The 54,412-nt window shown below is 37.7% G+C and overlaps 6 protein-coding genes across 9 annotated transcripts; 5 read left to right on the forward strand and 1 right to left on the reverse strand.

Annotated features, from left to right (window-relative positions):
* The first annotated feature begins 701 nt into the window (after positions 1-701).
* On the forward strand, positions 702-25,389 carry LOC109002786 (splicing factor 3B subunit 1-like). Its single transcript, XM_035685856.1, has 2 exons — positions 702-4,677; positions 25,218-25,389. Exon 1 carries the CDS (start codon positions 844-846, stop codon positions 4,651-4,653), a length of 3,810 nt encoding a protein of 1,269 aa, XP_035541749.1. The 5' UTR covers positions 702-843; the 3' UTR covers positions 4,654-4,677; positions 25,218-25,389.
* Positions 21,214-25,383, forward strand: LOC109002782 (splicing factor 3B subunit 1-like). Its single transcript, XM_035685855.1, has one exon. The coding sequence runs from the start codon at positions 21,384-21,386 to the stop codon at positions 25,191-25,193; it is 3,810 nt and encodes a 1,269-aa protein (XP_035541748.1). The 5' UTR covers positions 21,214-21,383; the 3' UTR covers positions 25,194-25,383.
* Positions 25,390-26,038: 649 nt separating the features above from the next.
* LOC109002773 lies at positions 26,039-26,770 on the forward strand. The gene has a single exon (XM_018980662.2). It carries the CDS (start codon positions 26,091-26,093, stop codon positions 26,640-26,642), a length of 552 nt encoding a protein of 183 aa, XP_018836207.1. The 5' UTR covers positions 26,039-26,090; the 3' UTR covers positions 26,643-26,770.
* A 9,575-nt stretch (positions 26,771-36,345) lies between these two features.
* LOC109002755 (transcription factor SRM1-like) lies at positions 36,346-41,169 on the forward strand. The gene is made up of 2 exons (XM_035686086.1): positions 36,346-37,338; positions 40,397-41,169. Exons 1-2 carry the CDS (start codon positions 36,953-36,955, stop codon positions 40,902-40,904), a joined length of 894 nt encoding a protein of 297 aa, XP_035541979.1. The 5' UTR covers positions 36,346-36,952; the 3' UTR covers positions 40,905-41,169.
* Positions 41,170-41,522: 353 nt separating this feature from the next.
* Positions 41,523-43,664, forward strand: LOC109002763 (GEM-like protein 4). 4 transcript variants are annotated; one of them, XM_035686099.1, is made up of 6 exons: positions 41,572-41,737; positions 41,963-41,980; positions 42,311-42,505; positions 42,615-42,695; positions 42,927-43,201; positions 43,325-43,615. In XM_035686099.1, the coding sequence occupies exons 3-6, from the start codon at positions 42,433-42,435 to the stop codon at positions 43,505-43,507; spliced, it is 612 nt and encodes a 203-aa protein (XP_035541992.1). In that variant the 5' UTR covers positions 41,572-41,737; positions 41,963-41,980; positions 42,311-42,432; the 3' UTR covers positions 43,508-43,615. The 4 variants fall into 4 exon arrangements, with proteins under 4 accessions (XP_018836199.1, XP_035541992.1, XP_035541993.1 ...); XM_018980654.2 differs by lacking the exon at positions 41,963-41,980 and having other exon boundaries at positions 41,523-41,737; positions 43,325-43,664; XM_035686100.1 differs by lacking the exon at positions 41,963-41,980 and having other exon boundaries at positions 42,394-42,505; positions 43,325-43,641.
* A 1,353-nt stretch (positions 43,665-45,017) lies between these two features.
* LOC109002592 (piriformospora indica-insensitive protein 2-like) lies at positions 45,018-48,367 on the reverse strand. Its single transcript, XM_018980403.2, has 2 exons — positions 47,391-48,367; positions 45,018-46,424 (listed from the first exon to the last, which is right to left on the reverse strand). The coding sequence occupies exons 1-2, from the start codon at positions 47,598-47,600 to the stop codon at positions 45,339-45,341; spliced, it is 1,296 nt and encodes a 431-aa protein (XP_018835948.2). The 5' UTR covers positions 47,601-48,367; the 3' UTR covers positions 45,018-45,338.
* Between the last annotated feature and the right edge of the window lie 6,045 nt (positions 48,368-54,412).

Genomic DNA, 54,412 nt, shown 5'->3' on the forward strand with positions numbered 1-54,412 from the left:
AACCCTTATTTGTGTACAAAATTGGTTTCGTTCTTCTTTTGCCCCGATTAGCATTCACAGTTTAATGGATGATGTTGAGAACTTTGATACAGGTATGTAGCCAGTTCACCTTTTCTTTTACTGTCTCTATATTGTATATCATATTTATTTATACAACATATATATATATATATTTTTTATAGTAGTTTCTTTTATAACAGATTTCTTTATGACAAATTGACACTTGATTAAAACAAAAAAATTGGAATCAGTAAAACTTAAAGTATCGATTTAGGAGGGTAACAGATACGGTATTGGTTCTTGAAACTGTAAAATCGGTGTATATCGGTTTAGTCCCAAAATTTATTCAAAACCGGATCAAATTGGATCAAGATCAGCTGCATGCATTATTAATTTCTTTCATGTAGTTGTTGCTCGCATTAATTGATTAACCGTACGTGAGCCAGTCAACAAAGGTTTCACAAACAATTAGATTGGGCCTTCTCATCATCATTCCAACGCATTAACAAACCTCTCAAAAATGAAAACTGAACGACTGTGCCCTTATCATCAGAGAAAAGAGCCCAACCCATCAAATCAAATTCAACAAGATCAACTCGACCCTCACATCCTGATCCTGCCAGTGCCAGCCCATACAAATTTAAAACTTCATACATGGGCACCGTCATCCAAGTCTAGCCTTGTAATTTAATTAATTAATTAAAAACTCACATTCTAGCGCAGTTACGGGAAGGGGTCTTCCTCCGATTCCATTGAACCCTAATTTCTTCTCAAAACCCTAATTGCTACCACTCCGATTGCCACACCCAAAAATTCAGTTTGGATTTCGAGCAATCACACGCCATGGATCCGGACATCGCCAAGACCCAGGAAGAGCGAAAGCGCTTGGAGCAGCAGCTGGCATCCATCACCTCCCTCACGTTCGACACCGATCTCTATGGCGGCAACGACCGCGATTCCTACGTCACCTCCATCCCCGTCACCGACGACGATGAGAACCTCGACTCCATCGACAACGAGGTCGCCCGCAAGCTCGCTTCGTACACCGCCCCCAAATCCCTCTTGAAAGAAATGCCCCGTGGTGCAGGAGCCGAAGACGACAACGACGACGCATTTGGGGGCTTCAAGAAGCCGCAGCGCATCATCGACCGCGAGGACGATTACCGCAAGAGGCGACTCAATCGGGTGATCTCACCCGAGAGGCACGACGCCTTCGCCGCGGGGGAGAAGACTCCGGACCCTTCCGTGAGAACCTACGCAGATGTTATGAGGGAGGAGGCTTTGAAGAGGGAAAAGGAGGAGACACTGAAGAGGATTGCGAAGAAGAAGGAAGAGGAGGAGTCTGCTGCCAAGTCTGATAAGGCTACGGAGGATAAGGGTCCCAAGAGGAGGAATAGGTGGGACCAGTCGCAGGACGATGGGGCTGCCGCTGCGAAGAAGCCGAAAACTACGTCGGATTGGGATTTGCCTGAGGACGCTACTCCGGGGCGGTGGGACGCGACTCCCACACCCGGGAGGTTGGGCGATGCCACCCCATCCGCGTCAGTGGGGAGGAGAAACAGGTGGGACGAGACGCCAACTCCTGGCAGATTGGCGGATGCCACCCCGGCCGGTGGGGCTACTCCGGGAGCGACCCCTGCGGGGATGACCTGGGACGCCACCCCGAAAATCTCGGGCCTCGCCACGCCCACCCCAAAACGGCAGAGATCGAGGTGGGACGAGACGCCTGCTACAATGGGCAGTGCAACCCCAATGGCAGGGGCCACTCCAGCAGCTGCAGCGTCGTTTACACCGGGGATTACTCCTGTCGGTGGTGTTGAGCTAGCAACGCCGACGCCAGGGGCTATCAATTTGCGTGGTGCCATCACCCCGGAGCAGTACAATTTGCTGAGGTGGGAGAAGGACATCGAGGAGAGGAACCGGCCACTGACGGACGAGGAGTTGGACGCCATGTTTCCGCAGGAGGGTTATAAGATTTTGGAGCCGCCGGCGTCCTATGTTCCCATTAGGACTCCCGCAAGGAAGCTGCTCGCGACCCCCACTCCTTTGGGGACTCCTCTGTATTCCATCCCCGAAGAGAATCGCGGGCAGCAGTTTGATGTGCCCAAGGAAGCCCCTGGTGGCTTGCCGTTCATGAAGCCCGAGGATTACCAGTACTTTGGGGCGTTGTTGAACGAGGATGATGAGGAGGAGTTGTCCCCCGATGAACAGAAAGAGCGGAAGATCATGAAGCTCCTGCTTAAGGTCAAGAATGGGACGCCCCCACAGAGGAAAACGGCATTGCGGCAGCTTACGGATAAGGCAAGAGAGCTTGGGGCCGGGCCGTTGTTTAACCGGATCCTGCCGCTGCTCATGCAACCCACTTTGGAAGATCAGGAGAGGCATCTCTTGGTGAAGGTGATCGACAGGGTGCTCTATAAGTTGGATGAGCTGGTACGTCCTTACGTGCATAAGATTCTTGTTGTGATTGAACCGTTGTTGATTGATGAGGATTATTATGCGCGTGTTGAAGGGCGAGAGATTATTTCCAATCTTAGTAAAGCCGCTGGCTTGGCCACCATGATTGCGGCCATGCGTCCCGATATAGATAATATTGATGAGTATGTGAGGAACACCACTGCCAGAGCTTTCAGCGTTGTTGCTTCTGCTCTCGGGATTCCTGCTCTGTTGCCCTTCTTAAAGGCGGTGTGTCAGAGTAAGAAATCGTGGCAAGCTCGGCACACGGGGATTAAGATTGTTCAGCAGATTGCCATCTTGATTGGTTGTGCCGTGCTTCCTCATCTGAGGTCTCTTGTGGAGATCATAGAGCACGGTCTGCTGGACGAGAATCAGAAGGTGAGGACAATCACTGCATTGTCTCTGGCTGCTCTTGCCGAGGCTGCTGCCCCTTATGGTATCGAGAGCTTTGACTCGGTGCTGAAGCCTTTGTGGAAGGGTATCAGGTCGCACCGTGGGAAAGTCTTGGCTGCATTCTTAAAAGCCATCGGTTTTATCATCCCGCTCATGGATGCACTATATGCCAGTTACTACACCAAGGAAGTTATGGTTATTCTGATTCGCGAGTTCCAGTCGCCCGATGAGGAAATGAAGAAGATTGTTCTGAAGGTGGTGAAGCAGTGTGTGAGTACGGAGGGTGTGGAGGCTGATTACATTCGCAACGATATTCTTCCGGAGTTCTTCAAAAATTTCTGGGTCAGGAGGATGGCTTTGGATAGGAGAAACTACAGGCAGCTCGTGGAAACGACCGTGGAGATTGCAAACAAAGTCGGTGTTGCCGATATAGTTGGGAGAATTGTGGAGGATCTTAAAGATGAGAGTGAGCCTTACAGACGAATGGTCATGGAGACCATTGAGAAGGTAGTTGCCAACTTGGGTGCATCTGATATCGATGCTCGGTTGGAGGAACTTCTTATTGATGGAATCCTTTATGCCTTCCAAGAGCAGACCAGTGATGATGCCAACGTGATGCTTAATGGTTTTGGTGCGGTTGTGAATGCACTTGGGCAGAGAGTGAAACCGTACCTTCCCCAGATTTGTGGCACCATAAAATGGCGGTTGAATAACAAGAGCGCAAAGGTGAGACAGCAAGCAGCGGATCTGATATCGAGAATTGCTGTGGTGATGAAGCAGTGCCAGGAGGAACAATTGATGGGTCACCTTGGTGTTGTACTGTATGAGTATCTGGGAGAGGAGTATCCCGAGGTCCTGGGATCTATCCTAGGAGCTCTCAAGGCAATTGTCAATGTTATTGGTATGACGAAGATGACTCCTCCTATAAAGGACTTGCTTCCTAGACTGACACCAATTTTGAAGAATAGGCACGAGAAAGTCCAGGAGAACTGCATTGACCTTGTCGGACGGATTGCTGACCGTGGGGCTGAGTTTGTTCCGGCTAGGGAGTGGATGAGGATTTGCTTCGAGCTTCTCGAGATGCTTAAAGCCCACAAGAAGGGTATACGGCGAGCCACTGTGAACACCTTCGGCTATATTGCCAAAGCCATTGGGCCACAGGATGTCCTGGCCACCCTGTTGAATAATCTCAAGGTGCAGGAGCGGCAGAACCGTGTGTGCACAACCGTGGCGATTGCTATAGTTGCAGAAACCTGTTCTCCCTTTACAGTTCTTCCAGCTTTAATGAACGAGTATCGCGTGCCAGAGCTTAATGTGCAAAATGGTGTCCTAAAATCCCTCTCTTTTCTGTTCGAGTATATTGGGGAAATGGGAAAAGACTACATCTATGCCGTGACCCCATTACTTGAGGATGCCCTCATGGATAGGGATTTGGTTCACAGGCAGACTGCGGCTTCAGCTGTTAAGCACATGGCCTTGGGGGTTGCTGGTTTGGGTTGCGAGGATGCTTTAATCCACTTGCTCAACTATGTGTGGCCAAATATTTTTGAGACTTCCCCACACGTGATAAATGCTGTAATGGAAGCCATTGAAGGAATGAGGGTGGCCTTGGGTGCTGCTGTTGTGCTAAACTACTGCCTTCAGGGGCTGTTTCATCCTGCTCGCAAGGTTAGGGAGGTGTACTGGAAGATTTATAACTCGCTTTATATTGGAGCACAAGATGCTCTTGTGGCGGCTTATCCTGTGCTGGAGGACGAGCAGAACAACGTATACAGTAGGCCTGAGTTGATGATGTTTGTCTGAAATGTTGTTTAGATTGTTACTAAGGTGGCTGGTAGAATCATATGTGATGTTAGGTATTTTTACTTGTTCTGGCTGATGTATTCTTTTTCCAAGGCTGTACTTATATTGAACCATAATGAGTCTTATGTATACTTGAAATAAAACACAATAATGAGTCTGTTATCTTAGGGTTTTCAATCTTTGAAACTCCTAAATTAATTTATGAAAAACTAGAAGAAAATTAATTTATTTTTTGTTTGCCAAGGAAGACTGGGAAGATAATTGAAAGAAAATTAATTTTCTTTTTGTTTGCCAAGGAAATTAATTGTTTGCCAAGGCAGAAAATCTAAATCATTTTATACGAAAATAAGTGCTTACTGCAAAACCAGAGTTATGAAGAACTGGAGCCAGCCAAGTTTTGAAGATTCATAATTTGCACCATGTATCTGTTTATCAATCATGGTTATCACCGATTAGAGTAAAGACAACATAAATATGCATAAGCTGACTGCACAGATTTATTTAATGGTACAAATAACTGCAGTTGCAAGATAAGTAACATATCAACACAAAAATGAATATATGTCTTTTTTCTGATAAGTGAATACATAAAAGAATCTTAGCAGCACAATATAGTGATCACAAAGCGTTCAGTACGCCTCAAAAAGCTGCTTATAATCCTACATGCATATGAAACCTCAAGAGAGAAAATTATCCCAGAGATGTAGCAAGCTCTTCTGACAAATCAGAGTGAGGATAAAGTCCTCTTGGTAATCGTACATTGCAAATTTGATCATATTGACCAATAGATCCATCTTTTCTTTCAACATCTATGACCACCTAAAAAATAAAAAGGATATGCCAAGACTTGAGTAAGCACCGATGGTTGTGGAACCCACCTTTAACCACACGTTTGATGAAGGCTAAAAAATAAATTCATCTCATGCTTCACAACACTAATCAAAAGCATAACTAATTGGGGAGAAATTACAGCATTTTGGACAAATATTGACCATGAAAACAAATAAGTATTGCTTGTATTATAACAAATACTTTTGGTAATTTGTTTGAACTAAAGGTTAACTTGACTAGACAAATTGTTACAACCGCAATGTGTTCTTAAGTGTTTGAACCAATAGATCTATCAACCTCATTTTATAATTAAGTGCATTCAAACATGTTTTCCACTTATATGCACACAGATTTTAGATTCTTGTTGATCCTATGTTGATCCTTTTACGAAAATATTGAATTAATTAATGAGTTTGAGTGATTGTTGGCTGTTGCATGGTTTTAATTGTTTGAACTTGGTGTGATGTTGCTTTGTGTCAAATTTTTGTCAGTTTTGGGGACTGGAAAATCCGTCAGATTGTAGTGCTAGCTCTCTTACCCCTACCCCTACCCTAGCACCTATCTCTACGGACCCTTGCCCTAGGGCTACCGGGCTTGTCTCTTGCTCCTACAAAGCAAGAAACATGTTTCTATAGTATGAATCCACTTTACTAAATTAGAGGGTGATGACCTCAATAACCCCCAAGCTAAGTATAACTATTGTGGTAAAGTGTATGGATGTCACTATAGGAGACATGATACATCCCAATTAAAGGTACACTTAGAAGAACAATGCAAGAAAAGTCTAATATTAAAATCTTTATAAAAAAAGAGTCAATCTAGACTACAGATTGAACTTAAAAAAATGGCGGATGAGAGTAGTAGGGGTGCAACGTTGAAAGGGTATACTAAGTATGATCCCGAAGAGTATACGAGACACCTAGCTCGTATGGTCATCATGAACGAATTACATTTTCAGTTTGTGGAGGGGAAAATGTTTCAAGCATATTTTAAGTAATTGGAATTTAGGTTTAATCTTCATTCTCGCCACATGGTGACAAATGATATAAAGAAACAATATATGTCAAAGAAATAGTTGTTGAGGGTCCAATTGGCGAGTCAAAGGATTTGCCTCACCACTGATATTTGGACATCGATCCAAAATTTTAATTATATATCTTTGACTGCGCATTTTGTTGATTGTGATTGGACAATACATATTTTTTTTAAAGTTTTGTCAAATTTCCGATCACAAGCGTGAGATGATTGGGAGGGTCTTGTAGGCTGCAATAAAGGAGTGAGGGTTGGCACAAGTGGTAACCGTTACAGTTGATAATGTCTCGTCTAATGATGTCACATTGAGACATCTTAAGACCTATTTTAGAAAGACAAATAAGACAATCATGGGTGGCGAGTGTTTGCATGTCAGATGTGCTGCACATATTCTGAATCTAATTGTGACTGATGGTTTGAAAGATATTGATGACTCGATTGCCCAAGTAAGAACTGCTGTGAGATTTGTGAGACATTCTCCTGCTAGATTGGATAAATTCAAGGTTGTTGTGAGGTTTGCGGGCACATAATCCAAGAAGAGCCTTTGTACTGATATTCCTACAAGATGAAACTCAACATCCTTAATGTTGGAGGCTTACCAAGAATATCAGTCAGTCTTTATATTATTGGGTGATGAAGATATTCAATATGTCAGATATTTTGATGAGTACAGGGGATTGGGGAAGCCTATTGATGATGATTGAGAGGTGGTTGTTACTTTTGTAGATTTTTTGAGGCTTTTCTATGAGGTCACAACGATGCTATCTGGTTTTTTTGTAGATTTTTTTAGGCTTTTCTATGAGGTCACAACGATGCTATCTGGTTTTTTGTCCCCTACATCTCCTCATTTCTGTCAGCAAATATGTAGGGTAAGAGAAGAATTGGAAGACATATGTGCGAGTGATTATATTAGGATGCGGGAGGTGACATTGATGACGAGGGTGAAGCATGACAAGTATTTGGGAGATTTCAGTAGGTCTAATATTTTGTTATATGTGATTGTTATTCTTGACCTCCAATTTGAGATTGATGGCATGATACACGGATTGAGAATTGCACACGGGAATGCATGGGCGGAGCTTATTGCGGCAAGGGTTAAGGAAACCCTTGTTAGATTGTTTGATGAGTTTACCCTTTACCGTTTTCAAGGGTGGTAATATTCCGATATGTACACCTACTCCTACCTCCTCTGAAAGCCGGGGTTGAGAAAAAATATAGGTTGGACTAAAGTGAGAGGTTGGAGCACAACCCCATAGTCTGTCATTCTACAGAGGCTCAGTCGAAGGTAGAGACTTTGATATATTAGCTTGATTGGAGCATATCTTCCAATCCAAAACCCTAAATTAATTTAGGGGATTCAATCCTTGAAACCCCTAAATTATTTTAGGGTGATGCAATCTGAAATCCTAATATAATTGGATTCACCCTAAAATAATTTAGGTTCTTGAAACCCCTAAATTAATTTAAGATTTCGGATTGGAACTCTAAATAATCAAAACCCTAAAATGTCCTAATTAATTGGGTTTTTCAAATTTTTTTACAACTTTTATAACCCATTTTAATAATTAATTGGGTATTTCTTTTTTTTTTTACAACTTGTATAACCCATTTAAATTGGGTATTTCATTTTTTTTTTTTTTTTATGTTTGATGTTTGATCATTGATGTTTCATTTTCCAACTTCCAATATATATATTAATGCTTGGATGTAATTGTTTGGCATGTTGCTATGTTTGCTTTAATTTCAGATTTTTTGTTTGATTGAGTTCATGTATATGCCAACAGATTCTAGTGCAAGCTCTCATTTTCATGCCCAGGGTACCCCTACCCCTACACTGACACCTACCCCTACTCCTACTTCTACCCCTACCCCTGGCCCAACACCTATCCCTATGGCACCTTGCCCCGCCCCCAAGCTCAACAAGAAACCTGCTTTTATAGTTTGGGCTCATTTAATCAAATTAGAGAGTGATGATCCCAATAACCCCAAACCAAGCGTAACCATTGTGGAAACATCTATGGATGCCACTATACGAAACATGACATCTAACAATTAAATGTGCACTTAAAAGACTAATGTAAGTGAGCTTGAAGATGCTTGGCTCACATGTCTTATTTCTTATGAACTATGTTTTTGGGAAGGCCTTGTATTTTGGCCAATGGCTTATTTGAAAAGTTATTTTTTAGAAACTAGGGTTTCATCAATTTATTGTAGGGGTTACTGTAGTCGCGCGTACTGTAGCCGGTACTGTTCATCAAGGGTAATTTTGGGTAAAATGAGCTTTATTTTGGCTAGGGTTTTGATTAGGTTTGGATTTAAAAACTCTTTGTAACCTCATTTGAGGGGTTAGACAATATTGAATTTTATTTGTGAGTTGAGTTTTCTCCTCTTGTTCTTGATTGAACTCTTGAACTTATTAAAGGTAAATCACAACCTTTGTGGCGTTCCTCCTTTGTAATCTGGGTTCTTGAGACGGGTTCTTCAACGGGTCTAGATTTTAGTATAATCTAGGTTCTTGAAACAAGTTCTCATCGGGTCTAGGTTCTCCATCCGTTGACTTGATTTTGGCTTTCTTGGAGAGTTTTCAAATTGACTGTGGGTTCAAGGGATTCCTTTCCCTAGGGTTCATATCATTTGGTATTCAGAGCAATGTTTCCAATCAGGTCTTATTCTATTTTTTATTTCTTGCATATTTAATTCTAGGGCTTCATTGTTCTAGGATTGATTACAAAAAAAAAATAGTGGTGGCTAGCAGATTTCTTCACTATTGTTAGGGTTGCTGAAATTCATTGTTCTAGGGTTTGTGTAGGCTGAAATCTCTTGTTCTGGGGGCTGCCGTATATCACTTGTCTAAGGGTTTTTGAGTTATTGTTAGGGTTTTCTCAACTGCTTACTCTTGATTGTGATCGAATCAGTTGGTGAAAAGAAAAGAAAGGAAAAGGAAAAAAAAAATCGTGAAAAAAAAAAATCCGAGATTTTTTTTCTTGAGCCTTATCATCAAAGGGGGTGCATATATTATTCTAGTTGGTATCTTGTCTTATAGTTACTATTTCATTCGTATAATTTTCTTGATTCACGTGCCGTTTTTTTTTTCTTTCATTCCTACTGTGTTTCTCTTGTTCTTGTTTCTTGGACCTAATTACTAGTTGAGATAAAATAAGGTTGCTTTGTCTTGATTGAGTCAATTAGTTCTTAAAGAACTTGAGTGGGAAAACTCTTGAGGTAAAAGGCAAGAGAGTGTGAGACTATTATCGGAAAAAAAAAAACCAATTAAGAGTGAAACACGAGTGGAGTGTCATTATTCGAGTGTAAACACGTAAGGGAGTGTGTGAGGTTTACTTTTTTTTGCCACTGACATTCTTTTGTGTAGCACTTGATAATGTCTCATCGGAGTAGCGCATCACCAAGGGGGAGAGTAGATAACTCATCATTTGTGTTGTAAGCCATGCAACAACAGTTTGAGCGGTTGAACTTGGTGTTGGGTGAAGTGATGGATATGATGAATCATCAAGAAGCAGCGATTAGAAATCTACAAGGTGGGAGGGACAGGAGGCGACGTGAGCTTAGAGTTGAAAATCAGTATGAGAATGAAGGAGATGGTGAGGATGAGGAAGACTTAGGGTACGTTTGGGTAGTGAGAAGTGTTGATAAGTGTTGAGAATGTTTGTGAATAGTTATGAGTAGAGATTGGAGTGAGTTTGTGGGTCCCATTGAGAGTATTTTGAGTTGTTTGGATGTGTAAAGTATATTGAGTTGTTGACTTTTGAGTAGGTAGTTAAAAAATGTGTGGGTCCCATAAATATTATAGTAATTTTATTTTTAGTAATAAATATTATAATGATTTTATTATAGTGATTTTTTAATATTAATAAATATTGTAGTGATTTTATTTTATTTTTATATATAATAATGATAAATATTATAATGATTTTATTTTTAATTTATATATAATAGTGATAAATATTATAATGATTTTATTTATATATATATAATAGTGATAAATATTATAGTAATGTTATTTTTTATTTATATATTATAGTGATTTTATTTTTTATTTATATATAATAGTGATAAATATTATAATATTTTATTTTTTATTTATATATAATAGTGATTTTATTTTTTATTTATATATTTTAGTGATTTTATTTTTTATTTATATATTATAGTTATTTTATTTTATATTGATATATTATAATGATTTTATTTTATATTTATATTAAATAGTGATAAATATTATAGTGATTTTATTTTATATTTATATATTATAGTGATTTTATTTTATATTTATATATTATAGCGATTTTATTTTTGATTTATATATTATAGCGATTTTATTTTTTATTTATATATTATAGCGATTTTATTTTTTTATATATTATAGTGATTTTATTTTTTATTTATATATTATAGCGATTTTATTTTTTATTTATATATTATAGTGATTTTATTTTTTATTTATATATTATAATGATTTTATTTTTTATTTATATTTAATAGTGATAAATATTATAGTGATTTTATTTTTTATTTATATATTATAGCGATTTTATTTTTTATTTATATATAATAGCGATTTTATTTTTTATTTATATATTATAGTGATTTTATTTTTTATTTATATATTGGGAAATGCTATGCATCAGGCCCACACCAGCACACACTTCACATCACTTTTTTTTTTACACTCAATAGGTTGAGTGTGTGCTGGTGTGGGGCTGATGCAAATATTTTTCTTTATATATTATAGTGATTTTACTTTTTATTTATATATTATAGCGATTTTATTTTTTATTTATATATAATAGTGATAAATATTTTTTATTTATATATTATAGTGATTTTTTATTTATTTATATATTATAATGATTTTTTTTATATTTAATAGTGATAGATATTATATTGATTTTATTTATTTTTATTTATATATAATAGTGATAAGTATTATAGAATGTTTATGAATAGTTATGAGTAGAAATTGAAGTGGGTTTGTGGGTTCCATTGAGAGTATTTTAAGTTGTTTGGCATGTGAAATATTTTTAAAAGTACGAGAATACTTGAAAAGTGTTGAGGAATGTTTAGTACCCAAACATAGCCTTAGCATCTGACATTGAGTCGGGTAGAAATAGAAGAGTTAGGCATGAAAGAGGACTTGAGGGGAATCTAAGGGTTCGGGATGGTGTAGATAGAGAGCTTGGTAGCATCAAAATGAAAATACCATCTTTCCAAGGTAGAACTGACCCTGAGGTTTATCTAGAGTGGGAGAAAAAAATAGAGTTGGTGTTTGATTGCCATAATTACTCTGATGAGAAGAAAGTGAAGTTGGCGGTAATTGAGTTTACTGATTATGCTATTATTTGGTAGTATCAATTAGTGACCAATAGGAGGAGGAATTATGAGAGGCCTATAGAGACATGGAGAGAGTTGAAAGCTCTCATGAGGCGGATATTTGTTCCTAGCCATTACTATAGAGACCTTTACCAGAAATTACAAAATCTTACACAGGGGTCTAGGAGTGTGGAGGATTACCATAAGGAGATGGAGGTTGCAATAATTCGGGCTAATGTAGAGGAGGACCGAGAGGCCACCATGGCTAGATTTTTGAGCGGTTTGAATAGGGACATAGTCAATGTAATTGAATTGCAGTATTATGTGGAGATAGAGGATATGGTGCACATGGCTATGAAGGTGGAGAGATAATTAAAGAGAAAAAGGACAGCAAGGTACACTTCAGTTTCTAGCACTACTTGGAAATCAAAATGAGATTGGAATGATCCAGCTGAAGCAAAGAGAAAGACCGAACCACCTAAGGGATAAGATGAGGGAACTAGCAACAAACCCAAGGTAGAATCCCAACCTTCACGGAATAGAGATATTAAATGTTTTAAGTGTTTGGGTTCAGGACACGTTGCTTCTCAATGTCCAAATAAGAGGGTGATGATTATGCGTGACAATGGGGAGGTGATGACTGAGAGTGAGGATGATAGTGATGAGGTGCCCGAGTTAGTTGATGCTAGTGATGATGATGGAGTGGTATACCCTGTGACAGGTGAGTCTCTTGTTGCCAGGCGTGCTTTCAATACACACATTAAGGTGGATGATGCAGAGCAACAGCGAGAGAACATTTTCCATACTAGATGTCATGTCAACAATAAGGTATGTAGTATGATTATTGATAGAGGGAGTTTTACTAATGTGGCTAGCACTACTTTGGTTGAGAAATTGAATTTACCAACCTTAAAACACTCTAGACCATACAAATTGCAGTGGTTGAATGATTGTGGAAATGTTAGGGTGGATAAACAAGTGTTAGTTACTTTTTCTATTGGGAAGTATCAGGATGAGGTGCTTTGTGATGTTGTGCCTATGCATGCGGGCAATATTTTGTTGGGGAGGCCGTGGCAGTATGATAGGATAGTGACACATGATGGGCTCAAGAACATGTACAGCTTTGAAAAGGAGGGCAAAACAATTAAGCTTGCTCCTTTAACTCAAAGCCAGGTCTATGAGGACCAACTGAAATTGAAAAGTGAGGTTGCTCAAAAAAGAAAGAGTGAAAATGAGAGTGATCAAAAGAGAAAGAGTGAAAATGAGAGTGATAAAAAAAGAAAGAGTGAAAAATAGATTGAGCAAGAAAGAAAGAGTGAGAGTGAAAATGAGCATCAAAGAAAAAGTGAAAAAGAAAGTAGAGAGGTGGCTGAGAGTAAAGAAAAAAGAGTGGAGCCACGAGAGAAAAAAGAAAGAGAGTATGTCGAGAGAAAAGGAAAGACAAAAGTGAGTTTTTATGCAAGAGAGAGTGAGGTTAAGAGGGATTTCTTTGCAGATCGCCTTATGATTTTTCTTGTCGATAAAGAGTCTTATCTTACTCTTGATGAAACTAACCAGTCTCTTTCTAGTTTGGCTGTTTCTTTGTTGCAGGTGTTTGAGGATGTATTCTCGGAGGAGATGCCAAATGAGTTGCCACCCATTATAGGCATTGAGCACTAGATTGATTTTGTGTTCGGGGCTGCTATTCCAAATCGACCAGCCTATATGAGTAATCTAGAGGAGACAAAGGAGCTTCAGAGGCAAGTTGAGGATTTGATGAGCAAGGGGTACGTGAGGGAGAGCATGAGCCCTTGTACGGCACCAGTGCTACTAGTGCCAAAGAAGGATGAGACGTGGAGGATGTGCATTGATTGCAGGGCGGTCAACAATATCACGGTAAAGTATCGCCATCCCATTCTTAAATTGGATGATATGCTTGATGAATTGCATGGCTCATGTATTTTTAGTAAAATTGATCTTAAAAGTGGGTACTATCAAATTAGAATGAAAGAGGGTGATGAATGGAAAACTGCTTTTAAGACTAAGTATGGGTTTTATGAATGGTTGGTTATGCCATTCGGATTTACAAATGCGCCAGTACTTTCATGAGATTAATGAACCATGTCCTACGTGCATTCATAGGCAAGTTTATGGTTGTGTACTTTGATGATATCTTAGTGTACAGCAAGAACTTAAATGAACATATTGAGCATTTGAAATATGTGTTTGATGTGTTGAGATGTGAAAAGTTGTATGCTAATTTCAAGAAATGTGCCTTTTGCATGGAAAAATTTGTTTTTCTTGGTTATGTTGTTAGTACAAAGGGTATTGAGGTGGATGAAGAGAAAGTCAAGGCCATCAAGGATTGGCCAACGCCAAAAAGCATCACTGAGGTAAGAAGCTTTCATGGCTTAGCTAGCTTTTATCGGCATTTTGTTAAAAACTTCAGCACCATTACTGCACCACTCACTAAGGTAATTAAAAAGAATGTTGGGTTTCATTGGGGGGCTAATCAAGAGAATGCTTTTACCACTATTAAAGAAAGATTGTGCTCTGCACCTGTGTTAGCATTACCTGATTTTAACAAAACTTTTGAGATTGAATGTGATGCCTCAGGAATAGGGATTGGAGCCGTTTTGATGCAGGATAGGGGGCCCATAGCCTTCTTCAGTGAAAAGTTAAGTGGGGCATCCCTGAAGTACCCTACTTATGACAAAGAACTTTATGCTCTTGTTCGTGTATTAGAGACTTGGCAGCACTACCTATGGCCAAAGGAATTTGTGATCCATACCGATCATGAATCATTGAAGCATCTCAAGGGTCAAGGTAAGTTGAATAAAAGGCATGTTAGATGGATGGAATACATTGAGACATTTCCCTATGTCATCCGTTACAAGCAAGGTATGGAGAACATTGTTGCTGATGCTCTATCCCGGAGGTATGTACTTCTTACTTCTATGAGTGCTAAAATGCTTAGGTTTGAATATGTGAAAGACATGTATACCGATGACGCTGATTTTTCTAATGTATATGTGGCATGTGATAAGGCGGCATTTGGTAAGTTTTACAAGCATGATGGTTATTTGTTTAAAGAAAGTATACTTTGTCTGCCAAATTGTTCTATACGTGAGTTATTGGTGCGGGAGGCACATGGTGGGGGATTAATGGGACACTTTGGTGTCAAGAAAACTTTAGACATTTTGCATGAACATTTCTTTTGGCCTAAGATGAAGAGAGATGTTAACCGTATTTGTGGAATGTGTATTACATGTAGAAAGACCAAATCTAAGGTTTTGCCACATGGGTTGTATACACCCTTACCCGTTCCTAGTGAGCCATGGGTAGACATATCTATGGACTTTGTTTTGGGGCTGCCTAGGACCAAAAGGGGTAGAGATTCTATTTTTGTGGTTGTGGATAGATTTAGTAAGATGGCACATTTCATTCCATGCCATAAAACAGATGATGCCACAAACATAGCTGATTTGTTTTTCTGGGAGATAGTGCGACTCCATGGTGTACCTAGGAGTATTGTTTTTGATAGGGATGTTAAATTCCTTAGCTACTTTTGGAAGGTGTTGTGGGGGAAATTGGGTACTAAGCTCTTATTTTCCACTACTTGTCATCCGCAGACTGATGGTCAGACTGAAGTAGTTAATATGACTTTAACTCAGCTTTTGCGTACTGTTGTTCATAAGAATTTAAAAACTTGAGAGGATTGTTTGCCATTTATAGAGTTTGCATATAATAGGACGATGCATACTACTAATTCATACTCTCCTTTTGAAATTGTTTATGGATTTAATCCACTTACTCCTTTGGATTTGATGTCTTTACCTGTTGATGGCATTAGTAGTTTAGATGGACAAAAGAATGCGGAGTTGGTGAAGTCATTTCATGAGAGGGTACGGCTTCAAATTGCCCAAAAGAATGAAAGGGTTGCTTCCCAAGCCAATAAAGGACGAAAGCGTATCATCTTTGAACCAGGAGATTGTGTTTGGGTTCACATGCACAAAGAAAGATTCCCAGCCCATAGAAGGACTAAGTTGCATCCTTGAGGAGATGGACCTTTCCAAATTCTTGAGAAAATTAATGACAATGCATAGGGGTGTAAACCGGTCGGTCCGGACCGGAGAAACCGACCGGACCGACCAAATGCATGGTCGGTTTCGGTCCAATAAATAGGAGAATTTTGGTCTTCGGTCCGGTCTCGGGGTGGAGATTTCTCGGACCGGACCGGACCGGACCGACCGAATAAAAAAAATATATTATATATATTATTTATATAATAATTATACAATTAATAATATAAAATTTTAAATATGTTATTAATACTTGTTAATATTTTATAAATTAACAATATTTTATATATATCTTCATCTAACCTATCACTATTAACAATATAAAATTTTAAATATGTTATTAACACTTGTTAATATTCTATGATATAAATTAATAATTAGTTAATTAGTTAATTAGTTAATTATATAATAATTATATAAATTAATAATGTAATTTATTATCATTAATCATATAGAATATTTTTTTATTGAGTTTGTTACATAATTCACATTAATAAGTCACTTAATTTAATTTAGTATTTTAAATAAATTTTTTTTATTAATTGATTTAAAAAAAAAAAAAAAGGCCGGACCGAATGGACCGACCGAACCGGACCGGACCGAACCGGACTGGACCGACCGTTTTACACCCCAAACAATGCATATAAAGTGGATCTTCCAGGTGAGTATAAAATTTCTGCAACTTTCAATATTTTTGATCTTTCTCCTTTTGATGTAGGTGAAGATTCGAGATCGACTCATTTTGAAAAGAGGGGGAATGATAGGAACCAAGGTGGGCCTACTCTTAAAGATCATTTGCAAGTTCCAGATGGACAAATTACAAGATTAAGGCCCAAGAAGATCAAGGAAGCAATGCAAGGATTGATGCAATTCACTTGGGATGAAGCCAGCAAGAGCCCAACACTCAAGATGGGTTTGAAAGAAGAAGAACCAGTTTTGATCCACTTGATTCAAGCTGTGGAAGACATGACTTAGAGATACGGCCTATTGTTATTGGAGGTTTCGAATTTGGTTAAATGATTTATTTTATTAGTTTAGAATAAGTGGGCTTGAAGATGCTTGGCTCACATGTCTTATTTCTTATGAACTATGTTTTTGGGAAGGACTTGTATTTTGGCCAATGGCTTATTTGGAAAGTTACTTTTTAGGAACTAGGGTTTCATCAATTTATTGTAGGGGTTACTGTAGCTGCGCGTACTGTATCTGATACTGTTCATCAAGGGTAATTTTGGGTAAAATGAGCTTTATTTTGGCTTGGGTTTTGATTAGGTTTGGGTTTAAAAACTCTTTGTAACCTCATTTGAGGGGTTAGACAATATTGAATTTTATTTGTGAGTTGAGTTTTCTCCTCTTGTTCTTGATTGAACTCTTGAACTTATCAAAGGCAAATCACAACCTTTGTGGCGTTCCTCCTTTGTAATCTGGGTTCTTGAGACGGATTCTTCAACGAGTCTAGATTTTAATATAATCTAGGTTCTTGAAACAAGTTCTCATCGGGTCTAGGTTCTCCATCTGTTGACTTGATTTTGGCTTTCTTGGAGAGTTTTCAAATTGACTGTGGGTTCAAGGGATTCATTTCCCGCGGATTCATATCAATTACTAGAGAACAATCAATCTAGGCTAGAAATTGAACTTAAAAAAATGGCGGATGAGACTAGTGGGGGTACAACTTTGATGGGATATACTAAGTATGATCTCGATGAATGTAGAAGACACTTAACTCGTATGGTCATCATGGATGAGCTACATTTTCAAGTTGTTGATGGGAAAGGGTTCCGAGCAAACCGATGAATGTAGAAGACACTTAACTCGTATGGTCATCATGGATGAGCTACATTTTCAAGTTGTTGATGGGAAAGGGTTTCGAGCAAACCGATGAATATAGAAGACACTTAACTCGTATGGTCATCATGGATGAGCTACATTTTCAAGTTGTTGATGGGAAAGGGTTCCAAGCGTTTGCTCGCTACTTGGAACCAAGGTTTAATATTCTTTCTCGCCACACGGTGGTAAAGGATGTAAAATAATATTTTTGGTCTGAAAAAAAAAATTGAGGGATGAATTGGCCGGTCAATTTGTTTGCCTTACCACTGATACTTGGACATCAATCCAAAATTTTAATTATGTCTTTAACTATGCATTTTGTTGATTGTAATTGGACATTGCATAAGAAAATTATAAAATTTTGTCAAATCACCGATCATAAGGGTGAGACAATTGGGAAGGCCTTAGAGGCCGCAATAAAGGAGTAGAGGTTGACCCGAGTTCTTACAGTCACAGTTGATAATGCCTCGTCTAATCATGTCGCATTGAGACATTTGAAGACCTATCTTAGAGAGGTAAATAAGACAATCTTGGATGGTGAGTGTCTGCATGTGAGATGTGCAGCACATATTCTGAATCTTGTTGTTACTGATGATTTGAGGGATCTTCATGATTCTATTGCTCGAGTCAGGACTGCTGTGAGATGGGTGAGATCTTGTCCTTTGAGGTTGGAGAAATTCAAGATTGCTTCAAGGTCTGTGGGCCTAACATCCAAGAAGGGCCTTTATATTGATATGCCTACACGATGGAACTCAACATATTTAATGTTGGAGGCGGCCCAAGAATATAGGCTGGCATTTGCACTATTGGGTGATGAAGACATCTAATATGTTAAATATTTTGATGATCACAGGGAATTGAGGAAACTTGTAAATGATGATTGAGAGATTGTATCTATTTTTGTAGAGTTTTTGAGGCTTTTTTATGAGGTCACCACGACGATATCTGGAATTTTGTACCCTACATCTCATCAATTCTGTCAGCAAATATGTAAGATAAAGAAAAATTAGATTACATGGTCGCGGGTGGTCACTATAGGCTGCGAGAGATGACATTGGCTATGAGGTCAAAGTACGACAAGTATTGAAGAGATTTTACTAGGGCTAATATTTTGTTATATATAGCTATCGTCTTTGACCCTAGGTTTAAGGTGGATGACATGGTATTTGGATTAGGCCTTGTGTACGGGCAAGTATGAGCGGAGCTTATTGCAGCAAGGGTTCGGAAAACCTTTTGTAGATTATTTGATGAGTTTACCATCTTGCGGAGTGGTAATATTGTGGCATCTACACCTACCCCCACACTGGTTCAGTAAGTTAACAGTGGGAAAATATGTAGATTGGACTGGGGTGAGAGGTTTGAGCAGACCCCCTTAATGCGGAATTATGTAGAGGCTCAGTTAGAGATAGACAGATACTTAGCAGCGGAGGTAATACCATTTTCACGAGATTTCGATATATTAAGTTGGTGGAAGGTGAATTCCGTGAAATATCTCATCCTTGGAAAGATAGTCTGCAATCTTTTGGTCATCCCTGTTAGTACCGTAACCTCAGAGGGCGTGTATTGAATTCATTTCGAAGTTCATTAGCTTCTACCACTGTGGAGACTTTGATTTGCACGCAGAATTGGATCAAGGGAACTCCAATTCATGTTCTGGATGTTCTTGAATATGAGGAGGTCGGCGTCGAAGAGGAGGGTGGTGATCAGCCTGGATATGGTATTTATTTTAATTTTAAATTTTATCGTTATAGTGATATAAGAGATGACGTCTACGGCGCTACCTCCGATGCAATATGACTTTGTATTGGACTCACCATTGTCATGGTTTGCACAATTTGTCATTTTTTTATTTTTTGTGTTTATAATTTTATATCATATTTTAGTATCTAATTATTTTACTTGTTTTTATTTTAACTTTTATATTCTCAATATACAGTTTTATACATATACCCAATCCTAATGACTGATCTATGTTCATCTGCCTCATCTTCATCTCAAATTTCAATTGCCCAATCCCAATCTCATCTTGGATAATACTTTTAATATTTTGTATTTTAATTTTTGTTTCATTTTATAACTTTATAATTCTAATTTGTTTTATTTTTAACTTATTAATATTTCAATCTTTAAGGTTTTATAACTCATTAACGTTTATGATCTTAATTTTCAGTCTCACAACTGTCGACACAACTCACCACTCAGTGAATTCACCCCTACATAGCACCACACCACCATCCCAAATTGATCAAATTGAAAAGTCACGAGTTATAATTGTTAATTTACAATTAAGTGTAATGTTGCTACAATAGTTAATAGTACAATTTGTAATATTTAATATTTTTAGAGGAGTTTGTAATATTGTAATAGTTTAAGTTTATTAGTTCTCTTAGAATCTTAATTTGTATAATTGTAATTTGTAATAACTTAGTAGTTAATAGTTGAAATTTAGTATATAGTTAATAGTTCTATCTATATATATGTATATACTATATATTTTTTTAATTCTGAAATATATTTAATTTTTTTAGTTAAATTCTGAGCCCAAAAATAGATTTTTGGCCATTTAAGACTTAGAAAAATGAAATGGGCCAAAGATCCAGTAGGGGGCAGACGGATGGGGGTTTAACCCCGCCCCCAGTCGAACGGAAGGGGTACCCCGCGCCCGCATGAGCAGGGGTAGGGTATGGGAAAAAATATCAAACCCCCGCCCATGCGGGGCCCGGTGCCCCCGCCTCGTAGGGGGCGGGTAGCACCCATAAATGAGTAAATGAACTAGTGTTTTAAATTTCGTACCGTACTAGCCGGTACGGTCGAAATTTTTCGTTTCGACCGTCCGGCCGGTACAGGTACTATATCTGTTCCATACCGACTAAAATACCTGCCGTACAAGACTAAATTTCGGCCTGTACCGGCTTATATTTCGGCCGGTACCGCCCGATGTTTCGGCCTATTTTTTTTTTTTCGTTTTTTCAAACTACAAACTTATTTTTTAACCCCTAATTCAGACTAGACTATTTATAATTTATACATATATATATGTATTTATATATAATTTATTTATATATAGACTATTATTTTAGAATTTAATTTATATATATATATATAATTTATTTATATATCGACTATCTCGAAACGTTATCCCGAAACGCTATTCTGAAACGGTCCCGATATCGAAATATTTCGTTCCAGTGTCTTGACCGGTACGACGTCCGGTACGGTATTCAAAACATTGATATGAACTTCATAAATGACAATGCATAAATCAAAGTAATACATGAACATGAAAAATTTGAGAGAATTCTAAAGTCATCCATCAAATACATGTCATGTATTTACAACACAAACCAATATATAAATATTATTATAGAAAAACCAATATATATAAATATTATTATAAAAAAAATCAATATATAAACATATATTTTTTGAATTTTTAAATTTAATTCTTGTCTTGAAAAAATAGGCGAAGGAAACATAGAAATGAATCGCACGATCCATTTCCACCAATAAAGTGCAATTATAGGAAGGAATTGATTCGATTCGATTGAGCCCTAATTTTAAACTCAAAACCCTAATAGCTTCCAGTCCGTCCCTCGTTCACACTCCGATTGCCACAACCAAAAATTCAGTTTGGATTTCGAGCAATCACACGCCATGGACCCGGACATCGCCAAGACCCAGGAAGAGCGAAAGCGCTTGGAGCAGCAGCTGGCATCCATCACCTCCCTCACGTTCGACACCGATCTCTATGGCGGCAACGACCGCGATTCCTACGTCACCTCCATCCCCGTCACCGACGACGATGAGAACCTCGACTCCATCGACAACGAGGTCGCCCGCAAGCTCGCTTCGTACACCGCCCCCAAATCCCTCTTGAAAGAAATGCCCCGTGGTGCAGGAGCCGAAGACGACAACGACGACGCATTTGGGGGCTTCAAGAAGCCGCAGCGCATCATCGACCGCGAGGACGATTACCGCAAGAGGCGACTCAATCGGGTGATCTCACCCGAGAGGCACGACGCCTTCGCCGCGGGGGAGAAGACTCCGGACCCTTCCGTGAGAACCTACGCAGATGTTATGAGGGAGGAGGCTTTGAAGAGGGAAAAGGAGGAGACACTGAAGAGGATTGCGAAGAAGAAGGAAGAGGAGGAGTCTGCTGCCAAGTCTGATAAGGCTACGGAGGATAAGGGTCCCAAGAGGAGGAATAGGTGGGACCAGTCGCAGGACGATGGGGCTGCCGCTGCGAAGAAGCCGAAAACTACGTCGGATTGGGATTTGCCTGAGGACGCTACTCCGGGGCGGTGGGACGCGACTCCCACACCCGGGAGGTTGGGCGATGCCACCCCATCCGCGTCAGTGGGGAGGAGAAACAGGTGGGACGAGACGCCAACTCCTGGCAGATTGGCGGATGCCACCCCGGCCGGTGGGGCTACTCCGGGAGCGACCCCTGCGGGGATGACCTGGGACGCCACCCCGAAAATCTCGGGCCTCGCCACGCCCACCCCAAAACGGCAGAGATCGAGGTGGGACGAGACGCCTGCTACAATGGGCAGTGCAACCCCAATGGCAGGGGCCACTCCAGCAGCTGCAGCGTCGTTTACACCGGGGATTACTCCTGTCGGTGGTGTTGAGCTAGCAACGCCGACGCCAGGGGCTATCAATTTGCGTGGTGCCATCACCCCGGAGCAGTACAATTTGCTGAGGTGGGAGAAGGACATCGAGGAGAGGAACCGGCCACTGACGGACGAGGAGTTGGACGCCATGTTTCCGCAGGAGGGTTATAAGATTTTGGAGCCGCCGGCGTCCTATGTTCCCATTAGGACTCCCGCAAGGAAGCTGCTCGCGACCCCCACTCCTTTGGGGACTCCTCTGTATTCCATCCCCGAAGAGAATCGCGGGCAGCAGTTTGATGTGCCCAAGGAAGCCCCTGGTGGCTTGCCGTTCATGAAGCCCGAGGATTACCAGTACTTTGGGGCGTTGTTGAACGAGGATGATGAGGAGGAGTTGTCCCCCGATGAACAGAAAGAGCGGAAGATCATGAAGCTCCTGCTTAAGGTCAAGAATGGGACGCCCCCACAGAGGAAAACGGCATTGCGGCAGCTTACGGATAAGGCAAGAGAGCTTGGGGCCGGGCCGTTGTTTAACCGGATCCTGCCGCTGCTCATGCAACCCACTTTGGAAGATCAGGAGAGGCATCTCTTGGTGAAGGTGATCGACAGGGTGCTCTATAAGTTGGATGAGCTGGTACGTCCTTACGTGCATAAGATTCTTGTTGTGATTGAACCGTTGTTGATTGATGAGGATTATTATGCGCGTGTTGAAGGGCGAGAGATTATTTCCAATCTTAGTAAAGCCGCTGGCTTGGCCACCATGATTGCGGCCATGCGTCCCGATATAGATAATATTGATGAGTATGTGAGGAACACCACTGCCAGAGCTTTCAGCGTTGTTGCTTCTGCTCTCGGGATTCCTGCTCTGTTGCCCTTCTTAAAGGCGGTGTGTCAGAGTAAGAAATCGTGGCAAGCTCGGCACACGGGGATTAAGATTGTTCAGCAGATTGCCATCTTGATTGGTTGTGCCGTGCTTCCTCATCTGAGGTCTCTTGTGGAGATCATAGAGCACGGTCTGCTGGACGAGAATCAGAAGGTGAGGACAATCACTGCATTGTCTCTGGCTGCTCTTGCCGAGGCTGCTGCCCCTTATGGTATCGAGAGCTTTGACTCGGTGCTGAAGCCTTTGTGGAAGGGTATCAGGTCGCACCGTGGGAAAGTCTTGGCTGCATTCTTAAAAGCCATCGGTTTTATCATCCCGCTCATGGATGCACTATATGCCAGTTACTACACCAAGGAAGTTATGGTTATTCTGATTCGCGAGTTCCAGTCGCCCGATGAGGAAATGAAGAAGATTGTTCTGAAGGTGGTGAAGCAGTGTGTGAGTACGGAGGGTGTGGAGGCTGATTACATTCGCAACGATATTCTTCCGGAGTTCTTCAAAAATTTCTGGGTCAGGAGGATGGCTTTGGATAGGAGAAACTACAGGCAGCTCGTGGAAACGACCGTGGAGATTGCAAACAAAGTCGGTGTTGCCGATATAGTTGGGAGAATTGTGGAGGATCTTAAAGATGAGAGTGAGCCTTACAGACGAATGGTCATGGAGACCATTGAGAAGGTAGTTGCCAACTTGGGTGCATCTGATATCGATGCTCGGTTGGAGGAACTTCTTATTGATGGAATCCTTTATGCCTTCCAAGAGCAGACCAGTGATGATGCCAACGTGATGCTTAATGGTTTTGGTGCGGTTGTGAATGCACTTGGGCAGAGAGTGAAACCGTACCTTCCCCAGATTTGTGGCACCATAAAATGGCGGTTGAATAACAAGAGCGCAAAGGTGAGACAGCAAGCAGCGGATCTGATATCGAGAATTGCTGTGGTGATGAAGCAGTGCCAGGAGGAACAATTGATGGGTCACCTTGGTGTTGTACTGTATGAGTATCTGGGAGAGGAGTATCCCGAGGTCCTGGGATCTATCCTAGGAGCTCTCAAGGCAATTGTCAATGTTATTGGTATGACGAAGATGACTCCTCCTATAAAGGACTTGCTTCCTAGACTGACACCAATTTTGAAGAATAGGCACGAGAAAGTCCAGGAGAACTGCATTGACCTTGTCGGACGGATTGCTGACCGTGGGGCTGAGTTTGTTCCGGCTAGGGAGTGGATGAGGATTTGCTTCGAGCTTCTCGAGATGCTTAAAGCCCACAAGAAGGGTATACGGCGAGCCACTGTGAACACCTTCGGCTATATTGCCAAAGCCATTGGGCCACAGGATGTCCTGGCCACCCTGTTGAATAATCTCAAGGTGCAGGAGCGGCAGAACCGTGTGTGCACAACCGTGGCGATTGCTATAGTTGCAGAAACCTGTTCTCCCTTTACAGTTCTTCCAGCTTTAATGAACGAGTATCGCGTGCCAGAGCTTAATGTGCAAAATGGTGTCCTAAAATCCCTCTCTTTTCTGTTCGAGTATATTGGGGAAATGGGAAAAGACTACATCTATGCCGTGACCCCATTACTTGAGGATGCCCTCATGGATAGGGATTTGGTTCACAGGCAGACTGCGGCTTCAGCTGTTAAGCACATGGCCTTGGGGGTTGCTGGTTTGGGTTGCGAGGATGCTTTAATCCACTTGCTCAACTATGTGTGGCCAAATATTTTTGAGACTTCCCCACACGTGATAAATGCTGTAATGGAAGCCATTGAAGGAATGAGGGTGGCCTTGGGTGCTGCTGTTGTGCTAAACTACTGCCTTCAGGGGCTGTTTCATCCTGCTCGCAAGGTTAGGGAGGTGTACTGGAAGATTTATAACTCGCTTTATATTGGAGCACAAGATGCTCTTGTGGCGGCTTATCCTGTGCTGGAGGACGAGCAGAACAACGTATACAGTAGGCCTGAGTTGATGATGTTTGTCTGAAATGTTGTTTAGATTGTTACTAAGGTGGCGGGTAGAATGGTTTAGGAACTGATGTCATGATATTAGGATTTTACTTGTTTTGGATTGATGTAATCTGTTTCTAGATCAGTACGCGTAGTGAACCCACTATGTTGGAGTTACCGCAACTCATTGGTTTGAATGTTGTTTCTTTGCATGTGGCCTTTTTTGCGTTTGAGGTTTCTTCTTTGATTTTCTTTTCATGTTGCTTGCTGCTTGTGTCGTTTTATGTGTCTTAAGGATTTTTCTGTAGCCTGGGTGAGAAAATCCCGTGCTTCCTCGGTTGTGTAACTTGTGTTACATCTCTCATGTGGTCCAAGTCTCGTTACCTTGGGCTCAATACTCTTCAATTTACTTCTCAAAAAAAAAAAAACTTTTCTATTTAGATCTTTTGTTTTATTTTTTTATTAAAAGTTGAAGGATAAAAAATAGTAAGTTTTAAAAATTTAATACAATTTTAAAACATATAAAGAATAAAAAGGACAGATTTAGTTGAAAGAATTTGTTGGTTTCTTCCCAAAATCCATGCATAAAGTACTAGTCAATAATTTAAGGGTATCTTTAGATATTAAAGTGAGTTGAATTGAGTTGAGATGATAAAATATTATTAGAATATTATTTTTTAATATTATTATTATTTTAAAATTTAAAAAAATTAAATTATTTATTATATTTTATATTGAAATTTGAAAAAGTTGTAATGATGAGTGAAGATGAATTTAGAATCTAAAGTCTAAACTCACCCTAAAACTTGTTGTTTATAGTTTAAAAAAAAAAAAAAAAATCCGAGTGCAGAATAAGAATAGAATCTAAATTAAAAACTAGAAAAACAATGCAAATTTAGTTCAGTCTGTTCTATTTTGCAGGAGAGAGAGAGAGATGGAGCCCAACAGAAGGAAGAAGATGGAGAAGAGTAAGAGGACAGCAATTAATAACGAAGAGGAGAAGAAGGTTGAAGAGCTACTTCAAGCAGCGCAGGACGAGTTGCTTCTTAAGCTCTCTCTTGACTCCCACATGTCCCGCGGTCCTCCCGACTACCTCCACACCGATCTCGACCGTCGTTTCCAATCCCTCAAATCCCGACCATCCCTCCCTATATCTCCGTCTCAATCCCAGAAATTGACTCCATCATCAGTTGCTTCTGCTGGTGCGGAGGACGAGGAATTGAAGGCCGATCTGGGTGACGAGCTCTCCGCTAGATTCGCTGCTCTCAAGGGTTCTTTGTTTTCGTCATCGTCTTCTTCATCTTCTACTAACGTTATTTCTGTGGGTCCCATATCATCATCTGATGACGATGAAGAGGATGAAGTCGAGAAGTTGATTCGGTGGGCCAAGGATGCAGCTCGTCTCGACCCCTCTCCTCCGTCCGATGAAGACGACGACGAGGAAGAGGATAACCATCAGCATGAAAAGGTACATCAACGGAAATAGCGGGATCCTAAAGGCAATATATTTTCCATTTTTTTTTGTTGTTGTTGTTGTAGTCATTGGAAATATTAATCATATTTGAAATAAATAATGGATTCATGATGGCGTTCGTGAAAAGTTTGATGTTTGACGTGATGATACTATTTGCCAAATCTTCAATGCCAATCAAAGGTGAATTTGGGCTTCACACTTCAGACGCAACAATTCAACATTCATCAAGAAACCAGTAGGAAGAACTAGTAAACTCGTTTGTTCTGTTCCAGTAGAGGAAGCCATTGAAAATACAGAGGTGCTCTTACTACCACTTCCAACAATTAACGAAATAAAATGTTACATATCCGTATCGTACACATCTTTAACAACTACATAAATAGAGTGCAATGATGCCCTGGAAAACCATGTACATGAAGAACACAAAAAAGGAATATTTAACAATTAACGAAAGAAAATGCACTTCTGGAGCGAATGCATTTTCTTGTTTTAAACAAAAGAAGAAATCTCGGGGAAGATTTTAGGATGAAAATTTAAAAACAAATCACCAAACCATAACAATAATACAGGACATAACTTATAACAACTAAAATTACATATATTTTTTAACGGGAAAAAATGCAACTAATAATGTTCCCAAATCAGAGCTTCTCTCTTTGCTAGGAAATTGGCTTGTGAGTTTGTGAACACACTGGATTGGGAGAACGGCTATCTCCTTAACCATACCAATGTACCTCCAAGAACCCATGAGATCACGAGATACCCAATGCACTGCACAAAATGCAAACTTCTATCAACTCCTCCAGCATACTGAGTTCTATCTACTTCTTTGCACACATGCAAATCCCACCAAAGCCTATAAGCTCAGGAAGATATGGCGATTAGGACCCAGACAACCTATGCGTTTGATACGTACTTCGGACCCAAATAATGTAAGAGAGAGAGAATTAGATGAGCCATGTGTGACCCATACTCACGCTTCTAGTAGCATTCTTTCCTACCGTGCCAAGGGAAGAGCACATATATTTAACTTATATATTGACATAGTGCCATACAAGTTCAAAACATATATTGCAGAATCATGGACAAGATGATGACAGAAATGCTAGTGTAACTCTGAACTCAAAGCAAAATTACTTGATCATTATTAGCTGAATGAATAAGGATATTATTGAGGCCCCTACCATTCTCTCTTCCCATATAATCCGTGCTAGAAGCAGTAGTAACAGTTGGATAGAATGATTATATTAAGACCAGTCTAGGGCGCCACATCCTGTCAACTTGATCCATTGAGATGGCTAAAACTCAGAATTTTATATCATCTAGAGGCCTCAACAAAAACGTTCTACCACCATATCTTGTGTTTGATGATAGTGGCTGATTGGTTATATCAGTTGTAGATGGACAAGAGATGAATAGCATTACAGTTCCATGAAATAACGGACCGACACCTCATCTGTGGTGTCAAATCTGTGATAAAATCTCAGGACAGAGAATCAATACTAAAGTTGTTACCTTTGTGAATCCATGCAGTAGAAGTTGTTTTGCTTTATGCTTCTATACGGAAACACAGAATAAAAACTAACTCTTGCATGGTTAATCAGTCCTCTTATCAATCTCGTTTAGATGGATGTACGACTTGAAGCATGATGACAGTCAGAAAAGAAGGTAAGAAATCTATTTCAATAACAAGTTCTTCTGGTCATCTAAAAACAGGGATCTTTGAAAATGCTTTTTGAACAATAAGCTTCTCTTAAGTAGGAAATTAACACCCACTGTCTGATATGAGAGAACCAAATAAAGACATCTGAAGATGCAAAATGAGTCTCCAGATTGTTTAAAACACATTTAATCATTTATCACTTGACAGGTCCCTCACCATAAAAAAGGTTGAGGTAAATATGCAAACACTCTGCTGTACAGTAGAGATACAATCTTCCGACCAGGCTAAAAACTATATTTAGTGCTTATACAGATCATGTCTTCGTGTCAAACTAACACAGGAAGTTAAAGGGGATAAATTTGTCATCAATTATATTAGTAACTCATATTAGTCAAACAAATACCTCTGACATGATGTAATCTGCCTGTTGTTTCGCATAGTAATGCTCTGATGGGTGAAGTTTTCCAATAATAGGTAGTAGTTCAACATCCGACAAGTGAATGAAAAGTCCAAACACAAGTAATTATTAGTACCATTCAAAGCTTAATATTCACATTAGAAACATGTCTTTGATGAGTACCCATTGCTATCTTTGTCAAACTGTGTAAACAATGTACTAGCTAGGCCCTCCCTTGGGTCACCAAATTGATGTGAAGAATTATGACCTTCTTCATCATAGTTTCTGATCATTTCAAAGAGTCCGTGACAAAATTATATAAAGTTAACCTTCCCATCTTTGTTTGTATCACTTTCCCCAAGGATGCAAAAAGGCAAAATAAATAAGTAGCCAAGCATAATGCCAAATTCAATAGCCTTTTTTATCAAGTAAAGAAACAAATTAGCAAGGTACCAGGTTAGGGGCAGAACCTAATAGCTTTACAACAACATCAAAGCACTTTACAGATAAATAAAATAAACGTGGAGCAATATACTGAGCTACCAGATAAAGCCATTAGACCAAGGCAAACGATCACTTGTGCAACAAGCAGTCAAACATCCCCGAATTGAGTTATATGACTTGATTATTATTAGTTGCCACTAAATTCAGGTACATGTAGCCAGAAACTAAAAGGTTAAGCCCCCAACTATCAAAAAAATCCTGCCTTAGGTACCTAGATGTCCAAATAAGAATTAGGTCTCAAATGGATAGACAGATGAGGTGAGATGAGATGTGAATAGTAATAAAATAATATGTGAATAGTAGTAAAATAGTTTGAGTTAAGATGTTTAATGGAGTTTTGAGAAATAGAGAGAAAAAATTGAATGAAAATATTATAAAGTTAAAATATTTTTAAAATATAATTTTTAATATAAGTTTAAAAAAGTTGAATGATTTTTTGTGTTTTGTTTGGAATTTTGGAGAAGTTGTAATGATTAGGTAATAATTAGATGAAAAAGTAAAATATTTGAAATTGAAAAGTATTTGTGTTTTTGGTGTTTGGTTGTTGAGACGAGATGAGAGCATCTTGCAATCCAAACGGGACCTAATAGGTAACTAGACGCATATGGAATAGATTAAATTGAGAGCCTACAAAAGAGAAATTTTAATAAAGTTGAATTGTTTTTCATGTTTTGTTTGGAAGTTTGGAAAAATTATAATGAATTAGGTAATAATTAGATGAAAAAGTTGAAAATTTGAAATTAAAAAGTGTGTTTGTAGTGTTTGGATGTTGAGATGAGATGAGAGCATCTTACAATCTAAATGAGATCTAGTAGATAACTAGACCCATATGGAACAGATTAAATTGAGAGCCTATAGAAGAGAAATTTTCAACCAAGTCAATAAAAAATATTTAGATGAAGGTTAATGCAAGCGAGATTCAAGAGTCAAGTCCCTTTCGAGAGTCAGAAATATGTGTGTGATGCATTAAACCTGTCTTATACTGAGATTTGTGCAGGAACTCGAGAAAATCTAGAGTCAAAGAATTTAATGAGGAGAAACTAGATTACTACGAAAGTATTGACACCAATTAAATGAACTGATAATATAGTGTTTTTCACTGTAAGAAATTTCTCTCTTGAGAATGACCTCAATAAGTTGGTCAACAATTTTGTAAGTTGCTTGACACTAACCAACAATGACACAACTGCAAACCGGAATGAAAAAGTTTCAAATATTTTGATTCAATGCAATTATGGTCTGAAATGATACAACAATTTGGAACTGTTGAAAAAGGGAACTTGATAAAAACAATCTCACTTGCACAACCACTAAAGTGGCATTGGGTTCTTGGTATCAGCTTGGTGCAGAAAGCTAGAAAATCAAGAGACAAGTTAGGTAAAAAGCATTAAATTTAAATGGGAAAACATAAAGAAGCTTTTTTGCAATGAAAGAAACGTGCTAAACAGAAGAAGCTCACTCGTTGAACTCTGTTAGATTTAAAACACCATCTCCATCTGCATCAGATGCATTAAAATGTTCCTCTTTCCACCAACCCACATAACATAACCAAAAGAAAAATAGAGGATACAGTGAGTTTGTGCAGGAAGAGTCGAAGGAATGTGAGTGTGAGAATGAGAGAGGAAGGAAGCTTTGTGCTTTGTTCCTTGCGTTTCCTTTATTATTTGCCAATGACCCTTTTGATCAGGTTGACGACACCCTCTCTCTCTCTCTCTCTCTCTCTCTCTCTCTCAGCTTAGCTCATTGTAAGATCAAATGTCTCAAAAATATTTGAAATATAAACAACATTATATATGTTTATTTGTTCAAACTATTTGTTACATAATTGTAATGAACGTAAATAGAACCAATTTGGCTGATCGCATATTCGATTTAACAATCTTTATTTAACCCAGTCTACATTTTTCAGATTATTTAATGGTCAATTAACCATGTCCAATGATTTTTTGGGACTTTACCTAATTTTGCACTTCATAAGAGCCTAAAATTCTTCTTCTTTTTTCGTCTTCAAAGGATAAAATTTATTGGCGGTAAAAGCCACAAGTGAGTCCAAAGAACCCAAGGCCCATCATCATCCACAAGGTGGTTGAACATGACATGTAAGCTAGCAAGTTAGCAACGGTGTTGCCATCATCTTGCCATGGCGCGCGCGTTCAATGCCGATGGGGCCAAGTGCCCGCCACCTCACTTAGGGCAAGAGTCTGCCTCTCCACCTCACCAATGGGAGGGCCCATTTAACGAAAGTAAGGACAGGCCTGATTCAAGAATAATTTACATACAATCGTAAAAATTGTAATTATTTTAAAATTATTTTAAAAAAGAATAAGATTTACTTTTAAAAAATTAGTTTTTTTTTTTTCATGTAGGTCTCATATTTACTCATTTTTTTAAAAAATTACACGACTCTTATACACTTTATAACTGTAAATATAATTTTTTTTAAATAGAATGACTAAAATAGTGGTCATAGATTAGAGACCATAAGCCATGAAGGAAGAACCTTTTAAATGAAACACAAAAATAATCAAGAAAATGGAGGTAAACCATTGAAAAGAAAATTACCAAAACTTAATATTTAAATCATGAAAAATATACTCATCAGCCGATTTAAGAGTCCACACCACACACCCCATGTCAACAATTATGAATGGTCATTTTGGCCCTCAATTACAAATCCTCGAAGAGTTTCTTCTCCAGTGTTTGCTCCTCTTCCTTTTCTCAAACGAATGCTTAGAATGCAAATCTCACTATAGTGCGACAATGTAAAAAAAAAAGACGAGAATTTCCCGATTTTGTTTTCTTAAATATTTTTAATTTCCTTCCTGATTCTTAGCAACCATCAAAGACCCAAGACATCATAAATCATTCAATTGGTTACAAATAATAGGAAAAATCATCAAATGCAAAAACAATGCGAAGAAATTCTCCCGAAATCTCATTTTCTACAAAGCATATTCTCATGTACTCTCATCTCCAATCTTTGAAGTTTTTTAGATGGGCTTTCAAAATGGTTTTCTAATCAGACCAAGATGAGAAATCCGAAGAATGGAAAAACTATGTCTGTCAAGAGAGAAACCAGATTTAACGAAAGCATGAGGAAGAACCTATTTGGAAGAAACTAAAACTAGCTTCTCCAATAATGATGGTTATACGGTAAGAAACAATTCCTAAAACGTCAAAATCAGAATCTCCAGTTCAAATGAAAATAATAACTAAAAAGAAAAAAAAAAAAAAAAGTTCTTACACTGAAAGTATTTCTAGTAGGTCATAATCTCAAGCAACAATTAGTGGAGTTAGAACAATAAGGGGAGCGATTCTTCTATGTACAAGCAATCTCGTGCACCGATTGTGTATCGATTGCTGACGTGGCTTTTTATATTATATTTTAAAAAATAAAACAAAACAGGAAAGGCAGAGAAATAAAAGACATACACGAAATGCTGAGAGGCCAGAGGACATCGTCTGCGAAACGTTATCCCCTTCATCTTCATCAGATCCCTAAGCAATCTCCCATTCGCTAAATAACGGACCTATATTCTCCAATCCGCAGCCAGGTCTCATTTGGTGACCAACAAAGTCATTATTATATTGCTAGTATTAAAACAAACATGGATATCTACTATCTAGCATAATCCAGAGGATACAACTCTTTCAGCAAAACCTAATCCCACATGCAGATATGATGATGTTTGATTGTCATCAAGTAACAGCCCCATTCACATAAAACTACATAGGAAAAAAAAGGGTGAGAGTTTCAATCATGTTTAATCCAGAAAACTTTGCTTAACCTGTATTCCTCATTTCGGCTGTAATTCCATTTATGTGATAAGCAATGCATCTATGAGTTTGTGGTTATCATCGTCAGATCTCAACCTTTTTAGTATCTCCACTTGCAATATGTTCATAGGATTGAGATAGGGAAGTCTGCTCTCTATCAGCCTCCTCAAGCTCCGATTATTCTTAGAAAGTTTTTCGTGCCCACTAACCACTAGAACGTTATTCTCTGCTTTCAAGAGCTCCCCCCTTAATTTGGAACCAAGTTCTTAAACTGAGAGAACGAGATGTCTTCATCAGATTTGCATAGAATGGAGCGAGGGAGAGAGAGAGAGAGAGAGAGAGAGAGACAACAAACCCACTGTTTCATTAAAACCCTTATTTCCACTATCGTCTTCATTTAAATTGCCTATCTTCCTGCGTGCAAGAAACCCGCTTTTCATTTAATTGAGACGAACCGTTTTAATAATCCAGGTGGAGGTTGGTGCGCGATCGGTCTCCCAAATCCGCTTGCATTCAAACTTTAACCCCTTGAAGTCGTGAAGAGTCTTGCTTTTGTCTGGTTTATTGTCAAGTCTTCAAATTCGGGTTGCCACCAAACAAACGTATGTGGTGTGTGTTTTAGAAAAAAAAAGAGGAAAATATGGGTTACTACTTTCCTATTATTCATTTACTATTTTTTTTATTTGTTTTTTTAATTTTTAATTTTATTTAATAATTAAGAAAGTAACTATTAGTACTATTAGTAAAATTATATATATTTTTAATTTTTTTAATAATTAAAGATGTTAAAAAAATAATAAATAATAAATACACTATAAATAATAAATAAATAATAAATAGATAGTAACTCTATCATTACTCAAAAAATAAAAGAAGTAACATAATACGAATAATAAATCATTTCAACTGGATTTGGGTCATACAAATGGATATCGTGGTGGGCCCAGAGTTATATTGCAGGGCGGGGTGACCTTTCGGTTTTAAACCCCCACGGGCCCGAGTGGTCACGTGCTATTGTCTACTGTTTTGCTCGTGAAGTTTGATGAGGTGGCATAATAATGGCAACTTCTAGCATTATATTATTTTTAAAATTTAATTAAAATTACATATTTTTCATAAATTTAAAATTATTCAAGTGATAATCTCATATTAAATTAATTAAAATAATAATATAATATTAATTTTTTAATAGTATCATTTTAAATTTTTTTGTTACACTAATTAAATATTAATTAATTATTTTATTTTCATTTAAATTATTATTTCCTAACTAATTTTTTTCTACAACCTAATTATTTAACAAGTACATTTTAAAATAAAATTTGGAAAATATTAAAGTAGTTGGGTATGATGTTTTAGAATAAAATATTACTTTTAAAGATAAAAAGAAACACTTAAAAATATTATAGCTTATAGTTGAAGTCATTAATATTTGACTACTCCATGGATGATAATCTCTATTTTTTCAAATTTTAAATATCAAAATTTTAAAGATGAATTGATATTTGGCTAAATAAAAAAGAAGGAAGCCATAAATCAATCAATCAATTAGATATGGATAAAATTTTATAACAGAAAAATATTAAATCTATTTGAATGTTAAAAATATTTTATCTTATCTTATCTTATCATTATAATTTTTTAAAATTTTTATATAAAATATAATAAATAATTTATTTTTTTAAATTATAAAATAATAATAATATTAAAAAATAATATTTTATTTTTAAATTTTATTTAAAATTATTTTATTTTATTTTATCTCATCAAATCCTACCTCATTATTTAAACTGCACCGCTTTTTGACTCATTTTTCGTGCAATAGTATCGGAACTGACGAAACGACGCCAGCAGCAGCAGAAAGATTGAGCCTTTTGCATGATTTTCTCTCGGCCTGCTGTGGAAATGAAGAAAAAGGCAATGGCCCACAAACACCTACGATGCACTTTTTGTTTTTCTTCTCTCTTTTTGTTTTTTGAAATTGTTGTGTGTTTTGTTATCTGCAACTGTGCATAGTTTACTAGTTACCTCATTTACTGAAATCTAATTGCAATTGGTTTGTTTGTTTTGTTTGAACATAAAAGAAAAGAAAAGAAAAGAAATTTAGATTGATTTCTCTCTCCATCTCTCCCGATGAGTTATCTGTCAGGTCTTAATGGGTAATGCAGATTCCAGTGGCAGTGGGTTTTGCCACTTGGGGTTGAGGCCCTTTTCAATCCCAGCTGTCCAGTGTGTAGCGCAAAGTAGTCGGTTGAGATGGAACCAAATGTCCAGCGAGAGAGAGAGAGAGAACGGGACCAATTGACCCATCCTTTGCAGTTTTCACTTTTCACCTCCTCTGTGGATATTTCAGGATAATCCTTTGATGTCGCCCCTAATATCTTGCAGGCCCCTTGTAAATTTTCTACGCCAAATTTTAAACTCTTTTTCTCAACTTCCTTAATTTGTTGTCTTTAATGATTTTATTTTTCTGGGCTTATCTGGATTCGGGATGCTCCTAATGTGTTCTTAATAGGCTCCTGATTCTACTCGGGAATTTGTTCTTATTAATCTCCTTAACTAAATGATACTTCCAATTGCTCTCCCTCTTCATGGTTGAGGTTCGGCATCCAGTTGTGGAGTTTATTGCAAATGCCGAGTTTGGGGCCATACATCGGTTAGTTTATTGCAAATGCCATGGATATGAAGGTCGAGGACTGATCCAAATAAGAACAAACGTACAATAAAAAAATGGTTGGCAATAATGGGATATGTGAGTTTGGGGCCTTTTCATGGCTTGCCTCGGCCTCGTTTTCGGGACATACAGGTAGATGCCCATAAAAAAAGATAGCCTAAAAAAATCCTGGTTCTTTACGAAGAAGGGTAAAAAATCTCGGAATTTACCAATTTGTTGTAAGGTTATAAAACCTAATCATTTAGTGGGTTTTAGTTTTTACTGTATGGGTTTTCTTGAATGAAAATGTGAAAAAAAAAAAAAGACTTGGGAGTCAGTTGTGATGCCTTTTCCTAAATATAGTAATAGCTAGTATCCACAACTCAGTGTTGGGATTTTACCTAAAGTTTTTCAATTTGGCAATATAACACACTCCCTTTTCCTATATATTGGTCTTTTTTCTTTTTGTTTCTTTCGATAAATCTCATTTTTAATTCTTTTTTATGTTGGGAGCTAGATTGTATACATTGGTTTCTAGAATTCTCGTGCCATTTGGAGCTGAATAGGTAGAAATTATATTATTCTATCATTGCCAATTGAGGAGCATGTGTGGTGATTTTACTCTTCAAAGGGTTTAAAGGAGGATAAATTTTGTGGGCCTGAACTGTGAGAGCTGTTCTTGTCTTGGGGTTTTTTTTGTCTTGTTGGAATGGGAAAATAGCAATTTGAATGATCTTTCTCGTCAATTATAGACTTCTATGTTTCTCTTTTTTGTTTGGCTTCTGCGTTGTCTCTTTCAGATTTCACCATCCAAAGCCCTAGTTACCATTCCATGGAATTCACCGCTGCGTTCATTTCTATCTTGTTTAAGAATGCCCTTTAGTGTATCTTTGATGTAATGATTTTCAGATATTTTCATGGTCTAACGGAACTGTTGCCTTTTCGTTCATCAATAGGTCGACAATTCACAAGAGTACAAAGTTTGAATTGCGGAGCAAATCACCGTTAAATTCTTCACATACTTCACTAAATTTCTGATTTTTATTGGCGGTGATCTCTCGTTCGTTTTCATGGGCGTTTTCTCGGTCTGTTTGTTTCTCTCCTTGCTTACCTCTATTGTCTGACATATCCGCTTCCCATAATTTAGGCTACCATCAGACTACTTACTGGAATCCCACCGTAAAGAAATTCCGATCCAACTTTCAAGAGCAAGTCCTGAAAGTTTATGACTTTGTTGATGGGTTTAGCCTAGATTATAGAGCAGTTGGTAGGTTTCTTCTCTTCTTCCTGTGGGTAGTATTCTTGGTGGTGGGCTCAGAATAAGCTAGATGACTGTGGACGAAGCGGGTATTAGCTCCTTGTGGAGCAGACATCAAGATAAGGCATTTGAGATTGCCCTGGCAACTCATCCTGAAGATGCTCCAGATCGATGGGAAAAAATTGCAGCTGATGTTCCGGGGAAAACCGTAGAAGAGATTAAACATCATTATGAGCTGTTGGTTGATGATATTAACCTGATTGAATCTGGCCGTGTGCCACTGCCTTCCTATAATTCTTCTTTGGAGGGTTCAACGAGCCATACCTGTGATGAAGGAACTGGTAAGAAGGGTGGCCATTTGGGTCATCATAACAATGAGTCTAATCATGGAAATAAGGCTTCCAGGTCTGATCAGGAACGCCGTAAGGGGATTGCTTGGACAGAGGATGAGCACAGGTCAGAATAATTGTTTATGATTTTATTTACTCTCTGGCAGTGCATAAATTCGTAGGTGGCATTTTCAAAAGTATCTATTATGGTTGGCACAGGCAGAACTACTTACACAAATTATGGTTAAGATTGGTTATGTTGCGTTACTTTAGTGATTATTGTGTGTATATAGTTTGTGTGCTTTCGAGATCAGTTGTATGAGTATCTTCCTGTCTTTGATGATTGTTGACAGTTTCTTGATGTGCCACCTAGTCTGGACCAAAGTTAGATGGTTTAACCTAGAAAATTGTTTTAAGGTACAAATCATTCTGTTATATGAGTTTATTGGTTTTAAAACTTTTGTAACGACACAAAAGGTTATTGCTTTTACTTTCATTTTTGGTATCAAACATGTGTGTCCTGTAAAATTTAAATTTTCTTGGAAAGCAAGTCTATTCCTCTTTTGGAAAGCAAAATTTAATGTCTTTTGGAGATTGAGAAATAGAAGATTGTGAGAAGTTGGTGGTAGACCTCGAGCCATTGTTTTAACACCATCATTGGATAGTGGCCCATAATGGTGCTGCTTTTTCTATCTCTACTTTTGAGAATTTTCTAGACCCATTTTTCTTTTCTAATCGTTAGGTGTTTCTCTTGTATATGTCCTGTGTATTGGGGTATCACCCTTTTTTTTATCAAATAAAACTGTCATATAAAAAAAGGAAACGCCAAGGGGTTTGAGAAGAGATAAGCACCTAATGAAGAGTCAGTTTTTGGTGCTTGTGACCTTAATGAATTAGGCATACAAGAACCTGCACAGAAGCAGCCCTGTGTTCAACCTTTGAATGTGTTCAATTTTTTTTTTTTTTTTCATTCTACAAAAGAGAAAGATACCCCGTAATTTTATTAATAAACCCTCACTTATGTCGAAGGATACCATGGTGACAGATTGAAGCACCTTGCGGTTACAAAAATCCAAAAACCAAGGTGTAAAAGACCTATACCATTATCAAAGACTATACATACATCGTATATTGTAAAACTAAGTCATGTATATGTGAAAACTTGAAGTCCTAGTTTATCTAGTCTTAGTAAGCCTCTAATCAAACTGAAACTTGATATTAATACTAAACCTTGCTAATTTTTATTTACAAATACTTGCATTTGCATAGTTAAGATCGACCACTTCTGAAGCAGCCTTATGAAATGAAAGTGATTTCCCTGTTGGTTTGCTCTGAATAGACATACAACATTTCCATACTTCTTTAGACTCCATATCTTATTTTGCACTTTTCTGTTTACAAACCTGAAACCCTGTATTGTACTGGATTTGCCTAATCAAATCCCATTGGTAATATTATTTTATGCTTTTTGTAATAACAGTTTATGTGCTTTGTCATCATATTCCATTTCTGTACCTAACAAAATTCAGGGAAGGGTAGAGGTTAGGATTGACCTCATGTCTTGGCATCATTCTCTAGTGCTCTGCATTTGGAGAGTCAGTTTCGTTTGGGATCCATGATTTGTTGCTTTAAGGTTTTTGATAAAAGACAATAGATTAGAGATGGTATCTGATACGATGTGGAAAAGATGCTTGAATGAGGATGTACAACATTGAGATAATTTCTGGTACTAAAGCCATGCTATTTGATTACAAAGCTCTGATTGCTAATATGCTATGTGATATGGATAATCTTGGGAGTCATCATTTGCTTTGGCATACTTTCATCATGAACAAATATAACAGGCATCCGACTACAGAATTTAGTGCAAGTTATTTGTTCCTTTAATTTGCAAATGGATTGGATGTTGTCTTTAGGATTTAAAAACGTTTTGCCACTTTTTTTTGGTGTTGGGAAAGAGCGATGGGGTGAGGTATCCCTTTTCACCCTCTCACTTTGCCCTTTTTCCTTTGTTTCGCTCCAAAAATGTTTGCATTATTATCTATTTGGATTTTATTTATGTGAAGTGTTTATAAAGTCAATTTATAAATTTCTTTTTATCGCCGATTGAAAACTTAATACTTGTGCATTTCACTGAGTTTGCTTGTCCATGAAGGTTGTCAATTATGGAGGATATTAAATAGTATTCAGAGTGGTATTCATGAGAAAATTTCTTAGACTAGATCATTTTAGATCTTGTTGGGCGATTTAGTAGAGCCAGAATTTGGCCATCTTGGATATATCAGTTGCTATGGTAATTGATTCAAAAAGTATCTGCCTGGACCAATAGCTAATATCAATTGGGGACTGCTACTAAGACCGATAATTTCACCGATGAAATTGACCACTTTTTTTTTTTCCTTTTCTTTTAGTCATTTTTTACATGAGTAATTCTACATACAACCGTGAAGTGCGTAAACGCTGTGTAATCACTTTGGAAAAGAGTGGGGTCCACTATTAAAAAATTAATTTTTTTCATATGGATTCTTTATTTTATTCACTTTTTTCAAAGCGATTATACGGCGGTTGTACAATTCACGGTTACAAATATATTTTCTCTTTTTATATATCTTTAAATATTTTTAAAAAATATATATCAATTCACTAATAGTCACTTCCTTAATCATTAAGTAAAAAAATAAAAGATAAAAAAGAAGAAATTCAATCGGTCATTTTTATTGATTCAACTAGCGTTTTCCATATATATTTAGATCGGATGTTATCGTATTTTCTTTTTAGGCTGAGTCAGAATGTTGAAATTCGTCCTCTGTGAACTCTCTCTGCTGCGTATTTGTGCAAGTTTTGGGATTTTTTTGTTTTTGAAATTTTAATTGGTACATCCATTAGAGCCTATTCTTTAGCTGCAAAAGTGGGAGGTCTGCTGCCTATACGTGTAATTTCTGAGGGCACTGAAAGTGTTCCGTTGTACAAAATGCATTTGTGGCTGTTGCAAGAGAGGGGTTTCTGTCGTATGGTAAGGAGCTATGATTGTATGTTGATATATTAAAAAAGAAAGTAAAGAGGGATGAACGCTTGAAGATACTGAAGTAGCAAGTTTAGATGATGTCATTCAAATGCCATGATTTTTTAATTTTCTTTTGTTCGTTTGTTAGTAAGCTTTAATTTCTGTATCCTTTGTTCATCAGGTTATTTCTTCTTGGTTTGGAAAAATATGGGAAAGGGGACTGGCGAAGCATATCTCGAAACTTTGTGGTGACAAGAACACCTACGCAAGTGGCAAGCCATGCACAAAAGTACTTCATTCGTTTGAACTCGATGAACAAAGATAGGAGGCGATCAAGCATTCATGACATTACTAGTGTTGGCGATGGAGACATTTCAGCACCACAAGGACCAATCACTGGCCAAACCAATGGTGGTTCTGCAGGAGTTTCCTCTGGCAAATCAACCAAACCACAACTGCAGCCCCAAGCTGGGCCTGCAAGTGTTGGCATGTATGGTGCTCCGACTATAGGGCAACCTATAGGAGGATCCCTTGTCTCAGCAGTTGGTACCCCTGTGAATCTTCCTACTGGACCACATATGGCATACGGTGTCAGAGCCCCTGTACCTGGAGTCATTGTTCCTGGTGCACCAATGAACATGGGTCCAATGGGATATCCAATGCCGCCCACCTCTGCTGCTCATAGATAATGTGCAGTTTAAGCTTCAACACTTGCAAAAGACAGAAGAATATTATGACTTGTGCTCTTCTTTGGATCTCAGCCTGAATATTTTAATTAGCTTATTTAGCAGAAGGTTTAATGTTTTAACTGTCATTTGTCTATTTTTGCATCCGTTCTAAATAAGCCATATGGGTAGGATTTACCCTGAATCTGTATAGGCAACTGGTGGCAGTATCTATAAGTAGTGCAGCATTCTTGTTTGTTTCTTCTTATAAACATTTCATTTTGAGAACCCATTACTAATTAGTCTTTAGAGATAGTCGGTGCTTAATTTATATTGCACAAATTGTAAAGAGCAGCCCCTCCCCTCCCCTCCCCTCCCCAGCCACAATTTTGAAGTAGCATATCTAAAGCCAATGCGACACATTTATTCGAAATATCTATTTTCAGAGTTGTCTTCGAATATTGTTTCCTCTTTATGGCTCAAGCTTTAATGTGTTAAATATTGTTAACTTCACTATTTTTTTTTTTTTTTTCATCTTGTCCATTTTTGGTTAAAGGGAGGCTTAATTTGGACAAAGTACGAAAAATGGCTACCACACAATTAGAAATAGGAAAGCCAAAGAGAAAAAGAAGCAAGAAAGAAAGAATGCCCGTGAAAATAATAAGATCAAGAGGCAAAATGGGGTGACAGGAGAAAGGAGGAGGAGGAGGAGGTCAAGGTTCACAATTTATTGTTTTCCTCCTGATACTTTTCTTAGTTATGGTTCTCTGAAGTTGGATTCTTTTCAATTTTTGAAAAAACACTGAGAAAGTGAAATTTAATAAAGGAGAATCAAACCAATTCCAACACCATTAAAGGTAAAACTTCGATCCTTCAAATAGCAGTACCTTTGTTTCGATCGAATTTGCTAGTTTTTTTTTTTCCTTCTAATTTATTTTATTTTATTTTATGATCTGCGTAAATTATTCTGTGGTTCCACATATCATTGACTGCGACAAGATTTAACAGCTAAATATGATATTGAACGTAAGATTTGTGAGATATTCTCTGTGAATGAGCGTTATAATTATATAATTATACAGGCGATGGAGCTGGCGAAGGTTGGATGAATCCTGAACATGGACTTTTTCTTTTTTTTTTGCATTTATTGATATTATCTCAGGCTTCAAACATTAAAAAAAAAAAAAAAAAGTATCTCACTTTGTAGAATCCCTGCATTCTTTGTTAAGGTTTGGATGTGATACTAGAAAAGATGCACAAATTTTAATCGATGCACCATGTATTTAATACATGGCAAAAAAAAAAAATCTGCAAATTAAGCTTAATGGATCTCATCTACTTTTCTTTTTACTACTTTTCAAATTATTTAGTAATAAAGTTAAGATAATATGAAAAGATTACATAAAATCTTGTTGCTAAACCATATGCAGAAAGACAAGATAATTTGATCAACCTTATAAAGCATATCTTCATCTATAAGAATCTGACAGCTGAAAACATTCTACACTAAAAGAAAAGAAGCCCTTAGAGACAAAAGTTAATTAGAACCAATATGGGACGCATGAAGTCTAATGGCAAAGCACATCCAGCTGAGATACCAGCTAAAGGATACTCACCCCAACAAGGTACCAAATCTCTCTCTCTCTCTCTCCTGCACCTCCACATTCACGTGGATTTTAAACCCCTTGAAACGGAGCCATTCAAATAATGAGATCGATGCTGTTGATATTGCAGGTAAAATAGATTCAGTGCTTAAAAGGATGAACAAGCTTAAGAAAAAAACAAAGAACTTTGCTCATGGGGTCCTCGAGCATGGTAATTAAACTCAATATTCCTTCAGCAGCTAAGATCTGATTATAACCTTCATGCTGGTTTATGAATTTCATTTCATCCCCATGCAGTCATTTGTTTCTATTTAAGGAATGACTTTGAATACATACAACACATGGAAAGACAAAAGTGTTGCTTGAGCATGTTACTACATGTGCCACTTGTGTAAAAACAACATTGACTGATTTATTTAATTTGTATGTTGAGGGACTGCAGTAAGATTGGGGAACAAATTCACTGAAACTGTGAGATGGAAGTTGAGGTTGGGGGCTAAAATTCTTCAAGTAGGTGGATTTGAGAAAGTATTCAAGGAGTTATTTAGTGTTTCAGAAGGAGAGAAACTATTGAAGGCTTTCCAATGCTTTCTATCAACTACAGCAGGTCCAGTAGCTGGGCTCCTCTTTATCTCCACCAAAAAGGTTTCTTTTTGCAGTGAGAGATCTATCAAAGTCTCCTCTCCAAATGGAGAAATGGTTAGATTCCACTATAAGGTATTCATAAATATTCACACACACACACAGTCTCTCTCCCTCTCCATTAAAATGCTTATTAACAAGTTTTGCACTATTTACTCATTAACCCGAAGAAATCTGTTGCACTCATTTTTTTTTCAGGTATTAATCCCACTGAAGAAGATAATGAGAGTTGACCTGAGTGAGAATGTAAGGAAGCCAACGGCAAAGTACATAGAAGTAACAACTTGGGATAATTTTGACTTCTGGTTTATGGGTTTCTTAAACTATCAGAAATCTTATAAATATCTTGAGCTGGCAGTTTCTCATGCCGGGGAGAATTGAAAGGCATTAGTCATGTCTCTTCTAAGACGAATACTAATGACTGTTTTGTTTTTTCTATGAAGGTTTTGGAATAGGAATCATTGTCTCATTGATAAAGAATTAACATATCCAAACACACCATAATATATTTATGATGGTTTCCAACCTTTTTATTTAATGATTTTAGTTTGTCAACTTTACTTAGCATGTCCACATGGCAAAAATAATGACCAGTCCTGCTGAAATGCAAAGAAGAATCAATTTTCTACCGTCCAGAAAGAAGTCAGGGCTATTAATTAATTAATGGTTAATAGCCAAGAACAGTTCCACAAGCCAATCCAGATCACATGCAGGCAGCTGAGACTGGCTGACAAGAGCCTTTAATTTTGTCTACCACCCTTTCAGAACCAGCCAGCCCCGGCCACGACCATCCTCTTTAAACAGGCTACTACGCTTCCCTACAAGCCTAAGAGTAATCATACTGCGTACCGAGTACACAGGCCTACTGAGGATAATCCTCCACATTTCACTTTCAAGTTTCAACCTAGTAATTAAAGTCATAAAGGACTAACTGCCCCTCCTCGAAAAATCAACACATGATCAGAATTCCTACTTAAATGCCTTGTCCACAGAAAGCCAAGTGATCAACTTGGTATTTGAGAAATCGAGGGGTATCCGGTTCATTCAGTTTTGAACAAATTTTCTGAGGACAGGTAATTGAGTTAAGATGATAATATATTATTAAAATATTATTATTTATTATTATTATTATTTTAAAATTTTAAAAAATAAAATTATTTATTATATTTTGTGTTGAGATTTAAAAAAATTATAAAGATAAATTAGAATGAGTTGAAATAATTTTAAATTCCAAACAAAGCCTAATACTTCTTCTCCTTAAATCAATTTCTCTCTGTTTTTTTTTTTAACAAGTATCCTCGTAATTTCTCATTTATTAGTGAAATTAATTTAGTTTAATATAATAAGTGAGATTAACGACTTACTTCTATCCTAGTAACTAGTCTAATTTATTTATATACTAGATTATACTATAACACCTAATTCTATATTATTCTTTTAATGTCTAACTTATTTTATACTTGATTATGTATATTAGTGTCTAATTTAATATAAAAAAATATATAAAAAATATTTTTATATGAAAATATGAAAACTGGTATCGGATTGATTTCAGTTCGAACCAATACAAACGGTTCAAATTTTTTTTTTACAACCCTTAAAAGGGGAAAAAGGACTAGTTCTATCACTTGCTGTCCTTCTCAATTCTCATGTCTAAGTGGGAAGTTCTTATTACAAGATATATCGAGTCTAGTACCTAGAAAATCATGCTAAAGAAGTTTAGTTATGGTATTTAAAAGTCTTTAATATTTTTAAATAACAGATGACTAACAAGATACACCTAAAAAATATATACAGAATGTATATAAGTGGCATTATCCACGGAAAAACATGGTTTGGAAGAGAAGGCATGCCCGGCTTTAATTGTAATACAATATATATCATTCCCATGTTTAGAGCTAAGTCAAAGTGGACATTAACTATATATGGTTGGTTGGTACAACCGGGAAAAAAAAGGCTACAACTTCATGTTAGGGGACGAGCAAAGAGGAACCAATTAAGATCAGAATGCGGTTGGATATATGTGAAAGAAATATTTTGGACTAGAGACCTGATCTCCAATTAAGATTCCTATAGGAAACATCTTAAGGAAAGACCTATCAACATTTCCACCGGAGAAACTCACCAAAACCCATCACTAACATAGCTTGGAAATCCCCAAAGAAGCCACAAAATGGGAATTCTTATTCAAATTCCCATCAGCCAACTTAGACTACTTAGTTCTTGGATTGGATTCAAGTACTGTGACCTCTTTCTGGCACAGTTTTACCCCATATGGAACATGGCTAGGTGACTTCAACCCAACCGGGTAACAAAGATTTGGGTTGTTCCATGCCCCAAACCTCCTTCCCATTTTCCCAAGAAACCCTTCAGAGAAATTAATCTCTCCTGTCAGATTGTTCCCATTTAAGTAGAGTGCAGTAACGCAAGGTAGAGTAGACAGCTTTGCAGGGAGCTTGCCCATGAGGTGGTTGTCACTCAGACCCAGAAATCTCAATCTCTTTAATTTTGAAATGGATTCAGGTATCTCTCCTTTCAAGCCCGCGTTAGAAAGATCCAAAACGACCAAGTTGTGTAGTTTATGCCACTCTAGGTACGTAAAGACTCCACCAATGGGGTTGTTGGACAAGACCAACTCTTCCAAGGAACACATTTCTTCAAGCGATTTGCTCAAGCCACCTGAAAAGTTGTTGTTTCTAAGGTCCAAAAGGGTCAGATTCTTCAAGTTACTAATCTCACCTGGTAGCATACCTTCCAGCTGATTGTTGCTCAAGTCAAGCTTCAAAAGTGAGGTCAACCCTCCGAGACTCGATGGCAAAGGCCCAGACAGTGTATTCCTACTTAAATCAAATATGAGTAGCTGACTCAACCCACCAAAACTAAAAGGAATTGGACCATTAAACCTGTTCCCAGCAAGAACTAGACGCTTCAAGTTGATCAAGTTTCCAATATTTGTTGGTAATTTCCCAGCTAATCCACTTTCAATAAGTACCAATGATTGGAGCTTCAGGAGAAAGCCAAAGCTAGCAGGAAATTGCCCAATAAGACCAGGGTTGGATCGGAACTCTAATGATTCTAAGCTGCCGGCAAGTTTCTTCCAGTTATTGGATGGAATGGAGGGATGTCTGTGGGAAGAGACGAAGCAATTGAAGAAGGATAGAGTTTTAAGGTACTTGAGCTCAAATAGTTGTGGTCTGAATTCTAGTTTTGTGGCACAACCGAGAGAGTTGTCATGAACGGGTCCAATATTTAACGCAGTAACGTACCAAAGCCCCTCAAACAGATCACAAGAGACCCCCTGTAAAAGAAAATGAGAAAACTTATTAAACTTGAGAAGAAAGAGGCTATAATCCATCAGATAGTTGAGTTCATTACATGTGTAAAATATACTCGTGTAAATTGAACTTCAACACTTGCATATATAGCGTCTGAAATTAATGATTTTTTAGTGATGAAAATTGGGTAATGAGCTAGAATCACCATGTGCATGGTAATAATCTTCTGTAAGGAGCATTAAAGAGTACATGGAAAGTTTTCCGTGCAAAACAAGTGGTATCTGTAGACTTAAGATTTTGAGCGCAATTTCACAAACTGTTGCCTTCAGGATGTATGCAGAAAACTAGAAGGCCAGGTTCCATCTTCCGCTTCTGCAGAAAATATATCAGTTCTCAGGAACTTCGTGGGCTAAAGACAAATACTCCAGCCAACAATAGAGTAACCGGACAGCAAATGGTTCAAGTGTATTTGTGAAATAATTTTCATAATTCCATGCCTATTTGTGAATTACTTCTCATCCCACGGTGCAAGCAAGACACTGAACAAGGCGCTAGTTTGTTTACTTTTTTTTTTTTTTGGTAATGTTTGCCCTGTGACCAAAAGGGTTATGATGATGATAACAACAATGATGATGGTCATGATGAATCGATGATGATTATGATCTTTCTAGGTGTCTAACTGTTAATGGGTTTCTTCTATCAGAAGAGGTTAATATTCACATTCTATTTTGAAGTAAGAATGGTGAAACATCCCGCACTAGTCATACTTCCATGTCAAAGAAATTCATCTATTTCTGTGAAACAAAGCGGATGGTTTGAGTGTTCAAAGTACTTTTAGATGAAAATCCAATGGCTTCTAACCATGACCATGAGTGAAAAAAATGAAGTGGTCGTATTCTTTTACCCAAATTAAGCACAAGGAAAAAGGTAGTCCCATGGTGTTTTACAACTATACGCTCTACATTACGATAGGTGGGGGAAGGCAGTACCTGTATAGGAGTCCATCCACAGGGATCTGGATATAGAGCTGAGCCATTCCACCAATTGCCCACAAAGCCCTGTATAGCAAAGTACAGAGCTTCCTTCTCTGTTTTTTCCATTGGAGCTACATCCATGTCTTCCTCCCCACAGCACCAAACAGCTAAACAGAAGACGAAGACAGCAAAAGTGACATTACTGATAGTAGTAATGCTTTTCATAGATGTTCAGAATCTTCCACACCCAAAAGAAAATGGACCGGAACAACCTTGATGGGGAACAACACAAGGGAACACAAAATGAAGAAGCAAGGCTCGAATTTAAGCGAACATTATAGCATTCCTATAACATGGGCCTTTAACTTTTTATCCATAAAAACAAAACAGGGTATTTTTGGAGTCAGAGAGTTCGTGACACAGAATAAAATAAAATATTATTCGAAAAAATGTTGAATGATGGGGGAAAACGAAGGATACAAAGAAGCAAATAATGGAAAAAGCTTGCTTGCTTTAATGGAAAAAGCTAAGCAAGTACATCATACATAGCAGAGAAAACCCAATATCTAATCCCAGTTCTCGAAGCTCAATGTATTAATGGTACTGAAAAATAGTAATAATTTCGGAACAGTAGTAACTGAAGACTTTGAGGCGAAAGCAAAAGGCAGGGTTGCTCTGTATACGGCTCTGCTTTTGCACCCTTGTGACTGTCATCAGCATTGATTTATCTCATATAAATTGTTAATTTGTTTTTATCTAACAGGTTGCGACCCTAGAGAGTAGAGATATTATAGGTTGGGAGATATATGGTTGGAGACGTGGTAAAGTTTGTGGGAATGGTTAGGGTAAAGGTTTTTAGGGTTTAGAATGGGTCTGTGTGTGTCGGAGGGGTTGGGCCATTGCCGAATGCCGACCCAAAGGAGAGATGCATGTAGGCGCAACACGCATGCAATTCAAAGTTGGATTTAACTCGTTCTCCCTTGTTCACCCCAACTTTCTTTTTCTCCTTTGAAATAATATTGTTAACCTATTTTTCTCCTTCTCTTCAATGAAACAGAGAAGAAAAGACAAAATGAGCAGTGAGGCATCATAGATCCAGTTACTGTTTTTTTGGGTCTTTGGCAGGATCATCGACCACTCTCCACTCTCCAGGAAGCTCAAAGTCCCATGACTTTCCAGCTTGGAAAGTCCCCAAGGCAAATCAAGTTTGAAGCTTAATAAATAAGTGATACCTAGACTCCCAAGGACTCATTTTCTCCTTTTGGTTGGAGAAATGCATATACAACGTCTGAAAACCCCCCAAAGCCTGGAGGTTTTGGAATTGGTTTTGTGTGTGAATATGACCTGACGATTACATTTTACTCCGACCACGGTTTTGTTGCATGTTTCCAACTTTCCACTCCCTCTCAACAGAGAGAGCCAAGAAATTTTAGAGCTTTTTGGAGTGTGGACCAGACTGAAGGGCCATGGACAGTTAATAAGTATGCATAGCCCACACTATGCTTAAATCTTTAAGACAGTCCTATCATAGGCTGACAAGTCATTTTCCACCTTGCTTTTTCGAGGTACTCTCCTCTGAGAGAGAGAGAGAGAGAGAGAGAGAGAGAGAGAGAGAGGGGGGGGGTTAGATACTGTGTGCTCTCGTCATTTTTAGTTAGATTTTTGTTACAAACTTTTATGCCCTGTTTCTATTCCATTCTTGGATCCAAGTGCATGGGCTTAGCACCAACAACCAACTATCAAGCAAACAACCAACCCAGTTGTTGCCACACGAGCTTCGACAAATGGACGGATAAGGCATGAGTTGCACGTCTGGATTCATATTTTATGGTTGGTGATTTGCAATCTGTAATGGTCGTACAGGCTGCAGGCCTTAAATAACATGTCCCACTTCCACTTTCTATTTATATATTTATATAAATATATAAGAAAGAGACGAGAGTCACTATCCATCAGTGAACCCTCTCAATTTTATTAAAAACTCTAATTATGTCGGAGGAAACCGTAATAACAAACAGTACATATGAAATTTACATATATTCAATAAAAAAACCAGATGAATAAAACCAACCTATACAATAAATCTAAATCTAAAACCAACCAGATGTCTCACTTCCACTTATTTGATTGTCTTTCACAGCAACGTTGTTACAGGAGTCGTGCAAACTGAACTGTTCAATTTACTTCTTCCTTCTGCCTTGCATGATTAGAGTGCAAGTACCCCTAAATAAACAAGACTATCGGCAATGTCCTGTTTTCTTAAGCCAACTGTATCCTGGTCAGCTCTCAACAGTTACCCAAATATAACAAGACACAAGTCCTAAAGAGCCACGCCAACTAGGGCTGAGCATCGACACTTTCGGAGTCGGAGGGCCCAACCTCCGACTCTGACTCCGACTTTGTCGGAGGTCGAATCCGATCTCCGACTCCAACTCCGAAACATATAAAATCCGCTCCGACTCCGACTCCGACTTGTCGGAGCGGAGTCGGATTTTTTTATTATTTTTTTTATCTTTTTTAACTTCATATTTGACCCACTTTTTTTTAAAAAAAAAAATTGTGAGCTTTTAAATTTCAATTTTCTCAACATTACAATCTAAATTAATTAAACTTTTGATTATAACAAAAAATACAACTAAATAAAACAAGTAACATACTAACATGCATTCAAAAATTAAAAAGAAAGTCCTATTGCAATAGAAACGACGCCGTATTGTATAGTAGTATACTAACTAATATAAATCTATTTTATATATTATATATATATGAAAATTTATAAAAAAAAAATATATGATATATATTATTATATATGAATATTAAAAAAAAGCACCGAAATATTAATAATAAACTAATATACTTGATATATATATATATATATTAAATCTATAATCTCTTATACTTGATATATATATTAATATATATAAATATTAGTTATACTAATAATTATATTAGTATTAGTTATTATTAATACTATATATTATAGTATTATACTAATAGTGATATTAATACTATATATAATTATAGTGATTAGTATAACTATATTAGTATTAGTTATAGTGATTTAGTATAACTATATAATATATTAGTATAAGTTATAATACTATAAGTTATAACTATAGTCTATATTAGTATTAGTATTAGTTATAGTGATTAGCATAACTATATATTAATATTTGCTATAGTGATTTTAATTTAGTATAACTATATAATAGTATTAGTATAAATATTATTATATTACACTAGCTATATCACTGATAGTATTAGTATACTAATGTCTAATACTAATATATCACTATAGTTAATAGTATCACATAGTAATATAGTATTAGTAATTAATACTATAGTGCTTTATATAGTAATTTATATATAGGCTTAAAGTGGTTTACTAATAGTATTAGTATTAGGCCATAAATCTAATTATTATACTAATGTATATTAGAATTACTAATATATTTATCAAAATGAATATGTTGAGAATTTATTAGGTCAAAAAATATAATTAATACAAGATATTGTTATATAAAATTTATATGAATAATACTTTAGTTATTATACATTAGTATTATATGTTATTATAAATTTATAGATTAGTGTTTATCCATTAGTATATGTATTACAATATTACATGTTGATGTTATTATGCATCTTAGTGTTTATAGTATATTATATATACATTAGTATTACATGCTATTATATTTATACATTAGTAATTTAGAACAACATGGTAGTAATATTGTAAATTTTTAGTAGTATGATATTTACATATAGTCATATACTAAACTATTATTAGTAAATTTAGTCTATATATTATAGTATAAATATATTATTTAACTAGTATATTATTGAGTTTAACTAATTATATAAGATATAGTTGTATAAAATTTAAATAATTAATATATAGAAAAACACATATTTTTATAAAATATGTATAAAATCGGAGGCGGAGGCGAAGGCGGAGGCGGAGGGTCACGTCGGAGGCGGAGGCGGAGGGTCGGAGTCGGATCGGAGCGGAGCCGGAGTCGGTTCATCAATGACTCCGACTCCGACTCCGACTCCGACTCCGACTCCGACTCTGACTTTCAAGAGGAAAAAAACTCCGACTCCGACTCCGACAAGTCGGAGTCGGAGCAGAGTTGGAGCGGAGCCGGAGCGGAGTCGGATTCGGAGTCGGATTGTTGGATTTTTGCTCAGCCCTAACGCCAACACTCATTGTTGGGCCAACATTCATTGTTGGCTGAAACACTTGCAAACAAGGCTGATTTGGGAACCCACTCCTTCTCTAGCATTGAGCTTCTCTTCCAGCACAAGTAGTTCCTCCTCCTTCATCCTCCTCCTTTTCTAGTGTTGAGTTGCATATATCGACCTTCTTTGATCAGTTTAAGAGTTGTATCACCTTCATTTGCCTTCTCTTCTCTTTCATAAAAAACTCTCCTAGTACTCTTGAGTAGCCTTTCCTCCCCTTCCTGTAATTTCCTTTCCCACTCTCACAATTGTTCCTTTTTTAGCATCCAAAAATTTCTCCAGTTCCAACAAGCAAAGTGTCTGCCTTAGCCAACTTTGACTCAGATGTAATAAACATATGACAAAGATATCAATAACCAAGACCTCGATATAGTAATTTGTACTCAAATAAATAACCACGAAATAAAAAGAAAGAACAAGCTGACAAGCATTCAGTGAATACTCAAAATTAAAAGAGCAGCATCCAATAGCTGCTACGTCTAAACATCAACTTCTTAAAAAGATTCATGTCCAGAATCAGGATAACAGCAACCGTAAGAGAACTGAAATCTAGTGGGAAAAAAGTTTTTCTGCCATGAAAGCGTCGGGAAATTTAGATATCAAATTACAGACTTCGTTAAGATTGAACAATATTCTCAAGAATCGTATTTCTTTATTAAAAAAAAATACAAGAATGGTCACTGCACAATTCTTCTCAAAATATGTAAACATGTCAACCTAACTTTTTCATATTTGAACTTCTTCGATATTGGTAGTCAAAGACACTCATGCATATCTAGATCGTAAATAGCAGGCAATCATAAACGAGGATGATGGGAGAAATTTGAAAAAAGAAAATGAAAAAAAGCAGTAGCATAAATCTATCACACACGCTCCTCAGCACTCGAAAGGTTCTTTTTTTTTTTTTTTCAAATTTTCTTCTATTCTCAACTTCAGAAAATGCAAATGTGTTGACTGCTCACGTTTGAGGATCTCTTGAATTTTAGGACGCCTCAGTTCTTCGTACTTCAAAGTCGAGAGTCCATCTCATCAATCAAGAGAAGCCCCATGTTGTACTGGTAGCCATAAAGCTGTTCAAAATAATATTTTATCAGATGATGCAAGAAAATTCCTCCAATACGAGGCTTTGATGAAGAATTCGCGGTATCTCATTTAGCATCTAGAAGAGCAAGAAGATTATTAGCATAGATTACACCATTGGATCACATGTGCAGGAGATAGTACAGTATTAGAGCAAAGGAATGTTGCTGTTATTCCCTCCAATGCTTGTAACTACTTTGATTCCTTTTTGATTCTATATTCCTCTGTAAAGCTGTATATAAATACACTTGAATCTATAATGAAATGTATGAAGGATTTCAATAAATGAGCAACTCTGATATGTTATCCGAGCACGACGACCACTAGTCCTGATCCATGGCCCTCTCCTCTTCTCCTTCAGTCCCTCCCTCACCCAACCCTTCCATTGCTTCTTCTTTCTCGCATATTGCCACTACAAAACTAACCACATAAAACTATCCACTATGGAAAGTTCAAATCAGTGCCTACCTGCGTGGCCAAGATCTCTATCAATATGTTGATGGGTCCCTGCCATGTCCATCCAAATTTCTCCCTAACCAAACATCCATCAACCTAGATTTTTCCTCATAGAAAAGAATTGATCAGCTTGTGCTCAGCATTTTGTTTCCTCCCTTTCCAAATCAGTTGTAGGGCATGTACTCTCTGCCTCCACCTCTCACGATCTATGGACCTCTCTATCCTCTCTTTTCACCTCTCATTCTCAAGCTAAACAATTCCAAATCTGTTTTCAACTTTCCAATCTCACTCGAGGGGATCAATCCATTACCTCATACTTTAGCAAAGTCAGATCTCTGGTTGACACCTTAGCAGCCACTGGTGACCCTTTACTTGATTGGGAATTTGTTAAATATTTACTCACTAGTCATGGACCTTCTTACGAATCCTTCATTACTTCAGTCACCACCAGAGCCGAACCTATATCCTTACATGAACTTTTTCAGTTGCTGCTTGTTCATGAGAGTCATCTATCTCACAATACTTGGAGTGCTTCTATTGAGCCCTCAGTCAACTTCACCACCATTGGAGGACGTGATCAACATGGTAGAGGTTTTATACGCAGTGGCAGGCATGACATAAATGGTAGAGACAGATTCAACACCTTTCAAAGAGGAGGCCGATATTCCTCTGTTCCCTCACCAAACACTCAGCCCCAACTTCCCACCAACCGACCCAATTGCCAAGTCTGTAACAAATTCGGGCATGTCACACTACAATGTCGACATCGTTTTAACCATTCCTATCAGTATGAAGCCCCTCCCTCTTTCACTGCCAATTTCACAGCATCAAACACTTACCCCGACACCAATTGGTACCCTGATTCAGCAGTCGCACACCACCTTACCAATAACCTCCAACACCTAAACTTATCCTCTGAACCTTACACTAATGGTGACCAAATTCGAGTGGGTGATGGTTTGATGTTGCCTATAAAGAACATCGGTGACTCTGTTATTTCTTCTTCTTCTTTTTCTTCCTTTACTCTTCGAAATCTTCTTCATGTGCCTTTAAACACCAAAAATTTGATTTCTGCCTGTAAATTCTGTATTGATAACCATTGTTACTTTGAATTTCATGCCTCCCATTTCTCTGTGAAGGACACTTTGACGGGGAAGCTGCTCCTCACCAGTCCCAACCGTAATGTCCTCTACGTCTTTCCCTCATCTCCGGCATCTTCTCCTTCACCACCCACACACGTCGGCGAGAACCTCGGTCCC

The sequence above is a fragment of the Juglans regia genome, chromosome 15, assembly GCF_001411555.2.
Source record: "Juglans regia cultivar Chandler chromosome 15, Walnut 2.0, whole genome shotgun sequence".
Lineage (NCBI taxonomy): Eukaryota > Viridiplantae > Streptophyta > Magnoliopsida > Fagales > Juglandaceae > Juglans > Juglans regia.

Bases quoted from the DNA above. Each gene is read 5' to 3' on its own strand.
- LOC109002786 (XM_035685856.1), top strand. From the start codon at position 844: ATGGATCCGGACATCGCCAAGACCCAGGAAGAGCGAAAGCGCTTGGAG.
- LOC109002782 (XM_035685855.1), top strand. From the start codon at position 21,384: ATGGACCCGGACATCGCCAAGACCCAGGAAGAGCGAAAGCGCTTGGAG.
- LOC109002773 (XM_018980662.2), top strand. From the start codon at position 26,091: ATGGAGCCCAACAGAAGGAAGAAGATGGAGAAGAGTAAGAGGACAGCA.
- LOC109002755 (XM_035686086.1), top strand. From the start codon at position 36,953: ATGACTGTGGACGAAGCGGGTATTAGCTCCTTGTGGAGCAGACATCAA. The intron at 37,339-40,396 runs GTCAGAATAATT...TTTGTTCATCAG, and splicing joins TGGACAGAGGATGAGCACAG to GTTATTTCTTCTTGGTTTGG.
- LOC109002763 (XM_018980654.2), top strand. From the start codon at position 42,433: ATGGGACGCATGAAGTCTAATGGCAAAGCACATCCAGCTGAGATACCA. The intron at 42,506-42,614 runs GTACCAAATCTC...TTGATATTGCAG, and splicing joins AGGATACTCACCCCAACAAG to GTAAAATAGATTCAGTGCTT. The intron at 43,202-43,324 runs GTATTCATAAAT...TTTTTTTTTCAG, and splicing joins TGGTTAGATTCCACTATAAG to GTATTAATCCCACTGAAGAA.
- LOC109002592 (XM_018980403.2), bottom strand. From the start codon at position 47,600: ATGAAAAGCATTACTACTATCAGTAATGTCACTTTTGCTGTCTTCGTC. The intron at 46,425-47,390 runs GTACTGCCTTCC...TTTCTTTTACAG, and splicing joins GTGGATGGACTCCTATACAG to GGGGTCTCTTGTGATCTGTT.